Genomic DNA, 72,089 nt, shown 5'->3' on the forward strand with positions numbered 1-72,089 from the left:
AGGATCTCTTCTTTCCTCAACATTACCACAGATAGTGTGAAACTGCGTTTTTAGAACTACAATTTTGAAAACAAAGGAAAGCCCTCCTTAACACAACGGTAAACTATTTACAATTGCGCTTTTGAAGTTTCAATATTGAAAAATTACCGGGAAGAAGGGCCACCAAATCTTTTATTACCCTAACATCACCAGAGATTGTGTAAAACTGTGGTTTTAAAATTACAATTTCGAAAATTTTTCGGGGAGAAACTCCCCGGACACCCTATCTATGTGACAATAAATTTCTGTTTCATGGTTTATATTGTATACATCTAGTAATGACTCCATCCAAAGCCAGAAAGTTGCTCCAAAGCCCATGTAATTATTCATACGTTTGAAAAATAAAATAAAAATAAGGTGTAGCAAAATTCAAGGGTACCCAAAACTTGTTTACTCAAGGTCCAAATCAGGGAAGGCAAGGCGGGTCAACAATCCAACAACATTTCAGTTCAAATGGTATTTGTTAGCGCTACTCCCCCCCCCCCCCCGTGAATTTGACTCGAAATTACACACTCTAAAACCTGTTATGTCTAACCCAATTCGAAAGCGAGAAAATTTTTGGGAGGGATTTTGCGCCATTGAGCTTGGGGGGGGGATGGGCACCCCTGCCCTTGTTCAACCAATAAGGAATTTTCAAGAAGATCCTACACCGTTTAACTTAATTTTGAGGTTGTAAACAAAGCAATATTGATCAATCAGCCGATTAAATCTCATCCCAGTGATACCAAGTTAAGATCCCAAATGCGTAAAACTTGTACCACCAACAAATTTTCCCCACAACTATTTATCTCTTTAATTACACTGGTAAACAAGGTTTCTGTTCTTCAATAAGTAAGTGATGACTTTAATATTTTAGGGGGTGTTGAAAAAGAATATGACAATAAAAATATTCCATCACGCACAGATTTTCAAAAAATCCAAAATCTTTAAAATCTCAGTTTAATGACACTTATTCAACACATGTATAATATTTTTGTCATTTATATAAACAATAACAAAGCTTAACACTAATGTAAAACACAAAAAATATATATTGTTTAAAAAGTTGTAGAAGAATAAAAGATTTTTTAAGAAAAAAATATTGATATTTGTAAAAAAAAATTCTTAAGTTTCATACTTTATGTCGCTGTAAATGCTTTAACAACGAATATTCTCTTATACGCCTTATCACTAACTTCTCTAAAAAGATTCCAACAGTAATCCCGAGCATATTTGGAGGGATCTGTCTTTGCTATCGCGCTTCAATTGCAGAAATATCCTGGTGGAAGCGCTTTCCATGCTCGTCGCCCGTAACTTCATTACTTACGAAAAAAAAAATTTGAATTTTGATATCTTGAATTCAAATTATGCTTTTCGCAATCACGAATGTGTATGTGCAGGTAGGCGTGTGTGTTTGTGTCTGTGTGTAGGCATGATAGTGTGTGTAGTTGTGTGTGCATGTGTGTGTATAGGTGTGTGTATGTGTGCATATGTGTGAGTGTGTGTAGATGGTGTGAATGTGAGTGTATGTGAGTATGTATGCGTGTGTGTGTAGGATATGGACGTAACCTGGAGACGGTTTTCGCTAGAGGAGCAGGATCGGGAGGAGCCGGTAGACGGTGGTGCTTCAGAGGGAGGAAAACAAAATCATATGACGCCGAAAACGGTCAAGTGAGAACAATAAACAATGTGATTGCTCAAAAAAAAAAAAAAAAAAAATCCAATGACATTGAACATTTAATTTTCTGTAGCTTTTTAACAAGTCTTTAATCACTTTTTCATATTTAGGACTTCCATTATTTCCTAAGAATTGTGTCGCATCATTTTAAAAATCAACCCATGCTGTGTTTCCTAAATCACTTAAACCAGCTTCAAAATTTTGGTCCTTCATAAGCTTTCAAATTTGTGGGTCAGTGAAAATAACCTCCTTGTGAGTGATAGGAACGGTTCATGAAAAAATTGAAATCTGCACCATTTTATCCATTGTTTTAATTGTTTTTTCATCAATCCCAACTTTATGTGTGAAGGTGGGAGGATATATATGTTTTTTTTTTTTATCAATTAGAGGAACGTTTTGGATTTTTGTTTTCACGTGCAATATATTGCTCGCGCTCTGACCATTTATTTTTGATGTAAGGTTCATGTTTTGCCTCGTTGTCCCACTTGCACAGAACATAGTTGTATTTTGCATAATCGAGTATCAGACCAATGATAATGGCAATTACTTTAAAAAAGATTACATATGGTGAAATTATGATGTGAGTAGCCGATTTCATGAAGCAATATCTTCATATTTTCATAAGATTCTTTCAATGTCCAAAAATAGGCTATTTGAACCGATGGCAGGGCATTTCCACGTGCCAGAAGACAACTTCAGCTACCGTGATCTTGTGTGAAAATGAAATGATATGGAACGAATAGCGCCATCTGCTTAAAGACCCACACTTAAAACGTATCGAATTCGGTTTCTACTCTCTTGTTGCATACTCTATTGCTGTAATGAATCAAAAAATATGTCTATGGATCAAATGCAGCTAAAAGGAAAATGTAGTAAACTTATAACTGCTATAAGATAACCTATATAATCCAAAACGTATACACGAAATTTTCTAAAATTAGAGGCTGATAGAACATTTTTGCAAACATTCTTTTCAGCACCTTGAAATCCATCAGAAACATCCAAAATACATTGAGGAACAGAAAATTCGTTAAAATTTGTTTTTAAGTGTTATTGAACGACCCTCGTATTAATACTGCGAGTACTATTTTTGTTTCATCTCCCTTCGATACCGCACTAAAATTTATGAAGAGTTCGCGAACAAAATATTTCCTATGTAAATGATGTATTCTAGACAGTATAGTACACCTTTTTGTCAAGTTTAAAAAGCATAGGAATTGCTGAGTGCATGATAAGTGAGAAATTGGATCAATAAACACGGCAATATTGAAAACTAAATCATCAAAATTTCATTCAAAATAATATTAAAAAATTATTAAAAATCAGGCAGAGATACAAATATATTACTATTAATATGTAAATAAATTCTGTAAAAGTTATAGGTCGTCAACGTGATGATCAAAAAACAACAACTACATCCTACTGCGATATTTCGAGGTCAAATTTACAGTGATTCTTAAGCAATGCAATATAGTTTATATTACAGAACTTTTAAACGTTACTTTTATTGCTGGGAATTACACTGTTTATTATTATTATTAATTATTATTATTGCAGTCTTTTTCAACTCAGTTCTACAAAATACATAGATTTCTATTAATTGCCACAAAAATATTCGCTTAAATAATCTTTATTTTTTTAATTTTAAATGTGTTTGAGGAATAATCTATTATGCATACGTTTAGGATTTGACGCTAATTTAATTTTTCTAAAATTAATTAGGCTCCGTTCTACAAAGTACATGGATTTCTATCAACTGCCGAAAAAATACTCGCTGAAATAATTTTTCTTAAAAAAATGTGTTTTAAGAAGAATCTATTATGTATACGTTTAGGTTACGTAACTTTTAAACGTACGTTTTAGGTTACGTAATACTTTTTTATGCAAAAATTCTTCTAAAGAGAATATATATATATATATATATATATAATTATATATATATATATATATATATATATATATATATATATATATATAATTTAGAATATGTAATAATTATGCATCTCATACAGCGAAAAAAAACCTGAAAGTTCCAAAGGGATTAAATGGAGAAATATGCTTAATTCCATCGAAAATAAAGAAAGCGTTGTCATCCACGAATCTGCATTAAAAGCTCTGTAACAATGAGTAATTAAATCTGACTGCAATTTAAGTATTTTATCTTTGCTTCGGTTGCTGCTTTCGGTAGAGATTCCGAAGCTAAGGGAGTCCGCACAAAGCTGAAAGCATTACACTTGTTTAATTGCCGAGTTGGGAAATCGCATTAAAAGCTTCATTTAAGTTGCAACTGAATTTTCCTCGCTGGAAATTTAATCATGAGGGATATTGAGTTAAGTTAATTGCAAATCCAGTGAGTCTCAAGTTGAAAGTTATGCATTTTTTTCTTGCAGATGAATTTGTTTCCTTCGGTTTTAATTAAGAAGATATGCAATTCGACTCTCACACTTAGTTTCAGTAGATTGAGCACCACAGTTTATCTGAAGATTGAGATGATGTTGGTTGCTTCTGTGACAAAGATCAAAAGACTTGGCGTCATGTTCCGGATTTGAAACAAACGGGGAAGATTCGTAATTAGTAAACTGTACAGCAATGCGGCGTGTATTTTGCAAACAGGTTATTTAGTGATTTTTACGGTGGTTATACAATTAAGTGCAGCAGACTAATTCAAAGTAAAGAAAAGTTGGCATTCGTCTTTGTAGAAAATGGTCTTGAAAAATAACCGAAATACTTTTCCCGGTGCATTCATTATGTTTGGAAAAGTAACGTGTTCATTAATATGAAGGATTGTGCTGTACTAGTAAAAATAAAATATTATAAAAGTCCCTTTAATGTTTGAAAAGCGTTTGCTTTATTTGTCCTGCACTGGTATCAGTTTAGTTGCGACAAGCACTGCTATTGTTTACAGAGACAAAAATGAATAACAGAAACAATAAAGTTCGTTTGTAATAAACATTTTTACTTATCATGAACTATTTACAATCGAAATAAAATTGTTAATATCAATAATAAGAGTTCTGAAGAAAGACATCTCTAAAACAGACTTAAAATGCACTGTCTCTTTGCTCTAACATTCTTTTTTTACCTCTAGTTTCGGCAGCCGAAACTGGAAGCGTTGGGAAGGCTACGCAGCTCTGCTGATCACAATATTACGACAGTGTTGGGCTACATTTTCCAAAACTATAGTATTTTTTGAAATCATGAAGAAAAGCTCGAACTTAATATTTTAAGTAGATATTTTATCAAATTTATTTTAGAACCATTTTTTTCTTCTCAAATCTGCTTGTCTTTTATTTCAGACCGTCCCCGATAGTATAGCTATCCTGTAGAGGGTCAATTGTTTGATATGAACCTCTGGAGTAGTTTTTCAGAGGCATTACAAAAAAAATTTAACTACACTTTAAAAAACCCAGATTGACAGAAAATGGAGTGTATATTGATTTGTTTAGAAGGTAGGACATTAATTGCAACCAGTTTCTCAAACACGCTATGCCAAATCTACTTAAATAAGGGAACTTTCTACTTTGGTGTAATTTTAATCATAAGGTGTACGTTTGGCATTGCAACTTTTAAGAAACAGAAATTAAAGCTTTTCGACTGTCTATCCATTTAACAAAATGGAAACGTTTGTCTGTCCTAATCTGATGCAACTTCAAACACTTTAGGATGTTGATTCGTCTGGTTGCTTCTTTTGAAGATAAAAGCAAGTAGATTGACTCAGTATCAAAGAATTCTAATAGTTAACTGTTTTAAGTGGTTGTGCTTTTAGCCCCAGATCATTGCTTAATTAGCAACACTTCCGCCATCTTGGGGCTAAACGCCGCTTTCTTTCTTTGTATGTCATGATGAAGAAACTTATTTTACTTCTTAATTGTGGATTAATACAGAGTGAAAAAGAATCCATAATCAAGAAAAAAATCACGCTATTTCACCATAACAGACATGAAAGAAAGCGGCGTTTAGCCCCAAGATGGCGGACGTGTCGCTACTTAAGTTACAATCTAGGGTTTTAGTTGTGCTATGCCACTCCTGATGATTATGTTATTAATAAGAACAGGTTATCAACTTCAGAGCAAAACATTTGTGTGTTTTTTTAGCTTTAATTCTGCAATAATGTTTCTACAGATTACAAATAACAGCTTTAACTAAATGCTATGTTTTAAAATAGATTAAAATGCAAATAATAAATTTTTCACGATGAAAAACGTCGTAAGCATTCGTTTCATCATCAAACTAAGGTGAAAATGCATTTGTTACTTTGCACTAATCTGCTACGACTGCGGGAGAAATCTGAGAAATATATGATTATCAACGAATCTGAATAGGCGTTTCCTTTTTTGGAGTTTCCCCCCAACCCCCCTTCTATTTCAAACTTCAAAATTGAACACTAACTCTGATTTTTGAAAACTTGCGTCATTCTTGGTACATGCTTCGAGAATACTTATCTTAGTTGATTCATACCATTTTAACTGCGATGTTTAAATGCTTTCCTGTTCGCAGAAAGTTTTCAACTTAAAAATGAGCTATCATTTTGCCCTAGTTTTCTGATTACTTCGGACAAACTTAGAGCTGATTTCCTTTTATGATTTCAGCATCGTGAATGTGCTTAACTGACCTTGCAGTCAATAAAGAATTTAGTCAGACTTTTACAAACGCCATTTTAAAGAGAAAGGAATTGCTTGGGAAGGAGACAAAGAAAGAATATTGGTAATGCAATTAGGACGTCATTTATTACGCTGGCTGGCGAATGGGCGATATAAAATGTTTAATTACGCTTTTCAGAAAACAATAGACTTAACTTCATTATGAACAATGTTACACTGCGTGATTAGTATATAACTTGAAAATCGTTTAGATATGAGGGCAATTAATTAGTCTTATGCAAGTATTATACAGCATGGAATTTTAAACTTAAAAGGAGAGGCTGAAAGTTAATTTGCACCAGAAGTTTACAGATAACATTAGCTTAAAAGCTTGTAGATTATTGTATATCCTGGAGAATTACTCACTCTTTATTGCAACAAACATTTGTAATCTATGAGAGTGATTTGGATGTAACACACGTTCATTCCAAAGCAGCTTCAGTGCAGTGATTTAGTAATTCGCTTGCTTAAGCAGGACAACTACAGCTTGATAGTTCTGCAATTGCAATGCGTTGTTAAAACCACCAATAATTGATATCGATGGTGCTATTGCGCGTTGGGGCTGCACATTGAATTCCAACGTGCCTTGCATGCTTGCCATTGACTTCGTAGTGCTCCAACAAAGCTTGGCAGCGAAATTCAAATTGTCAAATTTCAGCTATGAGGGGTTTTTAAAAAATGAGGCAGCAAGAGCTCTGAAGGGTGTGCAACTTCTCTGTATGAATAAAAATCACACTGAAGATAGCAAAGATGATCATATCATTAAAAAGGTACCGGTGGATGGAGCTGGGTTTCCACTAACAGGACAAAATATAATTTAAAAGATGGCAGCGTTGAAGGAAACGTGTCCCGACAATGAAACAAAAAGTGTGAGAAGTTTTTTGCTCTGGGAGATATTGGGCCATATTCCTTGCAGTCCCGACCTCGCACCAAGTGATTTCCATCTCTTTTCAACTTAAAAAGGAAACACTTGGGAAGTCAGCAGAACTGATGCTGTGGTTCATCAAGCCATCTTGATGTGGTTTCCCTTCACATTCTTCACGATGATTTCTTCGATGCCGAACCTCCAAGTGTTTCTTCAATTATTCAAAGAGAGGGAAGTCACTTGGTGCGAGGTCGTGACTTTAAGGAGGGTGGTACAATACCTTCCAACGAGAAAAACCTTATCCCATTTCTTGTTTGGTGGGACATGTTTCCGCCATTATCTGACTGACATTTTGTCCTGTCAGTGGACACCCAGTCTCCATCCACAAGCACTCTTAGGAAGCTCTGATCATCTTCATTATCGTCAGCATATTTTTCATTCATACAGATAATCTACAAACCGGTCCGAGCTCTTGTTAATTTACTTTTTGAAACTCCTACATAGACTATATATAACACATGTGATGACAAGCATGTTGACACTATGATTATTTTGGCATAGCGTAAGAGCATTTTTAAGAATAACTTATTTCGAAATTAAAAAAATAAAAATAGTATGGAACATAAAATTTAGCAAGCAGATTTTAGGTAAATAAAAACTACCTCTAAATTACTCTTAAAATATAATATTTATCTGTACTTACAATGAAATTGTCCATCTGAAGAAAAGAGATGACTTACCTGAAAAAGAAAGTTTCTGTTAAATCACAAGTAATTCTTCAACGAGAAAAAAAAAAACATTTAATCGTGCTATGTGAGACATTTAAAAGCGCTGAAGAAATATTATAAACTAGATAATAGCCCGTGAAGGTCTGACGAGTGAAAATCGCTTCTACATTTGAAGGAAGCCATCGCCAGTTTGGTGATAGTTTGATAGTTGACATTGTAACCTTAACTCCAGTACATTTCCCCTAAACTCCAGTAGATAACGGGGCTTGTTGACCACTTTTTCTTTTCTTCATTCTCCTAAAACGACAGTCTTACCAGTAAAACAGTTAAGTCACCGGATCCAGTTCAGCCTTGTCAAAATAAATCATTTCCCTATCATGTCAAACATTACCAAACAATAATATTTAATTACCCTGCTATGGCGCGAGTTTCAATGTTGATAACGCCAGAGCGCTACTCTATCAGTGAATTCGTTATTATACTGGTATTTATGAGGATTGTAGGCGTTAAAATAAGTTTTACATTAGCGAAAATTTTTCAGTTTTCAGATATGAACGGGAACCATATTTTAGTTAATAGGAAAAACAATTTAAAAACATTTGCTTTAATTGATGCAAAGTTTTTCCATAATTATTTCCTCATAAAGCGATTATCAATACATGTATTATTTTAAGTTACTGAGTTTATGTGCAATAAATATTTACACTCTTACTGTTAGGTAGGCACCGTTAACATATATATGCAAGTACTAAATCATTAAATAATTCATATGCAAATATGCTAGTGTAAATTAATTCTGGACGTTGCCAAATGTGTACAATAGTAGTAAATTTTACGATAATAATCGCTTGTGCGTGGGTTGACTGTAGTGAAAGTATTCTCAGTAGTTCAATTAAAACCGCCCTGTTACTCTCAGCAACTATATGTCCTAGCATGTAACGTCGTTTCTCACATGCTTCGCGTAACTTCCAATAAATAGTTTCCAGTTGAGCGACGTTATTAACAATTTCATGACTGTTTACTAGAGGGTACTTAAAATTTAGAGATTTTCTCACGTGAATAATTAAACATGCGGAGAATGCCTGCAAACATTTTTCTTTTACACTAAAGATATAAAATAATAGCAGTAAAACTTTCGTAAAGGGGCTTTTCCGCAATATAGGCTTTTATAATTGTTTTATATTACTTTCTAAAGCAACATAGATTTCATCTGAAAATACAACTTGGAAACATTGGGAAAAATTGTTTCCATTAATCTAAGCAAAAATAATTCAGTTTTAAGCCTATCACAAATATAATCAGATTTTTAGGGGTGCCGTTTATCCTGATTTTAAGGAAAACGTGTAATACAGGATGATTTGGGGTAATATGTTATTAGCTAATTAGGATTAACTAATAAGTTTAATTGGGTAGTAAATAGTTTAATGGGGTAGTTTGTTATTTATGTTTAGCATTATGTCCTTGACATAAAAATAAATGACTTTTTCCAATATACTTTACTTAAACACCAGTTGTTTATCTTAAATAATTATAATAACCCAGCTGCATTAATCTAAAAGTTTTCGTTTGTTTTTACGTGGGAATTTGTACAGGGAACATACATACACATACATTCTTTGTTATTGCTTTATATACTGTAATTTACAAAACAAATTTCCAATTTTGTTAATTTTGAAAAATGTAAGTTATGTTAAAGATTTCAATTTCTCTCACATTCTCCTTATTTATACTCCGTTTTCAAACGTTAACTACCATGTTAAATAAATAAAAAAATAAATCAACCTATTATCACCGAACCATAAATCGTTAATCTGGTATCAATGACAAATAAGCAGCTACTCATGACAATGTATAGTTACATTCAGATCTGCCTTATCTACTCATTCATAGTTCTCTTTCAGTGAATGGAAAAGACAAAGCGAAATTGTACAAAACTTCCGTTCAAGAGCAACAGGCTTAAGCGCTTCATTTTCGAGTTGCTCGAAACATTCTTAAATACTTTACTTTTAGTGAAGTCATTAGTTTAAATAATGGAGGATCACTTCATGAAGTTTTTTTAATGATAAAGCTAGACAGCTTCTAACCTAACTTACAGTTTTGTACTGTAATTTCGAATAAGATGATTTCCACAGACCTAAAACAAATAGTTAAAAACATTTTTTTGTGGAGTAGACAATTTGAAGATTAGCAACTCACTACATTTGAGGTAATTACGTGTACTTAATTATGATTCTGGAACTTTTTTTACCAGAAATGAAAGAAATTGTTCACAATGCTAGAAAAAAAAACTTCTTTTAGGTAAAAGAGCAGAGCAAAACGTAATGCATGTAAACTACTACAATTTTTTGCGAGGCACCAATTACGGTTGAAAAATTTGACTACATATGCATCTTTATTTAATAGAAGAAATAAAAAAATAAATAAATAAAAACAAAACACCCGACTGCGTAAAAACCAAAAAAAAAAAAAAAAAACCCTAAAAAGAAAAAAAAAGTATTACTGAATAACTACTCCATTGAAGTAGTTTTATAATCGATACACACGTAAGACATCATAAATTCAAAAGCAGAATAGAAGGATCAACAGTCGGGGCCCATTTCTTTTTGACCAGTCAAGAAACCTCGTAAAATGGGAATGGGCCCCGAATGTTGATCCTTCTATTCTACTTTTGAATTTTTGATTTGTCTTATTTGTGTATCGATTATAAAACTATTTCAATGGAGCAGTTATTCGGTAATACTAAATAAAATTCTAAACTACTGGGCTTATATTTTTTTACTTTTATTTTTATTTTTTTTTTTGGATCTTACGCAGTCGGGTTTTTTGTTTTTATTTAATAATTATTTTTTATTTTACCCTTTTTAGTTAATTTTCATTGGCTTGTAGTTATTATGATCATAAGATTGCAAATTTCGCAATCTTGTCATTTTATTGAGAAAGTTTATATCGTGAGGATTATTAAGTAAATTGCGGTGGTGTAAACTACTGATTATTAGTCCCCTCTAGGGACCTTACTTGGCTTAAGGGGGTCCGGGACACATTTTGAAAATTTTTTTATTATGTACTTTAGAGTTTTGAAATTTTTTGAACTGATTCATCATTTATTTAATAAGCAAAATCATAACATAAATATGAAAAAAAAAATTTTTTAATAGTTTTTAATTAGTTCTTTTCAAAAAAATGGGGTTGCTTTAAATTGCTATAACTCAAAATATTGTTGGTCAATTTTCAATTTTTTTTCAAAAAAGTATGCACAAATATCTAAGCTTTAATTTTTATTCGGCGATTTTAAAAATATTGATTCAATAAGAAATAAAAAATATTTGAAGAAAAATTTCGAAAAATTCGAAGATACTTTTTTTTAAAAAAATCATAACTTTTGCAGTAAACGTTTTTTTCAAATTCGCCGAATAAAAATTAAAGTAAATTGCTTGAAAAAGATATGCTCCAAGTTTCATTACTTTATCTCTATCGGTTCCTGACTTATAAGAGTTTGAATGCAAGAAATCGGGAAAAATTGCATCATGGAGAAAAACGCGTTTAAAGTTTTAAAGTTATGTACACATTCGTTAGATGCATGCAACAAAAATAACTATAACTTTCGTTCTATTTAAGGTGGAAACAAGATTCAAACGTCCTCTTAAGCAGAAAAAAACGGAGCAATTTTTCAAATTATAAAAAAAAATTTCAAAATTTGAGGATTTTTGTGTCCCGGACCCCCTTAAAGCTACATATGCTTGACCTTTAGCAAAAATGCACGAACTAATGTCAACCACAGCTATATTAACAGCGCGGAAAACTCGTCAGTCAAAACTTTCTCCCAAAAATAAAAAAGCCAGTCAAGAGGGTACATGTCACGAAACTCAGTCCCCTGAATCACAACAAAAATAAATGCAACGTGTTAAAGATGAAAATCGACTTAGTAGATCTCTTTCTTTTGGTGCTTATTGCACGGGTTTATATTGATGAGGACTATAATCTGAGTGGCTTGCCTTCGTTACGCATAATATATTTTTTATTACAGTACAGCATACATATAAAAAACAAATGAAAGAATTTACTTTAGAAAGAGGGGAAAGTACATCAGGAGCGAGGGTGTCTTGACCCACCGCCTCAAGTGGGAGAAGCAATCGCTTAGACCACTGGGCCACTGAAATCCCAATTAGTAGTCTTAGTAAAAAGAAAATTAAGGCATCGAAAACTACTTGCATTTGTCGCACGCAGGTAGCGTGCGACACAGTGTGCAACACGCAACGTGAGCCAATCCCAAACTGACAAAATATGGCAACTGGTTGTTGATATGGTGAATTTGATTACTGTCATGTGTTTAGTGACACTCCCAAGGTTAAGACAAATCAATTGACGTAAGAATTACCAAAATTGGTCAAGGCATTTAGCCTGCAAAACGCCACATAGGAACAAATATACATACATAGACTTAACATAGGCTTATAAACACATTATCCTCCTTTGCGTCGCGCACGTGCAGTCGGGTAATAAAGAACACATGAAAGAATTTACATCAGAAATAGGGGAAAGTACATCCGGAGCAATGGTTTCTTGACCCACCGCCTCAAGTGGGAGAAGCAATCGCTTAGACTGCTCGGCCACTGAGACCCCAATTGGTAGACTTAGTAAACAAGAAATTCAGGCGGTGGGCACTACCTGCTTTTGTCGCACGCAGGTAGCGTGCGACACAGTGTATAACACCCAGCGTGCTCCGATCCCAAACTAACAAAATGGCAACTTGTTTTTGAAATGGAACTTTTGACTACTGTCATGTGTTTAGTGACACTCCCAAGGTTGAGACAAATCGATTGACGTAAGAATTACCAAAATTGGCCAAGACTTAGTAAACAAAAAATTTAAGCTGCGAAAACGCTACCTGCATTTGTCGCACGTAGTGTAACACGCAGGTAGCATGCGACACGATCCCGAGCTGACAATATGGCAACTGGTTTTTGATATGGTGAATTTTGATTATTGTCACGTATTTAGTGACACTCCCAAGGTTAAGACAAATCGAGTGACGTAAGATTTATCAAAATCGACCAAGGGGTTTAGCCTGTACAACGCCACATAGAAACAAATATACTCATAAACACATTACCCTCTTTTGCGTCGCGCACGCGCAGTTTGGTAAAAAAAAAAGTTAAGGAGTGGATACAAATTGTTTAAAATGCCCAAATCATATATTAGAGGAAACTTTAGATGCATATAGACAATGATTTGGAGTTTGTTCCCTTGTGATTTGAATTTCAGTGTTTTAAATAAATTTCAAAACTTGATCTCAATACCCAAAATCATTTACGTATTTTAAAGCTAGTTTAGTTTAGTAACCTCACATTAACTACACTGCGTGGCAAAAAAACTTCAAAATGCTTTTGATACCATTTGTGCTAATTCTTAGGTAAAACGACTTCTGGAATCCAAATATGACCACCGTTCTCCCCCCCCCCATAAGATTTTTTTTTTCAAACTGCGCCTCCCTTTTTTTACCGTTTTAGACAGTTTCATAGCCATTATTTTTATTTGGAGTTGAAGGGATAAATTAATCATTAACATTCTTCTGAGTGGCTAGAGAGGTACAAAGCTCAACAGTATGAACATTTAGAGCAAGCTGGGCTCTTGTTAAATATTTTTTTGATATCAAAACTGATCTTCATTTATAGGGGTTTGTTTTACTATTTTTTCACACATATTTCGGCCTCACGGGAATGGTGTAGAAGTTTATCTTTATTCGTGCTTAATTCATACAAAATGTAATCGATTTGTTTAAATGTTTATTATGAATTTTAAAGTATTTAAGTCAAATTTAATGAAATTGTCTTACTTACAAACATGTAAATGGCTAAAATTCAATAAAAATGAAGAAATTACCTTACCGAATAACCGCTTTATAACGAGGAATTTTAAACAAACTTATGACTAAGACGTGATTTACATAAGAATAATGCTGCATAGTGGTACCATTCATAGTAATTAAGTTTTAACATAATCTAATCTATCTATTTTTACTAAAGCTTGACCGCGGAGAGATGGTGCGTGAACTCGAAGCGGAAACGGAACATTTCATTTTATAATAGGTAGGATCGGTGTGAACACGAGACTTGCCTGATTGAGCATTCTCGCTGATTCTATCGGTTACAAAATACAGCAGTCCGTTTTCGCTTTCAGTTCAACCGCCGTCTCTCCTTATTCAAGCTTTAAACGGATCTCAAACATGCATTAGAAATAAAATACAGCGAGATGCAAGGTTGTCCATGTGAGTCATAGGTATGTGCAAATTTGACGGTAACTTTCACCCGTGTCATATCGACGGCAACGCCCAGTTACAACTAAATGCCTAACACAGTTGCCTCGAAATGGGTAATTCCGTCAAACGCCTGCGCTGACTTCCGGTACACCTTTCAACGCCACCTGGAGGCAATTCAAGGATGGCGCTGCCATGGCTATGGATCCAAGCAATTTAAATCAAACTGTTAACTAGTTAATTTAAAAATTTAAATTTAGTAATTAATTTAAGAAGCAATTGTGTTTGTCGCTATTACTTTCTAATACCTTCTGATAGGTGGCAGTGGCAGACGTACTAAAATTTACTTATCCTCCTTTCCTCGATTTGGGATCACTTTTGCTCTATGTTAAAAGCGATAGGCATTAAGTATTAAGGGGACGTTGGTCATACAGGGTGGCGACAGGAACTGTGAAAAAAAGTTCCCTTACTTTTCCCTGATTAGGTTCACCAAATTTCCCTGATTTACGTTACCAATGATAATGTTTTCTTTCTTTGCTCTACTTGAAATCCATTGTATGTTTGTATAAAATGCAGTATTTTAAACGTTTTAAGTTGTGCAAAGTTGTTGAACTAAAGATATTTTAAAAAGATGCTACGTTTTTAATAAAATGGTTTTAAAAAACATATCAAGTCAATTTTTTTGGGAAAAAAACCCCAACAAAACAGTATATTAAATTTTTCTACATGGAAAGATTATAGAAAATTATAAAAAAAAATACTTTACTTCCAGAAACTACTTAGCATAAGAATTTTAAGAAACTATTAAAATTACTCTTAAAAACATGTGTATTTATGATAGAACTAAAAAGTAATTGAAATTATTTTGAACTAAGTTTTCAAACAGTATAATAATTGTTGCAAGAATAACAAGCAATAACTGACATATTTATGCAAAACAGATGAAACCATTTGACATCCATTCATAGGGAGCTTTTCTCTAATCAAGAACATAGGTTTTAATGAATGAATACAGCATTTTAACAATAAAAAATTAAGATATTTACTTAAATACACAAGTTAACTCCATTTCAAATGATTTCAGTATGTAACTAAAAAAAATCTTAGATTGCTTTTGTAACAAACAACTTTGAAATGCAAGAAAAAAAATGAATTAGTTAATTTCAAAATATATAAAAGAAGAATACACCTTCTTTATAAAATTAAAGAATCCCTTAAGTCTGAAGAAAAGAAAACCTTTATAATCTGCGGTGACAACAAATAGTATAACAGCAAAAAACAAAGTTTTATTAATTGAAAGTTCAATTCTAGCAATTAAATTAAAAATGCGAAGAAATAATAACTTTTAAGGTTTTAAGGTCTTAATTCAAAAACCAAAGATTTCTTCTTGAAATCGTGATTACAGTACACTAATTACTTCGAGACAATGGAATAAAGGCAAAGGAATGAAGGCTTCCTCTTTGACTGTGTGGTTGTTTATATTACGTAGCATTGAAAGCGTATAAGGAAATTTCAATACTTTGACGTTTAGTAAAAAAGATGCACAAATATGCGGCAGTGTATAATCGTACGTCATTTATTTTACTTTTTTTTAAACAGATAATTGGCGGAAAATGCGTAGGGAATTAGAGTACTTAATTTTGTAAAGCAAAAAAGAATTTTTTTCTTCATAAAATCAATTTTCCCTGATTTTTTGTTATTTCTCCAAAATTCCCTGATATTTCCCTGACTTTTCCCTGATTAATAAAGTTCCCTGACTTTTCCCTGATCTCCCTGTTTTCCCTGATCTGTCGCCACCCTGTCATACACGAACAAAAACTCGCTAAGTGGTTTAAAAAGTCCACATTAGTCACCGCCTTGTTTTTCTACGTCTCAAGCACAAGATTACAGAATTAAAAAGGTACATAATAAAAAGGTTATTTGACAGAAAACTTGCATAACTCTATTGATTATTTCTGTCATACTTGTTTTTACAAGATAAATATAATTAAATGAGGGAGTGAGAAGCGAAGGGATGTAAGTGAACATTTTCAAGTTTTGAGTAAGACAAGATAATGTCCTAGGTAGGCTTTCATTGATTTTTTTTTTTGAATTCATGCTGTACAGTGTACAGCAGCACCCTACGAGGACTACTAGTACTATTTCTTACCCCAAGACAGAAGAAGGGTCCACCTCCCATTTGCACTAGTTATCTCCAAATTTTTAATTTTGCCATTTACATCCCTTTGCTTTTCACTGCCTCATATATATATTACATATATCTTTTAAAACAATTTATACTATAGAAGCTTTTTAATGTCGAAGACTCAAAAGCGAAGTATGATTCAATTGTAAAGATGTTTTAAAACGAAATGATTTAGAATGTCGGAAAATATTCCAGGAACGAATTGAGCATCTCGCTTCCATATCGAATTTCGATACATCTGCTTACGTTTTTCAATTTAAAGTGGTTTTAGACATTTTCATTACTTTTTATCCTTTGAAATGTATTGTTTCTTTGCAAACAGTCAATATTATCTGCTTTTAAAGCATACATTTTACGAGTCACTACTTTAAAGGTTTTTATATTTTGTCCAATGATTACAATTTTATGTGTCTTTATTGCAAAATGAATAAATATCATTTTTTGATAAATGAAAAAAAAAAGTATTTTTTACGTTCATTAACATTTTTTTTCCTTTTCGCTCTTGTAAAGTTCACTAATTATGTTTGGTGATCTCGTGAATATCAGAGCATTTTTACTTCTTTTTTATTAATGCAATGAAATTCCCCAATTGACACTATGAAAGGTTGATAAACTAAGTATAAATCAGTTGCTAAAAATAGTAAGACAAATTGAAACCATTTGCACTATTAGCTTATTCTCACATGAACTGTCATGTGAGGACCTCACATGAGTTGAGTTTCTGCACTTCTTTTCAATTGTATGCAACTTTCAACGTTTTAAACGAAAACTGTTTTCGCTTAAAAATAAGTTGTCGGGACTATAAGGCTCCTGCACTTCTTTAGGTGAAATTAAAACTCTAAAAATATCTAAAACTTTTAAATAAATGCATACATTCATCTTTAAACATTTACAACAAATTTTCTTGCTTATATTCTGCTTAATCCAATTTCCTAAGTAAGAGTTTACAAGTGTATAGCTTCATTTTCGAGCTAATTAACAATTAAAAAAGCCTGCCTATCTGCAAGTGCACTATTCACTTTTGCTCTTGTACTTAGATTATGCAAAAATAAATATAATACCAGAATTTTGCTTGAAATTTTGCAATGAGTTACGTGTAATCAGGGCACCAAAAGCAAAGGACTTTATAAATTATCCAACTTCTTTGTTGGATGTAGGGGAGGGAGGCTCAAAGCGGGTAGGTTTTCGAAGAATGCTCGAAAATTGTAGTTTTTAGATATTCATCGCAACAATTTCGGTTGTATTTCCTAGCAGGGTTTTTGGACTTCAAAATAAAAAGTGATTTTTGTATCATTTCAAACCCAATACTTATTTATTATCAAACATTACAAACACTTGTAAAACCCGCTTTGCCCTACAAGGGGGCCCAAAAGCGGCAAACTTAACTAATTGTAGTTTGGTACATTTGCCAATCAAATATGAAGTTATAAATGATTAAATCAGCTGACTAGCTACCAGCCATCATAAAAATTATGTATAAAAATGTTATACTTATCCAATTAAAAGTCAGTGCATTTGTTTATAAAACATAAATAAATAACTGATAAAATTAATAGACTAATTAATTGCCATCATAAAAAAAACTTTTTAAAGTTATACTTCTCCAATTGAAAAAGAAAATCTAAGTCAGCACATGTATCAAGAAATTATAAATAAGTACATAATTAAATCCTATACCCGCTTTGCCCAAAAGCACGTTTTTTATTGCAATAATTATAACTTTAAATTAATGATTAAAAAAACGGAAATACCGTTGTAGTTTGTTGCTGGATAATGTCAGAATAACGTAATATTATTGACAACCAAAAAAATAAGCCGTTCTTTGATTAATCACAAGTTAAATTTTTTTTAAAAAAAAGAAATGTATCATTTTTTTAATTTTAATCATAGTTGCGCCATGCCGCTTCACTGCTGTTTTACTAGGACTGATTATAACTCGGGAGTGTTCGGGTAAACACGACATACGTATGCATCGCCGTTGACACATCATGCGGAGGCATACGAAGGTCTACCCGGTTTAGGCGACCTACCTGCTTTGAGCCACCCTCCCCTAATGGATGTTGTAGATCAATTAAATGTGTTAATTTTTAAAAGAAAAAAATGAAATAAAAAACCAAATAGATGCATAAAATAAATAAAATAACTGTGAACAATAATAATAATACATAAATACTGTTTGACCACGGAATGTATAGAAAGGCAAACATCCGGTTTACAGGCGGAAACGGACGCAACTACTAGTTTTCAGGGATGTCAGCTTTTGCAGATGTATGTTAGGCTCTAAATAAAGCAGAGTCCCATTCAAATGAACGGAACACGTGCATCATATTTTTACTTTTAACCCTCATTCAGATAGACTCGACTTAACTGGACGTTTGCCAATTCCATTCAATCCGTGGTTGGACAGTACTACGTTTTTCATTTAAAATCCCTTTAAAAGAAATACCAATATGAAAGAATCTGAGTAAAAGTTTAAAAAGTGTTGCTAACGAAAGAATTATTTTTGACCCCACGCAATAAAAGAGAAAAAAACTCCTTGTTTTACTTTTATAAAAAATCTTCATTTATTTCATTTCACCAAACAAGAATCTTATTTTTTTTTCTTTTAAATAAGCCCTATTGTGGAATATTCGAATAATGTAACATTTTTAAAAGTCTTTAAAATGATTTATCTAGCATTAGGAACATTTAAGGACCGAACAAAGTCTCAACGCAGAGGTTTTTAAAATAATGACAGGCATATTATGTTTTAAAGGTAGTAAATAGAAACTAAAAAGAAGTAAGTATCTTCTACTAAGATAGTATTTCTGTGATAAATCCCTTCAAGGATATAAATGTCTGAAAGCTGCCATAGCTGTGTCTTTATATGTTTTTTATGTTTTGCGGAGTAAACTATCCAATAGCCCTATATTTATAAAATAATCCTAAGTGAGCTATTTATTATTTTTATTATTTAAGGCGAGGAACTTGTCCTGCTTCTCAGCAAAAGGAACAAAGTGTCAGGGTTAGGTTCAGTAACAAGAAGTTCTGTCTAGAACTAGACGAGCCTACTTTCCCGTATACCCATACTACTTTCTAGTACCTGATCAATATAGTCAAAAATAGCTAAAATCGCGAATTTTTTCAAACATATTTTTAAAATACTTTAAGCTGATTTCTAGGAATAAAATATTCCTCACTCATCTAAAAAAATCGATGCGTAAAAAAAAGGCAGCAATTTTTAAACAAAGCAGCTAATACACTTTTTTCCAAAAAAAAAAAAAAATCTTTAACAGCTTTCAAAACGAAAAAAATATAATTAAAATTCATAAGCTCATTAAAATAAATACATCATATCAAAATAATAAAAATATCGTTTCTTTTTCCCCTGTTGCCAAAAACAATTTTTTAAATGAATCAATGCACTTACCAAAATAAATAAAAACAATAAAATGTCAACTTAAAGAAATAATTTTCATTGTCAAAAAAAAAAAAAAAAAAAAAAATCGTCTGCGCATATCTTTATGTAGAAACGTAGAAACATAAATGACTTCGAATTTATTCGGCGAAAACTGAATACCTAAATTAAAACTTTAGCGTAAAAATAAAAACAAGTCAAATCAACAATAATTATTTCACAGTCAAAACCATAGCTGCGGAGTCGGAGTCAATCTCATTTTGAGATAAAGGAGTCGGAGTCGAATATCTAAGAATCGGAGTCAGTCATTTGTCCTCCGTGTATAAATTTTTGCCAAGGCTACTAAGCCAAAGTCGGGGAGTCGGAGTCCGATTAATTGTCGGGCACAGGAGTCGGAGTCAAGTGCCCCTAAATTCTCGGAGTCGAAGTCTGGAGTTTGGCGTCAAGAGCTATTTCCAACAAAATTTGTTTGAAGTAAATTCGCCTTCAAGTACGGAATCTACATTGACCTTCAGTTTCCCCGTAGGCGCTTATGTTAAGGGATTTGAACTGTTCAAAATTGAACGGAAAATTGTTCAAATCAAAAAGATATTTTATATACAAGTTTTTCATCAAACGCTTTTTCCTACAAAGTTTGTTTGAAGCAAATTCGCCTCTCAGTTCGGAATTGCCTTGAATTTCCCCGTAGGCGCTAATGTTAAGTTTTTTTGAACTGTTCAAAATTGAACAAAAAATAGTTCAAATCAAAAAGTGAAATATGGGAATGAGGTGTCCTCGCCGAGATCTTTCGAACAAAAAAAAGTTTGTTCTAATCGGACGATTTATTCAAAAGTTATTAGGGGGGGGGGGACAGACAGACAGACCGACAGACATTTTTCCCCATCTCAATACCCTACTTTCCAATTTTTAATTTTTCAACATTTATTTAATTATTTTATTTATTTTTGACATTTTTTTGTTTTTTGCGATATTTTTAAGATGCACTAAGCCTTCTTTCATGCTTTTTTCTTCTTTTTCTGACTTGGGAAAGTAGGCTAAAAAATGAAGTAATTCATTATGTAATAGTAAAGCTTTTCTTTCAGACATAAAATGTTTTAACGTGTTCAGTAGAAAAGTGTTTATTAGATTTGTACCCTATTTCTCAAGGTAGTAAGATTGAGAAATATTGAATAATTCAGGATCAAAATATTTTTGCAGTATCAGTGTATCATTATTTTGAAGCATCAAGTTCAACTAGAGGTGAAAGACCAAAATCTTGCCAATGAGATTTGTGAATATTTGACAACCATTCTCAAGTTGGGTGATTATTCGGAATTTAACATTTTCTTGTTAATTTTTCTTTTGAAACTGGAAAGATTAATTTTAATGGCACATATTGAAATTGTGCGCAAATTTTTAGAGCTGAAACTTTTATTTGCAGTTGAAAGAAATTATATGAGGCGCTGCAGTCTCTGGTCTGGCTAATGGCTGCTGAAAGAAATAAAATGAAGATCATGATGACCTGTCCAATGAGACATCTTTACCTAAAATTGAAATGTTTTAACCCATTCGCTAATATCGTAAACCACCACAAGGTGGCGTATTTATGCTCGAGATCTGCGAACATGATAGCAAATATTTAGAGTGTTCATTTTAATAAAGATTAGTTGAGTCGCCTATTTTCAAAAACGGCCTAGTGCAGTGATTTAAAATTTTCAGGAGGGCCGAAAAACTTATTACAACTATATCAATCAATTGTGGTGTATCAATTGTGGTTCTATCTATACTTCTAGCCTAGTATATTCAAACTGAAAGATTAATTTAAAAAATAATAAAATTAACTAATGGTAATTAAGAAAAGTAATTTGCACTTGGCCGGGTTTGAAACTCAATATGTCACTTGGCCACTTTTGATACTCAACTATTAGGTTAACGATTAAAATAAATAAACTGAAAACATTAAAGTAAATATATTTAAGTACAATATATATCTCAAAAAATTAATACAATACTTTTGCCTCATAAACTCTTTTACAAACTGAAAAAAATATTCAAGAACGAAAAAAAAAATCCCAGAAGTAATGCAAATTGATAAGGAAATAAAAAACTTGAATAATAAAGAACGATTAAAATGAAACTCAACCCCTTACTTCTTCATCTGGATCGATAATTAATTCGTGACAGTCTTCGTTATTTTCTTCAATAATATCATCCTGGTGTGGGCGCAGTTCTGAGTAAAACTTAAGGGTATTTAATGACCTCCAATTGTCCCCAAAATGCTTTGACAGCAAATTATGTACATCATTAATTTTCGCAGGAGCAATGGGTTTCCCAGTTGGAATGATGTTGAGGCGAATGTTCTCTGCTTTCTGATTTTTTTTTGTTATGGATTTATATTGTCCCAAGTCAGATTGATAATTTACTTCTCCTTTTATTAATATCCGATTCCCAGATTTCTTAAGAAAAAAGCGTTTCGTGGGTGCAAATTTAAAATGCCAGCTTTGCGGAGGTTTCATTATAATTTTGCACTCCGATTTCCAGTCGTAAACAAGGCAATCAGAGCCAAGTTGCTCTACAGTCCCATAATTTTTAAAAATATCGACAAACTCCTCAGGGCGCACTATGACTTCTAATTTTTTTAAGTCACGTTCTATAAATCCGAAGACTCTGTCAGGTGGGAGGAAAGAGTGTCCCACCATTGGAAATAGCAACTCAATAATAATGTCTTCTGGGGCAAATTTTATCAGCCAGTGGTGTAGCATCGTTATTATTGTTGAATTTTTATTTTGCCCGCCGCATCCGTCCGCGACTAACCTCAATTTCTTAATTCCAGTGAAATCTGTGTTAACCAAGCGATGGAAAACGGCTGAGGCGATTTCGTTGGATCCTTTGGGTAGAACAGTTTCATTCTACACGTATATGAATACGTTGCTGGGGTTGAGAGGAGTTTTTGAATCTCCTTGAACAATGGTGAAATTGTACATTGGAATTTTCCTACTGAAGTATGACGCCTGGTCGGGGAGCCGAGGCAACATTTGGTTTTTTTGACAGTCGAAAGAAATGGTCAATAAATCAGGACGACGTTCCTTAAGTTTTTTATAAAAAGCTTTTCCTTTCAATAAATGAACTTGTTTCAGAGAGGCTAGTACTTTTTTTTCGTTCTCACGTTTTTCCGCTTTTATTTTTTCATTATACTGGGTGCAAACTGAGCATACATCACTCCGAGGTGTACCGAAACCCAAATTGTAATTTGTATTAAATATTTTACGAAAATAACTTTCCTTAACATGTTGTTCCTCATTACACTCCGCCTCATACATTTTCCACAGTTTTTGTACGCTTAACTCGGATGGAAGGTACATGCGAGCAACAGTTTTACTCCGACAGTAGTGTGACTCGCAGCATTTCAGTTTTTCAATAAACTTTTTAACAGATGAAAGTTTGTCGCGATTATTTGCAGATTTATGGTCGCCACCACGACCCTCTGAAGGCATTGTGCCGCTTAATTTATGTCTCTTTATTATTCCCTGAACCCGATGCTTTTTAAGGTTTAGACTTCGTAAAAACGTTTGTCGACATACCCTTAGTTGAGTTCCAGATGCAGTTGGCACAAAGAATTTCCCAAAAAACATCTTTGGTTCTCTGTCTAGGAAAGTTTTAGACTTCCGGGACGGGTCATCAGCGATCACATATTTTAGTATGAAGGCATCTTGCAGGATTTTAGTTTTATGCGAATAGAAACGATTATGAAACACCGATACATCTTCCCGGCGAAGATCTGCACACTTGTAAACTTCTTTATTTTCATGTTTGCAGTTTGGCATTAAGGGTAATCCAGGATCACTGTATCGCATTCGTTTTTCCTTGCTTCGTTGCCAAGAGCTCTCATTTCGAACCCTTTTCCGTGCTAAGGCTGGTTCAACACACTGCGGATTCACTTCCATTTTTCTTTATCAAGAAAAAAAAACATGAAACACTGAAAAAACTGACTTCCATAAAAGATTTTAAAAACAAACCTCAAACTCACTCAAATAACCTTACTTCTCTAGAGCCACAGACGAAAAGTCTACACCTGTCTGTTGCTATAGTAACGAGACATGTCTCATTTCTCCGAGGGCAGTTGAATAACGGTTAGAGCTTTAAGTGCGGTACATTGGCTTAGATTTTTTTTTTCTGGGGGTGGGAGGAGGCGAGGAAGAAATCCTAGCCTCCCCCCCCCCCCCCCGAAGAAAAAAATCTAAGCCAATATACCGCATTTAAAGCTCTAACCATTATTCAACTGCCCTCGAAGAAATGAGACATGTCTCGTTACTATAGCAACAGACAGGTGCAGACTGTTTGTGTGAAGGGCGCTCCAAGCGGATTATATGAGAAACCCAACTTGGCCGGTTTTGAAACTTAACCGAATCTTTCCATGTTAATTTATCATTGAAAAAGGCCGCTTTTGAACGTAAAATTTTAGTTACCATAGCGCTTAGTAAAACTGAGTGGAACTTATAAAAAAAATGAAAATCGAGAATTTTTGCACTTGGCCGGTTTTGAAAATAGGCGACTCAGTTATTAAATAGCAAAAGCTGTTAGTTCGCAAATACATTTTTTTCCAGAAACAAGAATACAGTAAGAATATCAAAAATGCCAATTTTGTTTGTAATTCTTAGGCATATGATGCGGAAAACATTGCGTTTCAAGAAAAAAGCGTGTTGAAAGGTTTTTGTTCTTTTAGAAACTTCAAAGGGGTCAGTCGTAGATAAATTACTTGACATCAAACTGCCTACGGTTGCATGTTTCTTACAATTACAGATTGTTTCATCTTATTACTTGATATTTTTTTTAATTAAAAATTCAAATGTAAGTTAGATCTGGCTCACAAGTTTTTAAAGTTGAAATCCTTTTTATTAGGGCTCACTACTCTAAAAATATACATACAGACACACACCGGTACACATTACCACAGCCACATACTTAGCAGAATTTTGGTTCATAAAAGTTCTTACATGTTAGGTAACAACCCCGGTAATTGGCACTTTAAGAGTTTGTCCTTAAACTTACCTCTGTTTTTATTTCTTAAAAAAGAAATATTTACTTGTAAATATTTTTGTATCAAAGGATGCACATCTGTGACTCTATTTAGTTCACTAAAAGCAAAAATATTTGAATGGATATTTTTATAAAAATATACGTATAAAAAGTTACCAAAATCACTAGTAATTGGCACCTGATATCCTAAGTGTTTGACATTTTGTGATCCAGTGATTGGCACATGTTAATAGAACTGAAAAATCACTTTATTTTTCACTTTTAGATTACATACAAATTTCATCATCATAAGAAAGATAATAAATGTTAATTTAAAGTAGGTAATTTTACATAAATTAATGTTAAATCACACATCTTATCGTTAAAAAATGTATTTTAGAGAAATAAAAATTTGGAATGCTTCATGGAAAAAAATATCAAGATTATTGCTGTTTCATCTGTCGACATGCAGTTTTGATTTCACGAATTATAGATGTTTTCCCATAAAAAGGAATATTAACCCGATGATTCAACGGGACCATAAAAAATGGAAACGGTTCTCTGCAGACATGATATCTGACTGTGATGGCCAAACATATTTGTTTTTTATTGCTTCTTTTAAAAATTTAACGGTAGATTCTGGATAATTCAAATCAATAGCAGAACGCATATAATATTATTGCTGAAAAGGTATCAGAAATCAAACAAGTGACACATTGCACAACACATTAGGGACTGCAAGCACATGTGCCAATTACTGAGGACTAGCAAAACTGAAGCACCACTAAATAGCACCCATCATTCCTTCAAAAACCCAAAAGACGACAAAAATTTACTTCTAACCACTCAAAGTAACACCTTTCAACTGAACAAAACTTTTGATAACCAAAATTTAAAATATATTTTAGGTCAGATTTTAATGGATTTTTGTGCATGCTTCCCTTAAGCCAGAAAAGAAGCTTTTGCAGTAAAAATGACTGATTTGGATACAAGTCGCGATTGCTTCTCTTTCCTACGCACGGCTACCATTTAGTAACACGAATTGATTAAAGTAAATTTACATTTAGTTGGTATATAGCCTTCTACTTTTAAAAGATTGGATATGAACCTTATTTTAGGACATTTTTGTTGAAAGTGCCAATCACTGGTGACCTGCCAAATACAGGGGTGTTACCCTATATATATTACCGTGAAAGGCTAAAATTGCAGAAAGTCGACATTTATAAATGATTCATCGGAGATATTTAATCTTGTGTTAATGTCTTTGGCAGGTGAATGTTGCTATCTACCGGATAATTTCGACATTTACTACATTTAGGATATTCACAGTAACATATATATTAACATATTACGATCGGCAATATGGCTAAAAATCAAGGGTTTTAGTGGGTAAACTCTGAACTGCGCTGTTTTCCACCACACTCGAATATATCGCATGCCGGCAACTCGAGGGGCAGAACTCAAAGTTTTGGAAAAACGTACTAACTGTTGATTTTAAATGTAACTTGAATGCACTTTCATGCCACAAAACTCGCACAAGGTTAACTTACATAACTGGTGCTTGGTGGCGTTTAAACGATATACAATGAATCTTCGGTAACTTGACACGCGGATAACTCGACCACCCCGGTAACTCGACATTTATTTTTCTTATGGTTTTCCCAATACTAATATCAATGGGCGAAAACCTCTCAAAAATTATGCACTAATTCCTCACGAGGTTTTCAAATATTAGTAATTTTACTATGTACTTTTCAAAAAAAGAAAACCGAAAAGAAAATTTATTTACTTCAATTGATTTTTATAATATGATTGTTAACAGGTGTTACAGAAACTCTTTAGGAGTTAAAATAATGAAACCTCAGAAAGTCGGACACTCGCTTAGGTCGATTTCTTTTCATGTTCCCTTGGAGTGTCGACCTATCGAGGTACTATTGTGTAGAACCTTGATTTTCTCTACTGCTATTCTTCTGATTTTTGTCACTTTCTTTGCGGGAAATCGATATTATAAAGCGCTCGTTTTACCAGGAAACTAAACACGTCAAGAAATCAAAAATGCAGATACTGAGACTGTCAGAAGTCTTTGACGCCGTTGTTTGAACATAAAATCATTGTCCCTGTAGAACTGAACTTCACATTTCGAAAAGTTTTTTTTTTCAAAAACGTTGGCAATTGTATAGATATAGTTTTTCTTACACCTTCGTGCCTCATTCGAGTTGTACTTCACTGATCATTCTTACAGAAAAGTCACTGCAAGAATAAAAAGAAAGTTATTGCTGATACATTTAAAATAAATAAACGGTTTCAAAACCATTTCCTCAAGCATAAAATTTTATACTGCCATTGAAATGTCTTTATCTTTTACAAACCTTCTTATTTGTTCACAACTCATATACCTTTTAAATTATTTAAAACTATCATTTCCAAGATTTGCCTCAATGGGAAACAACCGCCCGAAGGTTTTAATCGTAAATTAATTGAACCGTTTCAAGTACAATTATTTTCCCACAACGCGCGAAACACATTTTACCTGCTGGAGCGCAAATAGTCCGTTCGCTAATAATTTACCATAGTTACAGATATCATTTAGTGTAATCTGCCTTGAAATATGAGGAAATTAAGCAGTTCATGCATTGATTTGTCCTTAATGGATCGATAATCAGTTGATAATGAAATCTATCATCAGAGCTCTAAAGAGGGCATAGAATTCAAGCGACGCATATTTAATTCGGAATCCTCATCACTATTATTTGACATTGTTCGAGTGAATGGAGCCGCGTTGTTTTATCGACCAACTCCAGCTGCTGGTTAACAGAAGCGTGACCTAATTGGTCATGTTTGTGCGTAAGCGCACCATGTTTTGGTTCTGATAGCATGAATTCCGATGAGCGAAGGATGAAACAATTTAATTTGTTGAAATTGGGTGAGGTTTGAGAAAGAACATGCATGTTTACATAGTTGGCATTTATAGCTGACTTTTAGTACAATTCCAGACCCGCTAGAGGGAAGTTACAGAGCAAATCGTGCATTGCGGCCGGTAGTGGGCCAGATTAAAAAATAATTGCCCACTAAATATTGTCAGCGCCATTCTAAACTAACGAATGTGAAAAATAGCGTTTTCCAACTTCGACGTTTGCCGTAGTATTCAAAAAGAACTACTGCATAAATATTAAAACATGGAAAATAACTAAACGCGTCAGGTGGAAAAAAATTATATTAAGTGTTGTAGGTCTCCTGAAAAAAACCTATTGGGTTGTTTCCCATTTTTCAATTCTTTTTTTTTCTGAAAGACCATGGTAAAAAACATGGGGGTAAGTTACTTTATTTCTTAATTTTGACTTATTTTCTTTCTTTAAAAAGACATTCAACCGTTGTTTTCATTTTTTGTTGCTGACGTCACAAGTGAGTAAATCGCTAGGGTTTCCAGAATAATGTTTCGAGACACTGCCAAACTTCACTAAATGAATATTTTATTAAACTTACAATTCTCGTTCAGCTAATAAATTGCTCGCTGTGCAAATAAAACCTTTAAAATCGATATCTTGCCAGAAAATACAACCAAGTGCTCCGATTTAAGATGGCTTTCATCATTCTTGACATCCCACGATGAAACATTTTGGTTTTAAAATCATACATTTTGAAAAAAGATAAACAATAAAATGTTGGAAAAAAATAAAAGAATTTTCTGGGTCAATATTCTTTTTCAATGTTCTACAATTTCAGTGATCAAAAGTAGTACTTTTGATTGAAGGAAACAACCCCATTTTCACTTTCGTTGGTTTAGGATTGTGCCTAAGATATTAAAAAATGACAATGAAAAATCGTCTGCCAATCGCCACCCGATCGCCATTAAAAAAAAAAAAAAAAAAAAAAAAAAAAAAAAAATCCTCCAAAATTAAATGCAGCCTTTTTGAGGTTTTTTTTTTTCAATTTTTAACTTTCATTACTTAATGTATTTAAGATCATTTATTTCAACAAATTAAATAAATAGTTTAAGTTGCTTAGGATAAACCACTTTTCCATTTCTGCTCATCGGTGAACCGACCGAAAACGTTATTTGGAAGTACATAATATACGCTTGGGGCGGGGGGGGGGGGGGGACCTCTCGAAATATAGTGAAGTATCCATGGCATCAATATGTATGACATAATAGATAAAGACTAGGGTACTGTGAGAAAATGCTTAATTTTACAAAAGTTGCCGAGCATCAGAAAAAGTTATGGATCTCATGGTTAGAACATTCAAATGAAGACAAATGGAGTAACGTACTGCACTGTTAACACAATTGTGAAAATATATCAATAATATTTTTTACATATTTTTCGGGGGATATAGTTTTAAATATTAGTGCATATCTTAGGTATTTTTAACATGTTTGCAGACATCTTTTATAAATTCAGTGTTACCGCCCTGTAGCCAAGGCAAAAATACACGACCTTACTGAAGATGCCTGCCTTGCCTTCATTATTCGAAATGAACCGAACCATTGTTTCGGTCACTCGTCTGGTCAGCGCTAATTCTGTATTAGCTATCAATTTGTTTGGCACTCTTGGCTTCCTTAAAAGCTTTTTCCACCTCCAGCTCAGTCACTCCTATGCCGGGCTGATGAGTGCTAATAAGCACGAAACTGCAGTCCTCGGCTGGAATTGACTGAGCTGGCGGTGTATTTCATGTATCTTTTCTAAAGTTTAGTGCATGTGAACCGGTATCACACAATTTTCCCACACACTTTTCATTCAGTTACTAAGTGTTTTTATCTCAGTCCTCATACCTTTTCCCAAATTTATTACAGTTTATCTCGTCCTTTTAAGTAAATCATTACGATTTTTCGCTTAGTCAATAAAATACACATAATTTGTTTCAAGATCTTAACAAATGCATTCATTTTGCCATTACATTGTGTCCCCCCAGTATTCTACATTCGATGAAGTGTGTTCATTCATAAAACTAAGACGGAAACAGTTTGTGTGATGAATATAATTCAAAGCAATTACTTAATGAACATTTTACAGACGGCACCAATGCCACCATTCTAGTTACTTGAACTACATTTGCGTCTTTAGTACGATGAATTGCGTGTGATTAATAATACACGAGCAATGAATATTTTAATTACTCTTTACACATCAAAGACACGATTATGATAGTGTAGCTATTAAAGAGCGGTAAATACCAGTTTCAGCGACTTTAGCATAAATTAGACAACAAATTAATTAGTTATTCAAATAATACGGAATACATTTGCTGTATGGAACCACTCGTGTGCTCGCATAGCAATAACACGCTATTTGATGATATTTATTTAAGCTTTTCCAATTACAGTAAAGGGGTAAACATTATTTACAGTTCAGCTGAGCAGAAAATAATGGAGAATTTGATTTGGTGAATGATGGAGAGAAATTAAGAGGTTAAAAGAATTGATAGTTGGTGTTTGTGGAAGAGTGTAAGTAGACATTACTTTGTTAACGAATATGATTACCTTATGGAAATATTGACATTTACTAAATAAGAATCTGAAAAGGTCTTTATGTAAATTATTTAAAAAACAATTATGTTAAAATCAATTAATAACACAGGTCTGCACTCAAAATCTGTCAGAGTAAAACTCTACTTTTGTTTTTTGACATTTCTCATTTAGTAGAGAAACTTGTGTAATACTAATTTCTTTTTTCTTGCTTCAAAGCAATGTATTTTTCGGGCGTTTTCTTTCTTCAATATCTTAATTGAAACGGTCTTACTTTATTAGTAGAGAAAAAGGTGCAAATATTGGCACCATCTTTTGTTTTTGATTTAAAGTTACTTTATCTTCGAAAAACTCTAGATTTTTGTCTTTAATTAAGAACTACAACAAGTATCCTAAATGCGAGATAGCAAAATAATGATTAATTTCAACGATTCCATTTCAAAAACGACGATTTGCAAAAAGCTTTAAAAAAGACCTCAGAAAAAAATGGAGTGTAAATATGGGCTCTCTTCAAAAGTCACCAAAAATAATTTTAAAACTGGAAAAAGTTTTGAGTTTTGCAAAATAATAGAAAAATTATATATAACAGAAGAAAAAATATTTACTTAAATTGAAAGTATATATATATATATATATATATATATATATATATATATATATATATATATATATATATATATATATATATATATATATATATACCTCGCTGATAGTTTTTATTGCCTCCCCTAATCACTAGAGGGGAAGGGGAGGTGCCCATAGTTATACCTATGTCCGTTTTTACTCTTCCTTTTTATACAATAAAACGTTAAAGCAAATATTAAGCAAAGCACATAGCCTTAGAGTTTTGCTTGAATTTCAGCGAAAGGAAAAAGAACGATAACGAAAATTGAAATACACATTTGCTCATAGCTTCTCATTTTAAAACGTCCATTTTTTACGTTAAAGATGTTTCCATAAATCTGAGGCGTAAAATAAAATACAGTCTGGAGACTTAAATTTATGTTTCAAGACCTAGAATTTAAGAAATAGTGGGTCTCGCGAGAGAAAAAAAAAATCAAAATGGTTTGGAACTTGATTGGTGAAGTGGAAGAAATAACCAAGAGAGCGAGTGCATATTCGAGAAGTGTCACAAACTTACTTTCATTTTTGTTACCTAATTTCAAACTCCTTTTTTCCTTTCAAGATACTTTAAAATATCATTATTGATTTTCGGAAAATTATCTTATGAAAAACTCATGCGAGGCAGTGAGATGGAAAGGGATGTAAGTGGCAGAATTAAAAATTTGGAGATAACCATTACAAATGGTAGGTGAACCTCTCCTCTGTCTTGGGGTAGATAGGACTGGTAGACCTGGTAGGTTCTGTTATATAGCATGATTTAAGATACACTTTTCAATGAAAGGATACCCAGGGCCTTATCTTTAAACGCGCTTTACTCAAAACTTGAAAATGTCCACTTACATCTCTTTTTTTTTCTCCCTGCCTGACGTAAAGCAAAGTTTTCGTACTTCAGCTAACTTAAGTTTTAAAGAATCATACATATCGGTCCAGTGTCTTGGAAGTTGGAGAAATTATTGCAATAAATCATTTAGTAATTAAAGAAACACTTGCCAAGAAAAGTAATGACAGTTTAGAAAATATTGAGTGCAAATCATGCAATTTGCAACAAATAAGTTAAGTAAATGATAGGAGGCGCATCAGTCTCTGTCTAATGGCGGCTGAAAGGGGAAAACCAAGACTTTTCACTTACGTATAATATACGTCGTCCGCGTAGAAACGTTTTACCTCTCTCTCTTTTTTTTTTTTTTTTTTTTTGAAGCATCATCGGAGTTCATGGTCAAGCATTAGAACTTCTTCAAAACGGTAAGAGAATTTTTTTTCAGAAAGGGAGATAAGAGAAATGTCAAACAAATCAAAAATAGACAGTAGAACCTCAACAATCCTGACTAATAGAGTATCCAGCTCGTCGGGATTAATGATGGAACGGGTTCAAAAAATAACCTATAAATTGTGCCAAGGTGCATAAGCAAGTGAGAGAGCACTGCACATTAAAAATTGTAATTTGAATTCAAGAAAATGAAACATTAAACTGAGTAAGAGAAATTTTTTGTCAGAAAGGGAAATAAGGAAAATGGTCAAACAAATCAAAAATAGACAGTAGAACCTCAACAATCCTGACTAATAGAGTATCAAGCTCGTACAAATTAATGAAGAAACGGGTTCAAAAAATAACCTATAAATTGTGCCAAGGTGCATAAGTAAGCGAGAGTGCACTGAAAAGTAAAAATTGCATTTTGAAATCAAGAAAATAAAATATTAACCTGCGCAAGAGAAAAACAGGTATTGTTTGTCTATATATCATTGCACCAGTTCGCCTCTTAATGAAACAGTATGTACTTGTAAAGGACTGTCCGGGAAGTCCGGTTTAATAGGAACAGGATAAGTGAAGATTTAACTGCAATTTAAACCTTGGAAGGTGGCGAGCTGGTTCGCCAACAATGTAATTTCGGAGTCATTGTAATATGAGCTCTAGGCTATTGTATAACAGATGTTTTCTACTTCGTCTTCCGAAGCATGCATTTTCGCATTTGTAATGCACTTGAAAAATTACCTAGATTAAACTGTTATATGGTACGATAAATAAATACTAGGGTGGAACGAAAAAAACAAAGTTTTTATTTTCGAATCGTAATAGTGCGGAAAAGTTGCGATTGGTGAAGACTTACAAAACAAAACAAAAATTTTAAAAATCGGATAATATCTTCCGATTCCGCAACGCGCCTGAATATTTGAAAAAATGGAAAATTTCGTGTTTTCATAGTGATTTTTCAAAAATTTTGTTTTAATGTTTCTTTTTAAGGCTCTAAGACGGAAAAGTTACTATTGGTAAAGCCTTCAGAAATAAAATAAAAAATTGAAATCGAATAATACCTTCTGATCCAGAAACAAGCCTAAAAAATCGAAAAAATTGAGAATTTCAGGGTTTTTTTCCGAATTTTTAACATTTTTGGTTCAATGTACTTTTTCAGGCTACAGAACGGAGAAGTTACGTTTAGTGAAGACTTCAAAACAAAAAAAAAATATCTTTTTGAAATAAAACAATATCTTCCGTTCGCGCAACGAATCTACATGTTTGAAAAAATGTAAACTTTAAGCCCTTTTTCAGCTTTTTTTTAATTTTAGTTTAACGATCCTCATAAGTTCGGTATGAAATACTAATGGAAGAACGTTTGTTTATAAAACAAATGTGATATTTTAGGATTAGCCTGCCTGTGAAATTGTCCACATGGCCCTTTAATCCCGCGAGACTTATATTTGTTTATGCCGCTCAGTACAGTGTATGCATTTAATACGCCCCATTAGCGCCTCACGACGATCTTGAATTTATGAGCTTTTAAGTTGGCTTGTGTCTATAAGTATCTTACTTAAATGAATAAAGCAGTCGTGCTGGTATCAGTATTTCTCAATGTTTCTAATGTGCGTGAGAAGTCGATTTGCTCTGCTAAACGTGTTTCAAACATGAATCCATCTTTGCAGAAAAGAATTACGAGAAAGTCCTTTGAGTGCCCTATATTTGGCCACCCGAGAGATTTGCCAACAAATAAGCTCCCTACTTATGAAAATGCACTTCAAAGTTGCTTTCAAGAGAGATTTGAGTTAGCTAGAAAAGTCAATAACACGAAAGTGAGTTTTTCCATTGTTAAGGACATAGTGGCGCAAAAAGTTAAATGTATCTTTGATAAGGCCTCGATTCCTACAGTTTCCTTGAAAAGAATTGCTCAGCTCATTGATATCTTCTACAAAAAATATCTCAATTTCATGAGATCTTACAACCGAGACAAGGATAAACCAAAGTTTAAAGAAAGGATTGATAAATTTAAAAGTGAAGCAAAGAAACTCTTTGACGTCTCTGCGTGTAAGTGCGTAATGAATATTGTTTGCACTTGTAAAAAGACCCCAGACATTTGTGAATGTCCAATTTACATGAAATGTACATGTGAAAAATCTAAAAAGATACCGATCTCTGAACAAAGATTTCTCTATCTTCAGAGGAAACATGGCATAGGAAAAATTGGAACTTTGGACCAAAAGGAAACAAAAAGGTTGAAAAAAAGATTTCAAAGAAAAGCCTATGCCTTAAAACGAAAAGTTACTGAGTGTGTTTCAGTCATGAAATATGAATCTGATCTTTCAAATGAAGAACAACCAAGTTGTTCAGTCAAGAGATAACCTGATAATGATTACAAGTCAACCGACCCAGAGAAGAAAACCCGGTGGCAGATGAGGATTAAGCTGAAAACTACGGCACTAAGTAGCGATCGTTACGGCGTATCTGATCGTGCAACTGCTGCCATAGCATCCAGTGTACTTCAAGACGTTGGCTTAGTGACTGAAACAGATACTTCTAAAGTTGTTGATAGACAAAAAATTAGGAGAGAAAAGAGCCAAAATAGAAAAGATCTGCAAAGTAGCATTAAACAAGACTCCGTTCGGGGTATTTATTTTGACGAAAGAAAAGATGATACTTTATATATAGATAAGATTGAATCAAAGCAATTTCGGCGAACAGTGAAAGAAGAGCATTATTCTACAGTGGTGGACAAAATTATAGACTCAATTTTTTTTACTTTTGTTTCAATTACAACATGACTCAGTTTAAATTATTTTCATTGAAGTAAAGATGAATAGTTGAAGAAATAGGTCTAAAATTAGAACATCTTATCAATTAAATTAAAAAAATTCATAAAATTAGAAAATTTGAAAATTTAATATTTTATCATTACGTGAAATTTAGACAAAAGTATAAACTCAGAGGTAAACAATCCAGGATTACGAGAAAGTTTCGTTCCAAAATGTTAATTTAACGCCATAGAATGAATAAATGTTGCCATCAGTGATTGCTAAAAGTTTTGTTTTTGGAAATTTATGAGAAACATATAAATGCACCGCTGGACAAAATTATAAACTCATTTCATTTTCATTTTTTCAATCATAATTTAACTCAGTTAAAAAACTTTTTGTTCTAGTAAAGATAAATAACTGACTAAATAGTCCTAAATTCAGTATAACTCATAAACTTCATAAAATAAATAATTTAATTAAAAAATCTTAACTTTAATATCTTTATTATACATGAAACCTGGACAAACGTATCAACTCAAAAGTAAGAAACTATGAAGTTTGGTGGAATTTTATTCAAATACTTAATCATTTAATATCCAAAAATGAACCAATGCTGAATTACAAAATTACATACTTACAATACTGCATAAACACAATTATAAGCTGACAAAATTTTATTTATTTTTTTGAGTTTAATTAAGTTACATTTGCAATTACTTCAGTAAAACAAAAACATAGATATAGGAAAATGTAATTTTGCTATTAACATGGATAAATTGAAAAAAAAAAAAAAATCAATATTTGAAATGTTTTAAAAATTAACACTGCATTAAATCTAGCCATTGGTGTAAACTACAAACTTTTAAAAACGAGTTAGGTCCCCAGTTTTCTGAATTACCTCGCATATGCGGCTGGGCATAGATTTCACAAAAGTTTCCAGCAGCTGCAGTGGCATATGGTTCCATGCTGAAAGTATTGCCCTTTTTAATTACTTTGTGGTTTGGTACTGGTGCCGATCATGATAAACTTTGCGAACCGTGGTCCCCCAAAGATTTTCAATCGGATTAAGATCCGGACTACGAGCTGGCCATTTGATAACTTTGATACCCCAGCGCTTGAACCATTCTTTTGTACTTTTCGCTGTGTGTAAACTCGCGTTATCTTGCTAAAATAACCAGTTACCTCCAGGAATCAGATGAGCAAAAGAGATGATCTTCCAGTATTAATTGGTAACCTTCAGCGTTCTGTCTTCCATTAAGAAACGCCAATCCTGCTTTACCATGCTGACAGAGATATTTATCTTTACTGGAACAAAATTTTTTTAAACCAAGTTAAATCATGATTGAAAAAAAAAAAAAAAAATGAGTTTTTAATTTTGTCCAGCGGTGCATTTATATGTTTCTCATAAATTTCCAAAAACAAAACTTTTAGCAACCACTGATGGCAACATATATTCATTCTATGGCGTTAAATTAACATTTCGGAACGAAACTTTCTCGTAATCCTGGAATTTTCACCTCTGAGTTTATACTTTTGTCCAGGTTTCACGTAATAATAAAATATTAAATTTGCAAATTTTCCAATTTTATGAATTTTTTAATTTAATTGATAAGATGTACTAATTTTAGAACTATTTCTTCAACTATTCATCTTTACTTCAATGAAAATAATTTAAACTGAGTCATGTTGTAATTGAAACAAAAGAAAAAAAAAATTGAGTCTATAATTTTGTCCACCACTGTATTATCAAAGAACCTGATTCCGTTTATATTGGCCACGTGTCTCCAAATTCTGGATCAGCCAAAGACATAGTGAATAGCATTGTTTCATATCTAAATGAACAAAGAATTTCACTGGATGATTTAGCCATCGTAGGTTGCGAAATGGGAAGATTGGGCGCCGAAGATTGGGCACCGACTATTGGGCGCCGGGAACATTGGGCGCCGAGCGTTTTGGGCGCCGGGAACTTTGGGCGCCGGGAACTTTGGGCGCCGAGCATTTTGGGCGCCGGGAACTTTGGGCGCCGGCAAACGAATTTTGAAACCCTCTCAATTACAGTGCATTGGCGAAATTCGGAAGCTGCCAAAATGGTTGGCGAGAATTTCGTAGTGCTGCTCTTTGCGGAGCGCAATGTTGCTTATGCTCTGCTCAAGCTGAAAACAAAGTTCATTGTAATAGTCGCAATTGTCATAAAGTTCTGTATTTTTAAAACTCTGAACGATATTCTTGGTCTAATTAAACAATTATTTGAACACAATATGTATCAAGTTTTTAAATGTTGCAAGTCGTGTATGGATATTACGCTAGTTAAATTTTGTATTGAGACTTATAAATTTTGTTTACAAATGTTACTTGTGCAGTCGTGAAAGCTTGGCTTCATCTTCATACGTTATGGCTTTCATATTTTAACTCGTATTATATTTAAAATCCTTGAAACTTATATTTTGTCACATACAATCTTATTTTGTGAAACAACCACGAATTTTGTTAGCGTTACTAAAAAGTTGTTATATTGTTGACTAATATAATGTAAAAAATATATGAATTTTTTAGGATATATTTGACATTTCTTTTAATTCACTATTGATTCAATGTATTTTAATTCGTAAATATACTTCAGTTTGATTCTTCTGTGTGTTGAAGTTATGCATAATTCGAATTGCAGACGATATTCCTTTTATATTTTCCGAAAAATATTAAAATGCATTTTACTTATGAGTTAAAAACTAGTTGGGTTGTGGAAGTAAAAAAATATTAAGAATTTTTCCTACCTTTCCTGCAATCCTACTGGTGATTAAAAAGTTAAAGTTGAAAATAAAGAATGATAACGGAATATCATATCAATTTATTTTAAATACTAATAAAATCTCGGTTGTGTTTCTTTAAAAAAACCCTATATTGTCCCCTCAAAGCAACAGTAAGATATCTTAGTGTTATATCTGTGATTAGGTATGTTATTGTTGTTCTGAAACTATGATGGGGGGGGGGGGTATTTTGGTTTTGCATTAAAAAAATCTGAGTTTAGACCAAATATCTAGGACAGCATCAAGACAAGTAAAAAAAAAAAATTCTAAAGATGGAATGGCAGATCTACCATGTTGCAATTGTAAGGGGCTCCCAGGATCATTAGGCTATAAAGATGATTCAAAATTGCAGCCTTTTTTTTAATTTTTTTTACTTAGTTCTATGATAGACACAGACTTAATATACTTTTTAGAAATATCACTATTTTGAAATTTACCAAACTAAACAATGAGATGGGCTGGTCATTTCTCAAGAATGGAAAATGACAGAGCTGCGTTGACGGTCTTAAGTGCGGTCCCATTTGGACAGCGACCAATGGGTAGACCAAAAACAAGATAGGTCGACTGTGTGGACTCTGATTTTAATTTCATTAAAATCAAAAACTGGAGGTCAACGACAAAGAGGAGGACAGCCTGGCGGGATCTCCTGAAAAAGGCCAAGGCTCGCAATGGGCTATCCAGGCAATTATGATGATAATTACAGACAAAGGGGTCTCCAAAAATATATTTCAATGGGCCTCTTAAACCCATAAATCAGCCACTGAAAACTAATCTTCTGGTAACTCTGAAGTAATTTGAAGTGAATATTTACCAAATACTTGAACTACCTATAATCTGTGAAAAGGTAATTGTTTCTTATTCACAGTAATTATTACAATTGGCTAAAATCACATTAGTGGCGCGATTCGTCAATTTGAAATTTATATTGGACGACCATTGCAATGGGCTATTTGTTTATTACATTTCATTGAGTTGCCTTTTCGCCATCTTTTTCGGTATTTGGATGGTGGAACAACTGGCCCAAATTCGTTTTCTGGATCAATAGGAGAACAACTCAGAGGTTGCGAAAAAACTGCCAGTAATAGATTTTCAAGCAATTGACTGTACAATTCCAGATGTAAACAGAAAGTGCTTGAGCAAGGATCAAAGATATCTTTTAGATATATCTCAGGCAATAAAGGATGGCAATTGCCCAAATGATTTGTCAAATCGTGACCGTGGCCCACTCTCACATTCCAGATGGCTCACATTCCAGATGGCTCACTTGTGCAAATAGAGTCCTTAGACTGCACGTAAGTGTATCGATCCCATCAGGTGACTTAAAAGACATAGTGACTTTTATTTTGAGATGTTACATGCCGGTCTGGTTTGAAATAAAGAACCGCAAAAATTTCACAGACGGTGCCATTCATTGTTACAGAACAATTCAAACCTGTCGATACTTACCTGACAATCTAAAACAAGTTGTTTACCTTGTCATTGAAAGAAACTCTTTCTTTGCGCATCCCGAAAACCTATTAATGGCAATGGTGTTTGATGAAAGGAGGCACATAAGAGAACTAGCGTTTAAAAACGTCTTAAAAGCCAGGGAGTCTGTTTCTAAAGGCAAAAGCATTAGAAACTTTGTCATTCCATCTCTAAATTTCGAAGCAGAAGATTACAGAGAGATTATTAATTGGAACACGACAAAGCTATCTTCTCCACCTTTTCTTCGAAAAGTTCCTAACAAAGACATTGAAAATCTTATTGCAACAGGCACTATACCCGACTGGGATATAAGACCGAAACTACGGTCTAGGAAGATTGGCCGCCGCAGATTGGGCGCCGTAAAAAACTATTCCCCTGCCATACGCAAGCTGTCGAAAGATGTCTGAAGTTAGTGACGGAGGCTTCACTCAAAGTGTGTGGATTTAAATCAAGAGATGGCTACATAAGAGTAACATTGAAATCTAGGTCAATTATGCCCGAATTTTCCAAAAAATCTGATTATAAATTAGCTTTAACAAGTAACACTTAAAGAATGGTAGTTTTGCATGTTTAGAAGATACCTTTAAAGTCAAGAAATAAATTAATGTTTATGTGTAATATAGTGTTTTTTAAAAGGCTTTTCCCTGTAACACCGGGAGAAAAAAACAAGAACAATTTAATCTTTAATCACTATAAGAAAATATGAAATTCTCCCTTTTTTTTTACTTTTCATGCTTGTTCCTGGATCAGAAGGTATTATTTGACTTCAATATGTTTTTTTTTAAATTTCTGAAGGCTTCAGCAATCGTAACTTTTCCGTCTTAGAGTATTAAAAAGAAACGTTGGAGCAAAGTTTTTAAAAAATCGCTAAAAACACATGAAATTTTCCATTTTTTCAAATTTTTAGGCTCGTTGCAGGATCGGAAGATATTATCCGATTTTAAAAATTTTTGTTTTGTTTTGTAATTCTTCATCAATCGCAACTTTTCTGCACTATTACAATTCGAAAATAAAAACTTTGTTTTTTTCGTTCCATCCTAATAAATACCTTTGTGCTGAAAAGTAAAGTAAAAAATAACAACGTCAAAAAGCACAAATTGCATATTACGGCAGACACGCGTTTCGACGTTACAAGGAACGCCTCTTTCAATGCAAAAGAAATGAGCTTATGGATGAAAAGACATCCGATAAAAGACTTTACTTATTTTATAATGTTGATAATTATTTCTGTTAAAATACTTTTAAAGCTAATTTACAATTGAAGACACAAAATCCAAAATATTTTGATATAAAAGCCTTAAAAGCATGAAATATTAAGATTCAATGGACTCACATCTTATGCAGCAAAATTTAGTCGGATAGAAATTCAATTCATAAAGAGCTTGCATTTTAAGATTAACATACATAGTTAGAAATACTTTTTGAATCGTGTATAAATATTACGATAATCAACCAACTTAAGTAACAACATAACAGTCATAACTCATAACAACATTCTTTAAGTGCGAATTTATAAAACACATTATCCACTCCTCAGGAGAAGGCATTCATCGTATGTCCCAGAATACAACGCCTGGAGTAGATGAGAATCAATCTTGTGGACCAAAATAGACTATTTTTGATGTCATTTCAGACAACGGCTTTTCTCGGGAAAATCCTGGGTTCTATTGAAAGCGGGTAAGGCAAACCACTCCACTGGATTGCGGATTACGCGCCTAATCACCTTGGTTGATTAGAAAAACTCGGGCAAGTTTCTTTCTTGATTTCATAGTTGAGGAGCAACAATAAATCGTAACTTCAAGGACTACTTAATAAATCAGGACTTCAAGTTTAGTGAACAGTGCAGCATTGCAAGTAACAAAGCCAACAGAATGCTTGGGTTTATCAATAGATTTCAAATAAATCAAAGAAGGTTCTTCTGCCTTTATGCACGAGTTTATTTAGATCCCATTAAGAGTATGCTGTGCAGTTTTGGTCGCCTTATCTGAGGAAAGATATTTGTGTATTGGAAAGGATTCAAAGAAGGGTTGCTAGTCTAGTAAGGGGAGTTTCAGGTTTAGATTATGATACCAGACTTAATAGGCTTAATATGTATAGCCTGGAGCAAAGGAGGGTCAGAGGGAACATGATTCAGTTGTTTAAATTTATCAAAATGAATGATGTTAGTGGATTAAATTTTTGCCCGGAAAGCAGGACGAGGGGCATTGTTTTAAGCTATTCAAATCTCATGCTAACCTGGAAACTACTACTTTCATAGGGTTGTGGGCACTTGGAACAACTTACCGGAAAAGGTGGTAATGAGCAAGGGGGTGGATAGCTTTAAGAGGGCCATTGATCGTCATTGGGGACTAATAAATTGACTGGGACCAGCCTAGCTGGGCCAAGAGCCTGTTGCTGGTCGTCACATTTGTATTTGTATAAATCTGAATTGTTTCCTCATACGTTAATAACACTGGTTTAAACTAAAAATTTATTCAAAAAAAAAATCATATTCGTTTCGCTGTGACGTAACAAAATGGTGTTTTAATTTTTTTACTCAACTCTCATTTCCTTAACAAACAGGAAATATAGTAATAGTATGGGGAAATTTTGTTATATATAAATAAGTTACATAGGAACCAACTTATATACCAACTGCTAGGCTGTAAGATGTCGCTAAATATACACTTTTGAGAAATCATGAAGTGCTTATTGTTTTCTTGATCGTTGAATTACATAATCCGTTTTACGCGAAAACAGTATATAGCACACAACAACTAGTATCGAAAACACAACATCCAGCATCCAGAGCCTGACATTCATTTGAATTAAGAACTCTTGAATTCAAATTAATGTTGCGATAAAAACTATTATCGTAAACAAGAAATCCAACGCGTAGGTTTCTTTCGCAATTCGTGATTGTGAAAAACATAATTTGAATCAAAGATATCAAAATTTAAACTTTTTTTTTTGACTCTTTTCTCATTTTTTCCCACGCAATTGGGGTATTGTAAGTGAAAAACACTACATTTACATCAAGACATTTCCGCAATTTAAAGAAGGTACCAGGGGGAGTGGAACCCCTCTGTTCTCGCAAGATACTGCTGGAATGGCATGAACGATGCCCCAGAAGAAGCATATAAGCAAAAATAATAATAATAATAATAATAAAAACTTTCAGAGTAAATAATTACATAGATAAAGGAATATGGAGAAATGTAGCTGAAATAAAAAAAGAGGGATGCTGTTCGACTCATTTGCCACATTTTATGGATAACTCATTGGATATATTTATTTGGCGATTCTGTTTATGAACATTTCGCTTATTTGATTAGCGTTGTTTTCAATTATCCCAGCACCAAGCAGACAACGGTACCACGAACTTCACATTGTTTTGTTACTGTCACTATCACTTCTCGTTGAACTCACTACAGGTATGCTAACGGCGTGGGCACAATACGCAACCCTATTAGAAATAAACAGGAACAAATGGTCGATTTATTAGGTGAAGCTATTAGAACGATTTCAGGTACGTCTCGTTAACCGGTGGGGCTGTTAACGCATGCAGTTAGCGCTCGGTGTGTCCGGGTTAAACTGTTGGCTCAATAGATCACGGCCATCAAGATATATTCTTCAACGCTTCTTCACTCTATCCATCTCTAGTAGTCAAGCAAATAATTTGAGCAACTTAAATACTTGATCTGTTGATCACACAGGTCTCCCAACATCTTTTGATTACTTGATTTTTCTCGCGGATACAAAAGATTTGAATTTGCTAAAAATGTCGATTTTGAAGTTTCAACGGAAATATATTTTATTTATTAAATAGTAAAAAATCGATCGACAAGGTACGACGGGTGAAAATTTTTTCAACATTTGAACGAAGCAATTGCCTGTTTGGCGATATTTTGATTATTGAAATTGTAGCCCTAACTCTGGTGGCTTAACCCTAAACTACAGTAGATAGCGCTCATTGTTGACCATTTTTTCGTTTCTTCATTCTCCTAAAACGACGGTTTTACTAGTAAAACAGTTAAGTTACCGGATCCAGTTCAGACTTGTCAAAACAAAGTATTTTCTTGCATGTAAAACATTACCAAAGTCATCATGCCATGACGCGAGTGTCATTGTTGGTGACGTCAGGAGCGTTACTCTATCAGTGAATTGGCCATTATATACACTCCTGTTTGCGAAAATTGCAACACCACGAAGGACTTGCGCGAGTGAGCTGAAAATTTCAGGAAATGTAAAGTAGAGCATGATATGCAAATGATTAGAATTGTAAACCGGTAGCGCATGCGTATGCTGAGCAGCGGCCTCTGAACGGCGGATCGAACCGAACATAAATAGATGGCTCTAGCGAGGCGAATATAATTATTATTGGTTATATGCTAGAGTAAACGTTAACTGAATCTTTACTATGCCTCTACGACGAAAGAAAGCGGAATTTGAGCAAATTTCGGAGTTTGAATGGGGCAGAATCATCGACCTTCGTGAAGCTGGATTGTCTTATCGTGCAGTAGCCGCTCGTGTGCAGCGTAACAGCAGCACAATCATGCGTGTTTGGAAGCAGTGGACGGACGAAGGTCGGACAGCTCGGAAATCCGGGAGCAGACCCCGAAATATGACGTCAGCTCGCGATGACAGACACCTGGTGCCTATGGCGCAGAGGGACAGCAACTTCTTCTAGACAATTGGCAGCATGGTGGTCAACAGCTACAGGTGTTTCATTGTGTGCTTCATCAATTTGGAGACGTCTACTGCTGCGTGGGCTGCGCGCAAGGATTCCTTTATACAGGATTCCTCTCACGCAAAACCATCGCCGCCTGCGGCTACAATGGGCCAATGTGTATAGGAGTTGGCGTGCTGTTTGGCAGAAGGTCGTCTTTTCTGACGAATCCCGCTTCAAATTGTGGCACCATGATGACCGAATTCGTGTCAGGCGCTATGCCGGAGAACGGCACATTCTGGAGTGCATTATTGAACGCCACAGTGGACGAACACCCGGAGTTATGGTCTGGGGTGCCGTAGCATATCATGGAAGATCACAATTGCTACGAATTGTGGGCAGTTTGAACAGTACCCGATACGAAAGTTATACTGTAAAACTTCGGCTTCGGCTGTAAAACTTCGTACCCCCATAAACGAAGTTTTACAGCCTCAAGCTATTTCTTTCCTGCAAGGATTGCCAGGAGCTGTATTCCAGCAGGATAATGCCCGTCCACATGTCGCCAGGACTGTCAAATCCTACCTTGATTCGCAGCAGGTACAGCTTCTTCCTTATATGTCACCGATTGAACATGTAAGGGATTTAGTTGGGCGGCGTCTCGCTCGTGATCCTCGTCCTGACGAACTTTGGTTGCGCATACAAACAATATGGAATACTCTTCCACAGGCAGATATTCAAACATTTGTTTCACTCCATACCGAGTCGTGTAGCAGCTCTTATTGGGGCGCGTGGTGGCCACACAAAATACTAATTTCTCTCTTTTTATTGTTTCATTGGTTTGAAAATGTAATCATTTATTTGTAACATTACTACTCAACTGTGTATTAAATTTCATTCAACCATGACGCTTCCTTCATGGTGTTGCAATTTTTACAAACATGAGTGTATGTATGATGTTATGCTCTATTTTATAGGTGTGATATACACTTTTACGGAGGAACCCATAAATATTTTTTGTGAGAACAATACGTACTCTTTTAAGAAGGGGAGCAAAAACTTCTTGTATATTTTCGCTGTCAAATATCACTGAAAAAAAGGATAAGCTATACCAATCTTCTGTAGAAAATGTCAAACACAATAAAGTCACGTTATATTACAATATGATATAATGTTGAGGAAGAAGTACAAGAAACGGCATCAACAAGTAAAATGAGTTACGAAAAAAATAGTAACAGAAAAAAATTACTGAAATTTCCAAAAAAACTCAGCCACTAAGTTAAAGAAATTTCGACCTTAGAAAGTTACAATGTATATGAACAACTAACTATCTCACTTTTGATAACAGTAAGGAAAGAACATCTAAACATCTTGTCTGAACTAGTAATTTTCTACTGAAAATGCCGCAAAAGAAACACGCGTTATGTTCGAATACAACCACCCTTGGGGACATTACTTTCACGAAAAAAAGAAAAAATCCCCATAGGAAGGCTTAGAAGTAATGGATAAATCTTTTTGAACCAAGAAATAGCATTAACTAAAACTGTACGTGGGTGGAATTTATTACCGATAGAAAAAGTTTAATAACGGAAAGCAGAAAAGAAAACAGTGATAAACCTGACATACTACCAATTCTCACGGATGCTAATGGATTGTGTCTGCAAAAGTTCTTGTCTTTCTCAGAAAATAATGACTATAATAATTAAATGGTACTTCATAACTATTTTCACGTGACAGCAATATATGACTGTTCTGCCAATGAAAATACTTTCAGGACATCTAAATATACACATGGGATGTTTACTTTATGCATTAAGTAGAATATTTATTACCAAGTGCAGGAACTTTTAGAAGCGAAGTTTTTCTTTTTATATTCTTATTTAGTTATATTTAGTTGATGGTTATGGTAAGTTGTTTATTTAAATTCATAGTTAACATAAAAGAATATCCGGGTTTAAAAAAAAATACATTTCGTAAACTATTACTTAGCACTATAATTGATACATAAAAATAAAGATAAACTGTCCACATTTTTTTTTCACTCACAAATATTCGGTATGTGCGCCTTTCGTAACGCGACACACATCTAAAACATACATTTTGGAGTGTTTCACTTCAATGTTTCGTAATGCTACACATATGCGATCTTTCAGTTCTTGCAGTGTTGTAGGAAATGGTGGTGAGTAAAGAGTCTTAGACGAAATCCCATTAAAAAAAAACAAATGGGGTTAGGTTTGGGGATCTGGCATCCAAAGCATGAAGGGTAAATCATCCTCACCTGTACGGCCAATTCACTTCTGCGGAACGTCAGTGGCGCAGCGAAGCGGGGGGAATACCACCAGAGAGGTTTTGATGTTAACCTTGTTGCCAATCCTAATATAGTAGTTAATACTCGTGTAAGGACTGTTGTGACCAAAATCATTTATAGTGCTAAGTGTAATAATTTATAAAATATACGTTTTTAAAACCGGGATATTCTTTTATGCTAACCCTGAATTTCATTTCGGATGACTTAAAATTTGCCGTTTATTTATACGAACGATATGCATGTTATAAACACACACACACATATTATATATATATATATATATATATATATATATATATATATATATATATATATATATATATATATATATATATATAAGCATATGTCGACTAAGAAAGTGCACTCCAAAGAATAAACAGGGAAAACATAAAAGAATATTCCAGTTTTAAAGATTTTTGATGTATATAAACTGTCAAAGAACTGAACGTGCGTAACTACTTAAACGTGGACGTTCCGCACTAACGTAGCCAGAAATTGCATCCGGTAGGGGTTCTTTGTGCACAGCAGTCCTTACACGTGTATTAACTACTGTATTAGGACTGGCAACAAAGTTATTGCCCCCCCCCAGCCTATTTCGCTGCGCCACTGACGCTCGCAAAAGTGGATTTTCCGTGCAGGTGATGATGATTGACCCTTAATGCGTTGGTCGGCCGGATCCCCAAACCTACCCCATGTGCTTTTTTTTTTTAACATTTTTTTTTATTGCGATTTCGTCAGAGACTGTTTATACACCACCGTTACCTACAACATTGCAAGAACTGAAAGATCGCATGTGTGTAGCATTACAAAAAATTGACAGTGAAACACTCCAAATGTATACCATAGATGTGTATCACGCAACGAAAGGCGCACACATCGAACATTTGAAAGTGAAAAAAAGAACTTTTACAATTCTTATGGATCATGTATGGTGCTAAGTGTAATAGATTATGAAACTTAAATCTTTAAAACCAGGATTATCATAACCCAGTATTGCTAAAAATAATGCAACAAATGAATTTGTGCGTTGTATTTTTAAATAAAATCAAACTCTCTTATGGTATTCGAACTCTCTCGTATACCCCCTTTGCTCATTAAATATAGAAAACCTTAACTACTGTGATCCCAAGCCGGGCACTCTGAAAGGTCGAGCCCCTAGTTTCCAACTAGGCTGACATGGTCTCGCGTCAGTTCTGATCTACGCAACAACAGTAAACAATGTATTTCAAGTACAAATTTGCAAACTGAATAGTTTGCTAGTTTGTGCTTGATATGACGTAATTTACTATTGTTACTTTGTTTCATAAAGGTACCAGATTTGTTTTCTTTAATATTCCATCTTTCTGAAACAAACAAGGGGCCTTTCTACAAATGATGTCATGCTTTGGGGGGGGGGAGGGAATTTGGTGAATTGTGACAGTTAGGACAAGGGGTTGGAAAAAAAAACAGAAATTGTGACATCATGCCTTTTTTTACTTCAATATGCTAATAAAAAACCGCGTAACATGTGACAAAAGATGGGGGAGGGAACAAGACGGATGTGACATTCTATGACACAGGTGATAAGGGTTCATTAAAAATAAAAAGCGTCACATCATTTATGGATACCCTCTGATTTGAAAACTGGAACAAAACCTATTCCATGTTAAAATACCAAGATTCTAACAATAGTATTGAAGTTATAATTTTCTCCACTAATAAATTATGATCGTTTTAATGGGACGAACAAAAAGCGGATACTTTTATTCATTTCCTTCTTCAGTTCCTTATCCTCCGTCTGGATAATGAACTGAAGTTGTCAGTCCGAAATGCATAATTAGGGGCTGTCCATAAATGATTTCCCACTTTTGACCCCCTCCCCCTTTTTCCTCAAAGTGTCACACTTCACCTTAGCCCCCTTCAACCTTTGTCACATGTCATGCTATTTTTCATAAACGATTTCTTATAAAAATGCATAATGTCATGCTTTTTGTTACAAACTTACTGATAGTCTCAAGAGCTCCCCACCTTAAAGCGTAACATCATTTGTGGATAGCCTCTATCCAAATGGTAAACCCTTTAGATGTAGCTCTTAATAAATATGTCTTTCTTTGGAATATAACAGAAAACATTACTATTCATGTCCACTTTGATATACAAAATGTGTTTCTAGTGCTTGAATTTTTTATACTTAACTTCAATAAGTGTTTTACGTAACGTTTCAAAGATGATATAATTGCAACAAATAAGATGTTATTGGAAATGGCTGTTCGAAAAAGTGATCAAAAAGTAATGTAATTTAAAGCTATAGTTGATAAAACTGGATCGACAGCACCCCATACATTCTAAGTGAATTACTCTCCGTATTTCCAAAAATGAAAGTTCCAAACTTGAAATGGGCTATTTATATTTTTATCGAGGCATTTGAAGAACAGTGGCTTTTCGACTTATCTAAATGGTATTGCAAGTTCCAATTGAATAAAAACAATTCGCCATAAGTAGTTGCTAGGAGTTTAGCTAAAAGAATCGTTGGAACTGCGTTATTTGCTTGTATGAAGCTTTTTATTCTTTTGAGACATCGTTAGCAATAATTATTTCAGTTTTAAGGATTGAAGGGTTTTTTACTACCTTATTACTAGCGAATAGGGTCAGGGACCTTAAAAAGTGAGCAACTTTACGGCCCTCTGGGTTGAATGCTACCAAAAACGAAAGTTCAAACGAAGTACATTAGTCTCAAAAGCGACTATTAGGGGTGAAAATGTTGTCTACATAAATAATTGTTTTGGGTTTTTATATTTTAGTTGAGGAAAGCATGGTGAATTATTTGAAAACTAAAAATAAAAACAACCGAAAGAAGAAACAAATTAATAAAAATAATGAGAACTAGCTAACCTGCGCAAAAGTACTCACGCTCAAACCCACTCCTTATGGAGTTTTATGAAGTATTAAGTAAATTACTGAGTACTGACAAAAAAAAAAAAAAAAAGAATCCGCACCCTTGAGAAATAATGTGTATGATAATATGAGACAGGGAGAAGCAAAGGGATGTAAGTAGACATTTTCAAGTTTCGAGAAAAAAGACTTAAGATAACGTTCTAGGTAGGCTTTCATTGATCCCCTCCCCCTAAATTATGCTGTACAGCAGCACCAACCAGGGCTACTAGTACCATCTCTTGCCCCAAGGCAGAGGTTGGTTCTCCTACCATTTGTACGGGTTATCTCTAAATTTTTAATTTTGCCACTTACATCTCTTTGCTTCTCACTGCTCATAGATGATTTAAAAGTAATTAAATACATGTTGAGATCATTAAATTAAAATGATTTCTACCAAGAAAGATCAGCGCGTTGAAAACTGCAAATGGCAATAGAAGGATTCGCATGCAACTTAAACGGCTTAAAGAAATTAATAAAATAATAGTTTAAAGAACCAAAAAAAAAACACGCTTTAGTAGCAAAATGAACTAAAAAGTTAAAAATAATCTTTGGATGACAAGTATATAAAGTAAATTACCAAACACTTAATTTTACTGTAATAATTTAAAAAAGGCGTGGGGGGCTGCCTATTTACATTTTTACATGTATAAAACGTGCTTTTTTTAGTTTTTTGAACAATTATTTTATTTTTTACTTTTTAGTTTATTTTTCTACAAAAGCGTCTTTTTAGTTTCTTAAACTATTATTTTTTTCAAATAAGATTTAGATACTAAATATTGTAACACTTGTAACTCTTAAATGAAATCTTTGTGCGTGTGTTCGATTTTTATAATGGAATGTATTTTAGTAGTCTATTCCATTATTTGCATCAGACATTTTGAATGCATTCTGTTAAATTCATGTGCAAACATTGTTACACTCCGCAGCTCTGATTTGTTCGTTGCAAGTAATTCTAATAAGCCACTGGCTATTTCTCCAAACGAAAGTTGGACCCACAAACATACAAGTTAAGCTAATAAAAGCGTGTTAATTAGAATAAACTAATAACTTATCGTTAATAAATTAATTTGATTATAGAATATTGCATTGTCATCGGGTCTGATGTTGCATTCCAAATTTTAAAAGAATCCGATCACAAAAAGGGGGTGAAAATTGAGTTGCAAGATTGTAAATTTAATTCCGGTGTAGACGAGATTAGAACGCACGCCCAATGATTCCTGGAGGTGGATGTCAGCGAAGACCCGCGCCTTAGACCGCTCGGCCACGAACGCTCATAAAGTGGTGGAATGTATTAACAGTAATAAGCCACGAGCTCTTAGTCCAAAGAAGAGTTACTCATAAACATAAAAGTGAAGCTAATAAATGCGTGTTAAAAGATAAGAAAATGTAATGAAGAGTATGTTCGACGCACTTTACATAACTCTCAGCAGTCAGCACTGGTCACAACCCACAGTGTGCAAAAAAATTCTTGTGGTAAAACCTTTGAAATGATGCATTTAGGGAAGAGTGTTCACACAGTCCGGTGTTAGCATTGGTCAACGAGTACAATTTTCTTTACACGTATATTGTTCTAACACCATGTTTCCTTTTTCAACACGCTGATCAATTTTCACTGAGAAAATTGGGTGTTGCCATTCAAAATTTTCGAAGTTTGTTCAACGTAACTAACAGTGAGCACTTTGTTGTTTAAATTTATCATTTATACCCTTGTTTCTTATGAAAGTGACTAGGGAGAGGATCGTTTTTTAAACTTATTCTTTATCACGCTGCATGAGGGGGGGGGGGCAACATGTAGTGACACTTTTGTTGCAAAACACCTTGCAGTATTACCTTGCGTCACGTTACCTGTATAGGGATATTGTGACGGCAACTCAACACCAATAAATTTCCCTTTTTAATGAGCTCCGAAAGTATAGACACGTTCCAAATCAAGAGCCAAGTTACCAGGGCCGAACTCGGTATAAGTTAAGAATTTGAAGCAGTCTTCTAATAATCACTAAAAAAAACTGTTTTGGGCATCCGAAAAGGAACGAAGAGGGAGGAAGGGGGCTTCGAAAACCGCAAAAGATCTGAACCGTTCGAGTTCTAATATTAGTACCCGAAGGAGGCATCAAATGGCTCTTTCTACATGAAATAATTATCCGATTGTCTTACTTTTAGTCCCATTCAAAAGTACGCAAAAAATAACACTGAAATAGATTTATATATATACTTCCTTCGGATTTCGACACCACCAAGGCTGTAAAATCACCAGGAGAAAAGTTTTAAGCATTTTTAAGTAAAACAGTATCAATATTTAATCGGAAATTTATCGTCTGCCGCGAGCTCAGTTTCAACTAGCGTCCACAACATCATTGAAAACAAAGGTTTGTTGCTCTTTTTTTCTTGACTGAACAAAAAAAAATCGTGCTTTTGTTGAGACTTTTTTTGTCATTGGGGGATTCAAAAAAAAAAAAAAAATTTTTTTTTTTTTTTTTCCGCGATTTGTTGGGAAATTTTACAGATACTTTATTTCTTTCAAGCGTGATTGTTGAATATCCATTTTCGAGGCAGACTGTGCAAAGCCGGGCGACGCAGCTAGTATAAACTAAAAGCAATACAGAAGCAACGGGCAATACGAAAAACAAACCTAACTTATATGCTTTCTTTCATTCTGCAGCTTTTTGTTCCTCCGTTCAATTGAATTCCATTTCCCTGGATGTGTACTTATCTACTTGTCTGCCATATTTCGTGAGAAAAGAACTCATTTGAAGAACAAGTTTTTGTATGCCAAGGTTATTTTCTCGATAACATCCAAAAGAAAGGAGCATTGTTCATAAACCTTGGTAAAAGGCTTTCTGGAAAGCTTGTCTTAGTTTAGAAGTTTTGTGATCTGTTGTAGGGTAAAAATATATTTTGTAAAAAAACACTTTGAATTATTTCCATTTTGTTAGATTTTGCTTGGTAATAGATTTTTTCGAGAATATTTGAAAAGCCTTTACGGATCCTTTTCACCTCGCGTTTGTAATAAACGAGATTTCTGTTTGGTTAGATTAATGTTGAAAACGAATCGTTGCAAAAATTAATAATTATAAACCATTATAAATAACAATAATCAACAAAACATTATTAATGGTAATCTTTTACCTAGTTTGTATGAAAAAATTTTAATGATTATTATTTAATTGATTGTTCATAAAAAGTTCGGCAGGTATGCCCAATGTGGATCCTTAGCTCAGAGTATCGAGTTTGTTAATTTTTACTGGTAGTAAATTTTAAAATAAGGAGTTATAATAATTAAAAAAAAAGAAATAATTTAGTTAGAACCTCAAACTTTGCTTCCTTATTTTGAGTATCTATATTTTGTTCCCATTTTTTTTAAACTCAAAAAAAAAAAAAAAAAGTATTTGTTAGAGTTGTAAGGATATATTTCGTTACTGATGAAGTGATCAGTTTACTTTCAAAACGGATTATATCCACTTTAGGAAAAAAAAAATTCGTTTTCAGAATCTCTTATATAAGCCCTATTGACCCATGAATTTCTTTCTTCTCGAAGTGGTTTATATCTACTGTAAAAAATGCGTAAACATTTGTTTTACCCCACCTAAACGGTGTATATCAATCCCCTTATTTCTCGCCAGGTCTTTTACAGCAAAGTGGATCTTATCCCTTATTTGCCGTTACTCATTCACTTTCATATCAAAAGGGCACATATCCAAATTTGAATTTGAGACTTCTAATTTAAAAGTAGTTCACAAATAAAATAGTGGAGCGAAGCACTGGCTGAGCATTTCCAATAAAGCATGATACCCGTCTGTATTAAGAGATCGCAGCACCTTCCGCAAGTCTGTTACCAGTTAAGTAAGCGCCACCTCAAATTGTGATTACTAAATTGATATTAAATAATTAATATTACTATTAAATTGTGATTAATTGAAAATTTGATTAAATGTGATAAAAATTGTGATCTATTAATACCTACAATGTTATTATTTGAATCAGCTTGGGTGGTTTCGTGGTACATACTTTATTGGATCGAAGGTACTTTTTTTAAAAATGTTTAATGAAAAGAATAAAGTAAGTAGAAAGGAATAAAGAAAAAAAAATGTATATTAAAAAACGCGAAGTATTTTTTTTCAATTTTAAAGTTTATTTCTGAAGAAAATGCGTGTTTTTTGCAAAAGGGATGATATCCACTGTTTTACACCAAAAGGGAATATACCCAAAATAAAATTGGCAGTTTAGGTCTAATAAAATTGAGGAAAAATTTCTAGCGTTAGGCCAATAGTCACATGTTATTCTACCAAAACATTGTACAAAAATCGAAATTCTAACAGTTCGAGTTTGTGCGTAAAATGTTTTTTTTTTTTTTCGATTTGCTAAAAAAATATAAAACTGGATATAATCCGTTTTGAAAGCAAACTCCTCAATTTGTTTTGGAAAAAGAAATAGATTCATTGATAACTTTTACATTAATGGCAAAAGCTGTAGAAAACATAACTTTATTTACTTTTTCATTTTTATATTTTATTCCCTCAAGACCATTCACGACTTAGTCCTAGTGTTCTAATAATCAAGCACAAACATGTCTGGAAGGTTTATCGCGTAGATATATTGATTTTGAGAAATATTTTCGACTTAAGGATTAGAGTGAGAGAAACTAGTTTCAAAAAACACAAAACTTTAAGAAAACGTGCGCGGTTGAAGTAGTAAAAGCGTTTTTATTACATTAACATTGATCAGGTCGAATCAAAACTTTTCCCAGTTATACCACAGATGTCAAAGTACATTTTTCTCAAAAACATCATTCTTTTTATCAATATTTGCCTTTGGAGGAATATCAAGAGTCCTTAAGAAAATATTCTTTTTTTTCACGCGACTGTTATTTCGGTTTATACAGTTGTTTAATAAAGCTGCTAAATTTTTGAATTATTCGAGCTGCAATTTAAATGTGCTAAGTGTCGGGTACACCTTTGCCTTACTTTATCTACGAAATGTTTTAATAGTTTTCATGTAAATATAATTCTAGTCAACGAATGAATTTTACGTTCATCTTGTAAATTTTGAACTCGGAGAATATTTTTATGCACGGAAAAAAAATCTGCATTTACAAACGTCCATTTTTTTATCTTCTGTATTCAAAAGTTTTTCGACAAAATTTTTAATCATTGGTCTTAAATTTTCTTTAAATTTTCGGGGTGATTCCGAACTCTTGGGCAAAACTTTAAGGGATGAAAGAGGGGACGATAAGATAAGGAACATTGGTCGCAAACGCAAATGCTGATGTGCAGTATGCACACAAAGCCAGAAGTTGGTGGAAGCAAAGCAGGTCACAAGTTTAGTACACAAAGACAATTTTATACAACAATTCAGTTTTTAAGAAAGTTTAAAAGCGGTTGGTGACATTTGCGGTCTGCAGCTGCAATGCGTGCGGCGCAACGATCAATGAAAGTTTGACGAAATGGCTCATCATGGTGACCGTGAGTGTCTTTGTCGTTGCGACGCATGTATTACAGCAACTGGCCGCAAATTTCAACGAAGACTTTAAGCTTTTCTTACAAACTAAAATGCTGCACGAAAACGTCTTTGCGTCATAAATTTTATTCTTGTTTTGCATCCATCAACTTCTGGCTTTGTGTGCATGTAGTGCGTCACATACGCATTTGCGACCAATGTTCCTGTAGTATAATTTAGCCTTGCATATTCAAGTATTTCAACAAATGTTACTATTAATATAATTGTAACTGAACGGGACTTTAGATTTTAAAAATATTGTCTAAACGACTGAAGATGATATAAATGTTGGAACGTAAAGCTGGTTCCCAAATTCAACTAAAATAAAATGCATATTAAACGTCAAGGAGTCTCAATACGTTATACGACAGTTCCTATATTATTTTGGTTTCCTATCGTCATCTCAATCACTCCTTAAAGTTTTTACCCATGAGTTCAGAATCACCCTGCATATTAAAATGCCCTTGTATTAAAACACATTAAAATGTTTAAGATACAAGACACTTCACGTGAAAAATGTTTAAGGGAATTTATTAATTTTGATTCGTTTTTTTAATTTTTATTTATTTTTTATTTTTTTTAATTGCAGGAGCGAGAGTTTACTTAAACTCAATCGTTTATTTCAAAAACCAGTCAAGCAACCAAATTGCTAAGTTCAGGAAAACGTCATTTCAGCATATTAAATTATACACTAATAACTACAACATTGCTTATTGAAAAAAATATACCAAAATATGCATCCCTTTTTGTTTAAAGCATTGTAACCCTCACAGAAAAATTTAAATACAAAGGTAAAATTTGTTTTTCGAAATTGTAGAATTTGTCGCTTGACTGGTTTTTGGAATAAACGGTTCAATTGAAGCATTATCTCAGATTCATAGCAACTGATTCAATTCGCTGCAACCCGCACAATAAGTAATTCCATTAATTTTAATTATTCTCGGCCAATCAAAAGACACCAGTAAGTTTCTCAAGATATTCAATTGCATATTTCATTCAATCCATATTCAAACTGAATAATTCACTAAGAATTACTGATAAATGCTCGATTTTAATGCAGGAAACACAGCAGATGTTACAAAGCCTTCACATGACAACACATAATTATTGCAATGATTAATATACCAATAACTAGTTATTATGACCCCAATTATGATACCAATAACTAGTAATGAAGCATATACAAAGTAACTGCATAATAATATAAATAATTAACTGTAAAACGTATAAAATGTTGAAAATAATAATAATGAGATGTTAAATGAAGGATTTATTGCAGTCAAGAGATTAATGAAAATCAAATGCTTCTGGGCAAGCAAATGTTGCTTTTTTTTTTGTTGACAAAATTGAAAAATTTGTTTGGAAGCTTGTGGCACATGAGTCATAGGTTGATCATTGATGCTTTGTAATACGAGACTTGTTTTAAAGTAGGTACCGTTTAGAAATACAAAAGAATAGGTACAGACAGAGCAAAGAAATTTATTGCGCAAAAATGTATCAATTTTATGCTATTTTTCGACATTGCTTCCGTGACTTTCCAAGCATTTGTCAGTACAGGTTTTCGTGTACCCATTCGGAAAAAGTTGCTGCCTGTTTAGTCAACCAAAGGGTAACATATTCTCCGAGTTCATCATTGATGTTGTGCCATCGACCGCCAAAGAAAGACTTCAGGTACCGAAACAAATGAAAGTTGCTGCGAGCGAGATCGGGGCAGTCCAGAGGATGGTCTAAAAAAGTTCCAGCCAAAGCTCTGTAAGAATCCTCATGGTTGACTACAAAGGCGGTAACTTTCTACGAATAGGTATACAAAAACCAGCACCAGGCTATGAAAAATGCTTGGAAAACCACAGGAGCAATGTCGAAAAATAGCGAAAGGGTGCTAAATTTTTGTCCAATAAATTTCTTTGTTCTATCAGTAATTGCTCTTTTTTTATTTCAAAACGGTACTTACTTTAAAAAGTGCCTAGTACATAAGCTATATTCCTTTTTTTTTTGCACCCTAGTGGTTTCAAATTAATTTATATACACATTTCAAATGGTTTAAGCAAATTCTTTGATTGTCTAGTACGGATCAAATAATAGTCTGTAAGTGAATTACTTCTAAACTTTTGTGTATTAAATACTCGTTCATAGACTTCATAATGAATTGTTAGTTATCTTATACGCCATGTGGATAAATGTAAAGGTATGTCGAAACAATGATAATTTGTGTAACCTTTTAAGGTGAACTTTTCTTCTTCATAGTTAATGGTTATAAATATTTTGCAGAAATTAGCTACTTTTATCTCATTCTTGCTATCATATGCATAGATAACCACAATTGGAAGGATTTTTTAACGTTTTTTCAAGCAGTATAACCATTATCCGTTCCGTAATTGTTATGAAGTCTAGAAAGTTACTCTCATTCATGAATTTAATGTTTTGATTTTTCAAAACATAGAAACATACACAAAGTTTGAATTAAAAAATAAATAAATAAATAAATAAATCGCGAACTTTGCCATCTGAAAAGGACGGGACAGGGGTTCCTTGCGTCTGATCCGGTAATTCTGATTTTGGACTGAATTGTTTATGTTATTGCCACAATAAATAATCCAAGTTTTTGAACACTAACACCGAACGTGATCTAGTGATTAAAAAAAAGTTAAATTCTAGACTTTACTGTTCGTTTTTTCCCTATTTTAATCCTGAACGAATAGCTTTTAAAAAATACCTATTCTGAACGCTTTTAAATTAGATTAAATTTGTTACAATATCAATATATAAACATCTGCTTAGACCCCACAGTTTCCGAGACAAAGTCATGCAGAACGACAAAATATTGCTAAAACTTACGAGGCTTGAAAAATAATTTTTTTTTCGACTTTTTCTCGAAAACTATTGGGTCTTCTAAAAAGGCAGATCTTGATTCATATTGTAGCACATTCAGTCCAGTTTAAAACTTTCATAGTAGGTATTATTGTAAAACTAGTCGTTTAGGGTTAAAATCTGAAGAAAAAAAAAGCTACAGTTAAGTCTTAAATTTAAAGGTTTTTTAAAATTATTAATAGGTTGCATTCGGCGCTTGAGGTCAAAAACTTGGAGTACTTCATTTGACCAATATCATAAGCATATCTGCAAAAAACCAGAGCTGCAGGATCACACACAAGGTCTGACGTATACAGTTACAGGACTAATGATTTCAAATCATTGCTTTAAAATCTAGAAAACTCAGAGAAAATACCAGTAGATATCTAAAAAAGAACAACCTCTTTCTCTGTAAGTAAATCATCGAATTGTCAAAATTAAAAATATCTAAGAGAACGGGAAAGCTTTCAACCTTTTCCCACCCAATGACATTTTAGATTAAAAAAAAAATCTAAGTATAATAAATAATCACAGGAATTATTTTTAATGGGTAGCTCTAAAAATGACTGGGATCTAATGATCGATTCTATTAACATCAGTTTATCAAACTCGCTTAATATTAATTTTACTTCTTAATAAAACCCTTATTTGGAAGTAGGACCTCCCTGTCTTATTATAATATTCCGTTCTTGATTTAAAAAAATGCAGCATAATAGGATGCATTATTTTGTGGCAACATTCCTCTCGCTTAGCAACTCGCACTAAATAGATGCAAATAATCAAAATGAAGTCCAAAGCACCGAAATCATCACCAATTCGTTGAGACTTTCAATTATTCATTTACGTCGTGTTAATGAACCAGGATTCTTTTATCTATAACACTACTCATATCAGTGAAAAGAATTAGTCTTATGTCGCAGCGACATCGTAACTAAGCTCAAAGGAGTGAAAGAAAATCCATGCATGAAAAATCTATCTTCTTCACACGGTTCTTAAACTTTCGCTTCGAACTTGATGAATGAGGTATTTTCTTGAGGAAAAGGCTCGACTGTAGTGAAACAAATCACATTGAAAAGCTCTCAAACACACCTCCTTACGTTTAAATAAAAGTACGACGGTGAATGGAAAGGTTGGTAATATTGTTTTTCGGTTAGTAAGATAAGAGGTAGCAGTTTAAAATGCGACAAAGCATAAAAATATGAAATTGGAGTGAGGGTGAATGCTTATAATTGAAATAGAAATGGATGGGTTAGTGCGGGGGTTCTGCAACTGGGCGCCGCGAAGTATCCATGGTATGCATACATATGTAAGGTGGGTGTGTGAAATAAGGCCATGCTGATCAATAAAGCCATCCCCCTATTTTTTTGCTGTTGCAAAAAACAATCGCTGTATATCGTGTCTTCATTGTCATAGCCTGACAGATGATTAAGTCTTTTCAATAAGCAGTTTTTTGATTACCAGGCAACAGAAGCGTACATAGACTTCGGTGCGCTTCCCTCGTAAGATTTCTAAGTGCACCGCTCTCATAAGAATTTTTGAAAAGTAATTTTAACATAGTGTTATTTTTTCACAGCGTGCGAACCCCGTCCCTCTCGCAATGTAGCAAATGTTATTACATAAGACAGATGTCAAAACTATCTCATTTTACGGGGTAGGTTTTACTTCTAAGTGGTTCACTGTAATTTATTAGCAAAAAAAAAAAAAAAAAAAAAATGTTGTCCATTATTCTCGAAGCCTAATTTAATTTATGTAGTTAACGAATGCAAAGAGAAACAAATCTTTGTATACCGTCCTTTTTTCCTATGATTTGATATTCTAGAAAAGTAGGTTATATAGCCTAATAAGGTCATTGTAGAATATGCAAAAGCTGATGCCAATTCAGTCATAAATGAGCGTGATCTTTGGTTTTAAGCATTAGGATGGCCTTATTGGGTGCATTTACCTTATGTAATAGATATGGACTAGGGTGCTGTGAGAAAATTCTATTTCGTCAAAAGGTGCCGTAAATCAAAAAAGTTTGAGAACCCCTGGGTTAGTGAAAACTTTAATCTTAGGAATACATCGCGAAGTAATTGTCCATTTATGACATTATTTCAATATGTATGAACTTTAATATCGATTTGACGCACAAAACATGTAAAGACACTCTTTAGAAGAATGGAATGCAATTAAAATAAAAGGTGCACGACGCGACTTTGAACAGACTCTACATACGTAAATTCAACCTTCTATGACATATCGTTTTCGTCATTTGAGGTACATACGTCACTAGAGAACTCGAAATAATTAACTCGGGGATGGTCGTGGTTACGTTCGTTACATGTACGGGCAGACCAAAAAACATCTACTCATAATTCTTTCAAAGGTTTTGTAAAATGGATATTTAGGTTAAAATTTGAGGGATTTTTTTTTCTTTTTTTTTTATAAGTTCAATACTTCCTGTACGAACTCCAAAAAGTTATGAATTAATTACAAAGAGTTAAGATGGACATTTTATAATGCTATCCGAAGGACTTTGAATGCATTTAATGTGCATTTTTAGGGCACTTTCCAGTGCATGAAGAAATTTTCCTTGTTTCATAGCAGAAGCTTCACATTTTGTACTCAGATCGTGTCTGCAAATAACGAAGTCTAATTTGTTCCATACATTAGCATCTCTCCCCTTGGGTTGCATTTTAACGTAAACACTCGACACCACTCTAAATTTCAAAATGTAAACAAGCTGCATTGAAATTAGTGCAATCAATCTAGTTCGAGGGAATAAACGCAATCAAGAGTAATCAATCTTGTTAAGTGGAGTAATAGACTAACGGCGTCAGCGAGGAAGATTGATTAACTCGGGTTTATTGTCTTCCGATTTGAGCTTTATTATTTTGATATCGAGTGCTCTTGCATTCAGGGAAATTGAATTACTGTAATTGAAGTTACTTTACTTGTAAGTGTTTTGTTATATGTTTTTATTTAGCAGCCAGTTTTGTAACACTGACACACTGAAGTGTTTTTTTTTTAAAGTGATTTCATCTATTTGATCCTTTTTTTTTGTGATACTTGCCCCCCTCCCCCTTTTTACTAGCATAGACAACAAATATGTAATTTATATATTTAGGAAAAATAGATTATTGTGATGGAGTTAATATATAGGCTGTCAGCACTTTATTGTTTTTTATTTAGTAATCAGTTTTGTAACGCTGAAGGTTTTTTTTCTTCATATTTTTCAGTTCATTTGTTAGCTTTCAACGGTTTGAATATTTTATTGCAAATCTTAGCTACAATTACTACAAAGAGAAATAAATGAATAGTGGGGGAATGTGGGGCAAAGTGAAATTTTAATTTTGCTTTTAGCTCTAACTACCCGATAATAATTTAACTACGTAGTAAGACACGTAGTCTATTCCTGTGAAGAAAACAAATAACTCTGAAAATTAAAGAATATGATAACACAAGCAATTTTCAAAAATTGATACTCATTGTAATATTTTGCTGTAAGTCCAAAACATTTTAAATATTAATTGAGACCGACTAGTAGTCAGTGCAGTATTTATTTGTTTAATACTAAGATTATTTCTTATTTTGTACAGATAGTCAAGTACATGGGAGGCAATGTGGATGGGACAAAGTGGAATAGTTCCTTTCAATGAAAGAACTATTTTATTTATTTGTTTATTCGTTCATTGTTTCATTCCTTTTCCATCAATTCATTCATTCTTTCAATTTACCTGCTTTACTTAATTAAAAATATCTTAACAAAACGAAGAGAAAACATTTCATCAGAAAAATATTTTATTTTTTACTTTGTTCCGTGAAAAAATGAAGTGAAAAATTTCCACTTTTTTTGGGAGGAACAAATTTGGTGCCAAAAAAAAATAATGTTTGGAAGTTTTATTATAAAATTCACTGGTCTTGCTTTGTGTACCGTAATTTTCAGAACAAATTTTCAACTTGTTCATTATGAAAAAGACAAAAAAAAAAAAAAAAAAAAAAACTTATCTCAACTATTTTACTTTGCCTCACGTTCCCCTACCAGCTGTAATATTTTTATTTATTGCCGTAAAAATTGCGTGCAAGAGCAAATGGAGTAAACTGTTTAAGATTTTGAAGCATATATAATCCAAGTTACAGCATTTATCGGTTTTAGTGCCTATGTTATTACACTATCCTTTCTGTAAACAGTAAATCTCGAATTCAGTATTGTTATTCAGACCTTCTAAAGCAGTGGTTCCCAACCTTTTTGAGCCAATCACCCATTTTAAGAGTTTGACTGACACCTATAGCCCTCCCATTCCCCTTCTTTCTTGAAGAAAGCATTAGCTGCCACTAATGGACATCGATGTTATTCAAAATATAAATGCCTAATTATAACTTGAAGTAACATGTATGTAATAAAAAAGCAATTTCATCCATTCACTGTTAAACGAATAAATAAATAAAGTACCTTTTTCGAATTTCTCTTTCTTTTCCAAAAGTAGCTGATAGATATTTGAAGGCAGATGCTTAACTTTAGAAGCATTACGGTTTAAAAGAAGTTTATACTTTATTGTTCATTTTACAAGATTTGCTTGTAACGAATATTTTAAAACTACCGTTAAAAAAAAAGTTTTAAATTTCCGGAAAAGGAAAAATTGGCGTTAATTAGTCTGTTGTTTTCGGGAATCCCGTTTCTAAATATTCATTATAGAAAATTAAAAAAATAAATAAAATAAAACCTAAATCTTCGAAAGAGAAAAACTTGGCAGTAATTAGCGCGTTTGTGCTCTTATATTCCGTTCCTAAAGATTCTGATGCGCATTTGCAATATCTTATACTACAGCGAGTAATATTTTCCTATGATGAGAAGAAGACTAAATGCTTATACTTTAGCGTCAAAGTTTATCCAATGATCGTGGAAAAGTTACGCAACTGACATGCAACAACTTATTTCAGTCCTTGAAATTGCCCAGGTAACAAGCCAATCAAGATCTAGATTTCTATAACGAGGACACTGCAGGCACTTAGGAAACCATCCAGTCAAAAACAACATTGGTTCTTTCTTTTCATTAAAGGTATCTTTTTTCCCTGAATATTTCCCATCTTTAGGCATGTTTCGAAGAGGAAAAATATTTATTGAACTAGTTTAGTTCGAGTACTTCATAATATGTATGGGAAGAAGTAGACTATTAAGCTGCACTATGAGGAAAAGTTTCGAGTTTTTTTTTTTTTTACAAGCATTGGTATTTTATAAAGTGGGCATTTTTTTTCTTTCCTTTTTTTTCTTTTGAGAGTTGATCATTTGACACACTTGAAATTTTATCAATTTAACATTCTTCTAGAGAAATGTTTCACAATGATCCTCAATTGAATCGTTTCATTCCATATTAACACTGATTTGATAGTAATAGAAAGGCTTCGTCATGTGAATTACCGTTTTTTTTTTTTTTACATTTCAGAGGCAAAAGTTTATTGATATTTGTACAAATTTATTTCTTCCAGTGTATAACTTTATTTTTAGTAAATAAAAAAAACTGCTATTTACTTTACCCTTTTTTTCTCAATGATGTTTTGCAAAAATCTAGCTAAAAACAAAGTCAAATCAACTTCATCGGTAAAATAAAAACTATACTAAAGCATAAAGTAAAGGAGAAGAACTGGTGGAAAAGGTTGCTGCTATTCGGACTGTTTTTAACAAATTATTGTCAGAAAAGTTATTAACGTGTAGTAAAATTCAAATTTTTTTTGAATGCCAAAAGAAAAATCGCCAAACCTAAGTTTATGCAAAGTAGAATTAAGAATTTCTTCCATTCTTATCGTCATTATTAAATGAAAGACTAAGAAATTAAGGGTTTCGCAAAAGTATTGATTGAAGATTAAATGAAAAGTTAGTTTCTGTAATGCAAATGTTTCCTTTATTCGCAACGCAAGTTGTTCACATTGGGATTCAGTAAAACTGATTTTAGGTATTTTGCATACAAATTGTTACTTGTATTTAAGCAAAGCTGCCAGAATTTTCCGAGCTGCAGTTAATTGCAAAAGAATTTATCTGTTGCTTTTATGTTGTAGGAATTTACGTTTGTAAAGATAATAATGTTTTTGTTATTTATGATAGCATAATATTGAAAAATCTAATGACGGCCAAAATTATCCCATCTGTCCCAGATTAATAAATGATGCCAAAATTGCATAATTTTCTTGTATTATTTTTAGAGAGGGGGTGGCATACAATTAATCTCTTCCTTATGTCTTCCTTAATACAACAATTGAAGTAATATCTTTTTCACTAATGTACTGTACTACTACGCAAAAAAAAAAACAAGTTAGTGTATCTCTGAAAACCATCCCTGCTAATATTTTGTTTTTAACTTGCAGATCACTCTTTAACAAACTACAAAGAAAGAAAAACCTTTCATTTTGTGATATTCAGGGAACTTTTATTTGATAGCATACGTAATGCTATACAATCGTAGATATTGCAACAGTAGGGAGTAATTACGAGACATGAGGTATCAGATATTCTAAAAATTCTATTTTCTTTTCGTATCTCAGCTAAAGTACTCTAATGAGATAAAGAACACTAACAGTACCGAAATCATAGATCTTTTTCAAATGTCCGTTATCCAGTAGTCTCTTGACACTTTGAAATCCATCGTTCGACAATGCCAGACCTTGACCTCGCAGTTTTAACTTGAAATCTTTAATGGAAGAATGTTTCTACAAAAGTGTAAAACATAGCCACTGAAATTTAACTTCTTTTAGGGTAAAAGCAACTGATGTGCAAATATACGTTTCTCACTTACTCTTAAGTAGTGAAGGTCAAAATACGGGGAGGGGACACACACACACACACAAACGCGTTTTGAAGCTTAACAAACACCGCATAATGTCGATAAACAAGTGCATTTTTTAAGTTAACAGGAGTTATTGCTTGACTTCAGCACTAATTAACCGCATCTGCTTTCAAAAGGTAAAGAGAAAACAAATTGTATGGAATTGCCTTGATTCTGTACCCAATTACCCCACTTTTCCCTTATTAAAGCATACGTTTCGTTTGTGTCAGCATTTATAAATGAAATTTAATAGGTCACATTTTGCAAGTTAGGTAAAAACGACAGACTGATGAATATGATGCTTTGTGCCAGATACCTAGAATGTTTGAGTCGCGTTCGATTCAGTACTTGTAGTCCTCTCTTGAACCTCACGCTTTGCAGTACCTTTTGACGTAGTGTTTAACGCATGGGATTACGAACGGTGAGATCAGAAAATAGAATCCTACAGTCTGACTCTAATAAGTGAACTTCCAGTCGGCTGAAGCATTGACGATTTTATTTGTTAAAATAAAGATACGAACATATACTACTTTTTTCCCCAATTACGCCTTTTCATTATCGATAAAGAATACTGCCCTTGAGCCAATCCAAGAATTTCACCCCTTCCTACCCAAATATAAATGAGCGCTTTCGAGGCCAAGCATCATGTTACCATGCTACACTTAACTGCGCTTTCGTCTTTCTTCGTTCCATCGTAGCACACAACCAATAACAACGACGTACTTCACATATGGTGACCCGGAAATCCAGCAGCTGGTTCACAACTGCAGTCCAAGGATTGTGTTGCAGCACGAGGAATTCACTAAATCCACTTGACGTCATTCCGTCTTTAGGATTAATCACTCCTGCCTGCTATTCATTGACAAGGCTGCAGTATATCCATCCAATCCGTCTGATTCCAACTCGCTCTTGGGAGGCAATCCTAAAATCGAAGAACAGAATTCCACCACTTCAACTCAATACGCAACCAACCTACCACCAACAGTGCAATTCATAGCCATTTAGCAAACTTGAACCACTTAAAACAAAAAAATTTCCGCTTTAAAATAACACTGTGTAAAATATCTAAACAAGTCAAATTTTAAAAAATTCGTTTCTCAACCTTTTGTCGTCTTTTACAATGCAAAAAAAACGAGTTACACATTGTGCATTAATTATCAATAAATATTTTGTAAACTTGACTCAGATAAGAACGTTAACCGTGACACTTTGTAAACTTGACTCAGATAAGAACGTGATCCGCGACCAATGAAGTCCAATTTATTCAAACATCTTTTATGTCCAATATATTTTATGAGGTCTTTGCACTCAACTGCTGCCTAGAATCCTTTTAAATTCCTTTATTACAACCTTTCAAGGTTAAAAAGCCATTTCATAAAAACAAAATCCAAACTTTTACCAAATGTCAGCAGCTTTCTATTTTACAGCTCTTAAGTTTATTACTTTACTCTTTACTTTAAGAAGCATCAGACGTAATAGAGTTCAAACAGCGGAGTTATTACTTTCGCACAAATTTTATATCCAGTCAAAACAGTAAAATTACCAATTCGTTATCCAATAGCTTTACAGAACATTTTCTTAATGGAACGAATAATTATTTTTAGAAATAAACATCGATTGGAAATTGAAAACGATAACTGAAATGAATTGTTGCAATCTAAACCTATGTCGTAAAACACAAGAAACTTTTGTTTTTTATTTATTCTTTTCAATTATACTTTCGATTTTCATTTACTTTGAAAAATTTAATAAAAATCTTTACCATGGATGGTAATGTAAGTAACATGGCTCCTATATTTATATTAAGGTAAAATATTAATGATGATAATGAAAACATTAATAAAGAAAGAAAAAAGGTAGAGTAGAAGAAGTAGATAACTGGAAAAAAAAGAAAAAAATTTTGTTTTTGTACCATTTTACAGGGTAGATAAAATACATTCTAATGAAGGTGAGTGAACAGAAAATTTTCAAACGAATGTTAGTCCCTGATTTTGTAAATAAATAAAATAAGTAAACTTGCATATGTGTACCACAAAATGGGGCTACTTGGACCGAAATTTCATACTTTTTGCGAGTTTTAAACTGAATACTTAGTTTTATCCACAATGTGAACTGATAACCTTGTTTTCACCACTTATTAGACATTCTGCTACCACCTTAAGCCTTTTTTAAACAACAATGTCAACTTTTTATGTTTTTTTTTCTATTTTTAAAAATTGGGTTCAAGTAGCCCCAGCGAAGGGCTTCTTGAACCCCCTGAGCAAATCCATTAGAAAAAGCTGTCAAACAGGTGGTGGAATCAAGGACCAATGATTTTGAAAAATAAACTCAAAACGTACGTTCTAGTGAGCAAACTATTTATATAAATTGCAAATTACTTAAATAAATTAATATAAAATCAACGCATACAGAAAAACATATTTTTAGGCAAACATAATTTCACAAATAGAAACAATCTCTACTACATCTAAAACAAATTAAAATGCTTATATTTTAAACATTAGAAAAAAATGAAAACCCTCAATTTAATGGCATGAGTGGATTTTTTTCCCCTGATACTATTTCATACCTTCTATTCCTAGCTACTAAATACTACAGGATGCCCAGGCTTGTTTTGTGAACGATCTTTTAATTTCCTTTTTAGAGTTGATATACTTAAGTCAAAATGGGCTGATGCCACTCTCTAAGACATTTCTCCGGAATTAGTTAAATCTGGACACAATTGCAATTTTTCCTCTTAATAATCCGCATTATTTCCTACTTCAAGGGGTTCTCTTTTACTTTCGGACCCCTTTTATCCTCTGATCTGCAAAAAACGGGTATAAATAATAACTAACCTCTTTATTTTAAAAGCTTACAAAGCTTACTTAACATAATTTAGTGATTAAATATGGTTTGGGGCTGTTTAAACGCTGGGTTCAAGTAGCTCCATTTTAAGGCAACCAGTGCACTTTTACTAACTTATATTAGTTACTGTGTTAATTATATTGCTATAACCTTAAAACACTGTTATTTTATTGAGAAATAGAATGCAACCATGGAACTATCTTGACCTTGATGATATCAGATGTTTCCATGAACTTACAAGGTTTGCAGACACAAAAAAGAACTGTTTAGACAACTTGCAATCATAACCTCAATCAGAAAAGACGGGAATAGCAGAAACTTTGTTTCATGCTCCAGCCTCTGCCTAGTACTGCTACTTGTCATGGAGAAAGTTTTTTAAGTCTATGCATTGAGTTATATAGGACCAGGACGGATTTTAAACACTTTTTTTCTAATACGTTGAAGTAGCCCCTGGAGGCTCAAAGTAGCCCCACTTTACAGTGTATAAAAAGTCATTTTCCTTGCATTTTAAATAAAATGTGTCATTAAAGAACCTGTGTACAAGCTATTGAATATAAAACAGGATGATTAAAGAACATGAAAACGATTTCAATCCTGCAATTCTCATTGTACGTGAGTTCTGTTATTTACATTCGAAGGTAACGTGGAGGCTTGCAGATTTTCAACATGCCGTCCACCGGCTGCACGGAAAACATTCTAGATTCTAGAATGTTATCTGTGTACTGTATAGAATTTAGACTAGACGGTAGCCAAATTCATCCTACGCTCGATGGCAAATGTCCTGCGTTACTGAGTTCACCATCGTTGCGATCCGGTTTTGTAATTCATTCAAATACGTAGGAATAGGAGGTACGTAAATTGCATTTTTTACAAAACCCCGCAAGAAGAAAATGCGGAGAGTAAGATCAGGGGCAATGCAAAAAGAAAATCCATAGCAGCCATGTAGTTTACAAACGATAGAGGTAGTAAGTAATTCAATCATAACTGAAACTACAGCACAGCATGGTTTTGAAGTAGGTAGTGGTAGCATTTTTCGTAAAGTATTGCCATTGAAGGTAAATCGCAGAATCTGCAGCAACGAGTATTTGAGAAATTTGGGGAAACTCGTTCTGGATTACATAGTAACGATAGGGAAATGATGGGGTTTGAGTTTTTTGAATGCAGTATTTTTGGTAGAAACCTAATAAGCAAGCTTATACAACAAAGCTAAAGCACAATACATGACAAAAATGCATTAAAAAGTAATGAGACAATTTTTCGGTTACTTTGTTATACCTTCCTTCGACAGTATACCTGATAGAACTTAAGTGCATTGTATGGTGCAAAAAATATAACAATTTGAAATTCTAAAATCTTTTTGAATCACCCTGTGCTTCTTCAACTAATACTTGATCATTTGTCGCATGAAAAGTCTAAGATCGCTGTAATATGAAACGAAAACACTTTTTCAATCCACGCATAGCTTAATTTTTAAAACTACATGAAGTTTTTTTTAAATCTCAGTTAAAGTTAAAAATCTCCGAAGTCCCTTGGAATCCATTAAAAAGAAGTATTCTGTTTTGGGTAGGTAAACGGCAGCATCTGCAGAAAGAAGTTTTCGAGAAATTTGAAAAAACGCGTTTTGGATTCAATACTGACAATAGGGAAATGTTGGAATGGGGTCGTTTCCAAAATGTTAAAAGTATTTTTTTCTGAAAGAACATGCTTAAAACAAAGGATTTAATTTTTTTTAAAATAATTTGACAAAGTTTAATATTTAAAAACAAAAATATTTTAATTGCTGCGCTTTTATTGTTTAAGCTTCTGCCGATGAGATCACAAATGATGAAATGCCATCATTCACTGATGCCATTCACAGAGCCAGGGTTGTCCTATTTTGTCCACCCCGGAAAAAACCTGGAAAAAACCGTCCCGGACAAAATGTCATTTCGTCCATTTTGTCCACTTCATCAGTAAACTGAAAGTTTTGAGTTAAAAATTTGATGTTTGAAAATAATAAATAATTATATAGATTTTTCCTATTCAAGTAATATTTTAATATAAAAATAGTATACATAAATCTGTATATAAACGATTTATGGTAAAATATTTTAAAGTGAAAATAAAAAAAAGTAAGATCAGTTAGAAGTTTATGTAAGTGTGTTAATAAATCAAATGAGTGTTAAAATAACTTATAATGCATGTAATAGCATTTATAAAACAAGCACATCAGCTGTAAATTTTATGATGTTTATCAGTGATAAGGAAGTTTATTGCCCATAATAAGTGAATTTATAAAATTAAAAAGTAAAAATAAGAAGTTTTTAAAGGTTGGAGTTTCAAAACATTGAAAATCATATTAAAAAAAAAAAAAAAAAGAAAAACTACTTGATATTAATACAAGAAATGTTGGTATGAAGTGAAATCTGTTCTTGCAATACAAATGTGATGATCAGCAACAGGCTCTGACTAGGCTGTTCCTGGTGAATTTATTAGTCCCCAGTGAAGATTAATGGCCCTTTTAAAGCTATCTACCCTCTTTCCTATTAGAGCCTATTCCGGTATACTGTTCTGAGTACCCACAACAGTACTAAAGTAGTAATTTTTCTTAATTTGTATGACATTAACATATCCATAAAATATTCGAGCACATAAAAATTTTACTATCTGGTGACATCAATAAAAACTCGAAAAATATAACAGTTATAAAATATTTTCAGTCCATAAATATTTGTTTTGTATGTATGTCTCCAAGCATTTCATTTGACTTTCCCCTTGTGTTTATTTTATACTATTGTATATAATAGTCTAATCATGCCCAATAGCATATTCACATTGTTAAATTTAATTACTTTTAACTAAATTATGATCTAAAATTAGTTGCATCAATGTGTAGTTAAATTGTTCTTTAGATTTATGAAATTCTAAAGTTAATGAAATTAATAATGAATTTTAATTAAATGATTAATTCATAATAGAAAATGTATTAGAATAATATACTAATAATATTACACCATAGCAATAAATTTGTGTATGTATAACTAGTTTATTTTTCATTTCGTCCATGTTGTCCAGTTTTGTCCACTTTCTTCCGGCGTCTCGGACATTTTACAAAAAAGTGGACAAAATAGCAACCCTGCACAGAGCATAATATTTAATTCGCATCTTTACTCACATGTGTTGGCAACGATATGGTTGACAGCAAGAGTAGAGCGCAATATTAAATTCGCTTCTTGATTATCAAACTTGGAAACGCAATAGAAAGATGCGCCATATTAAATCATTTGTGACCTCATAAAGACCATGCCTTATTTTCTAAATCGGACATTAAAAAAAAAAATAATTAAAAACTAAGCGTTGCGAAAATGAAAGTTTTTTCCTCGCTCCATGTCTTTTTGCTTATTCTATCAACTTCGGTGACTAAAAGTAGTACTTTAGACTGAAGGAAGCAGCCCCATTAGAAGCTTTGTTCGCGCCTTTTTTTTTCAGCGGAAACGAAATAAGCAAGCTTGTTCTTTTAAACTGACGTGCAGTGGATGACAAAAAAAAAAAAAAAAAAAAATATTAATTTGAATTTTTGGCATCTTGAATTCAAAATATGTTTTTCGCAATCACGAGCGTGTGTGTGTGTATGAATGCGCGTGTGTGTATGTGTAGGCGCATGCGTGTGGGTGCGTGTGTGTGTATGTATGCATGTGTGTGCGTGTTGTGTATGCAGTGCTGTGTGCGCGCGTGTGTAGGCGTTCGTGTGTGTATGTAGGCATATGTGCTTGTGTCTGTGTGCAGGTATGAGTGTGTGTATGTGTGTAGGCGCGTGTGTGTATGCGCGTGTGTGTATGCGCGTGTGTGTAGGATAAGGACGCAACCTGGAGACGGCTTTCGCAAGAGGAGCAGCATCGTGAGGCCTGTCGACGCGGGGGTGGTGCTGGCAGAGGGTGCTGGTGGGAAAATAAAATAATAGGAATTCAAAACAGTCAAGTGAGAACAATAAACAATCGTGATTACTCAAAAAAAAGTGCAGTTATTGCCATTTACCTGGCCACAGCAGTATTCTGCTCTATACTTAACTCATAAAACTCCAGTTCAGCAGATTGATTTTTCCGTATTTGACATTGAATATTTTTTATGCTCTTAAATAACTTGAAACAAACGACACTTTTTTCAGTTATTGTTATGCAACCATAATGACTTCTTTTTAGCAAGCTTATAAAAAAGATGAACGCATCATAAATTCCATAGATAATGTCCAGTTATTCATTCGAAAAAAAAAGTACTACCGATCGGAAGTCACAAGTCACTATAATCTTCTGCCATTAGATCGGGATAAACGGAGTCTTGGAATATTAGAAGACTTTCGTAATGAGCTCATTACTCATACAAAGTGATGGGCTCGAATTAATAGCATCATTAAGTGAATACAGTAACATCTAAGAATATTTATTTAGAGGCAAAAGTGACTGATAAATTTAGAAAAAAAAGTCTTGCTCAAAGAGAACATTTTAATTGGCGTGAAAAAAGAGAAGTTTGAAACTTGGAAGAGAAAATGGCGTCAAATGTAGATTTCATATTTCGTTGCTAGACACAGATATTATCGAAATAAGAGAGATTTTGCAACGGTTCAATAAATATAAGAACCTTTTTTGACAAATTGAACTAAATTTGCATCTCCAATTACTGATTAAGTGACGTTTTGTAAATTATTCACAAGACTTAAAGTACATAGCAAAATGATAGTTAATGTTCAGAATTGACTTCCGAAATCCCATTGCAGAAAATTAAGTGACATTAAATGCTTACAAATTATAAGTCAAATAACAGTTTGTATATTTTTCCCGTAGTTTAAAGTTTTTTGATAAGAAAGTTTCTCGTAATATTCTTAATATCTTTAATTTTAAAATAAAAATTATTAGAACAGTTGACAAAAGCACTTTTTGAAAACTATTAGTATTATAACTGAATTTTTTACCTTTTCCCTCTACTAAAATTGTTGTGTACTAGAATATTTAAACTAAGAATCCACACATTATACTTTTCAGTCTCTTAAGAACAAACAGTTACATATTTTTAGCAGACTGTATTTTTAAAAATTTTTTACGCTTTGACTTTCACAATTGTTTTTAGTGTTTGCAGTTTCAATAAA

Source organism: Uloborus diversus, chromosome 5 (genome assembly GCF_026930045.1).
Source record: "Uloborus diversus isolate 005 chromosome 5, Udiv.v.3.1, whole genome shotgun sequence".
NCBI classification, from domain to species: domain Eukaryota; kingdom Metazoa; phylum Arthropoda; class Arachnida; order Araneae; family Uloboridae; genus Uloborus; species Uloborus diversus.